Raw genomic sequence first — 70,789 nt, forward strand, 5'->3', positions numbered from 1 at the left:
CTGTAAACCTTACATATACCCTAACAAGTACCCTAAACTTCTGCCAACACACATCTAGCATGTTGCCTAATCCAAACCATAACTGTAACCCTAACACATACTCAAACATGTACTTGAACACACATTCTAAACATGTACACATATCCTACAATGTAATCTCATGTGTACTTCAAGTCATTTGTGTGCCCTAACACATGTACAACACATGCCATTTCCTAACATATACTCCAAATGATAACTCATATCCGAACAAGCACCCTAACACTTATTCAAAACCATGCAAGTACCCTTAAACTCACTCAAACATGTACCCCAAAGTAACCTAATATACACCCTAATATGTGCCCTAACTTTAGCAAGTATTTTAACCCTAACAGATTTCCCAATAGTACTCTAACACATTAGACATACTCTAGACAGTAACATAACATGTACCCTGAATGTACCTAACATACTCTAACCCTGACCTTAACATGTATTCTATCAAGTACCATGAAATGTACTGTAAAATATACAAGTATCCATACATGTACCCAAACATAACTCAAACATAAGCTAGCATGTACCCTAATATGTACCCTAACATACCCTAATTACTGTAAACCACACATCTTTCTATGTACCCTAACATGTATCCCCAATGCTCCATAACACAGCCGAACATGTGCCCTAACCCTAAAAGATCCCCTATGAAGTATGCTAACTCTAACACATACCATAATATCTGCCCTAACACACACTCTAACAAGTGCCCTAACATGTACCATAACCCTAACAAATCCCCTATCAAGAACCCTAACTCTAAAACATGAACCCAAACACATAGCCTAATGTGTGCCATTACTTTACCACGTATATTAAACCTAACAGATTTCCCAATAGCACTGTAATGCACTAAACATGCTCTGGACCCTAACCCATATGGTAACAAGTACTGAAACATGTATTCTATAAACTGCAAGTGTGCCCTGAATGTACCCTAACAAAATATAATCCATACTCTACTAATAAATATGGTAACAAGGACCCTAACATGTACTCTAACCCATAGTTACCTTTACATATACCCTAACTCACAACTTCACGCAAAAACTAACCCAAACCTTAATACCCTTACACATACTCTAATCCTAACGTATATTAACATGTGCCCTAACCACTAACACACACAGTAACAAGTACCCTAACACATATAGGTACTCTTACAAGCACCTTAACATGTACCCCAAATGTACCCAAACACTAACCCTAAGCAATACCCTAACACATGTCATAAACATAACACAATATTGACATGTGCCCTGAAACATCATAGCCTGTATAGTTCCCTAACATGTGCTCTTAAGCCTAGGTACCCTTACGAGCACCCTAACATGTACTCGAAATGTAACCCAACACATACCCTAACACGTGTCCAAAAAATAACCAAAACCATAACCTTAACCAATACCCTAACATATGTCCTAACCCATGTCCTAACCCTAACACATATCCTAATAAATACCCTAACCACTAATACATGGTCTAAACCATACAGGTAACCTTCATGTACCACAAATGCATAACCTGACACACAAACTAGTGCTGGCTCTAGTCCTAACATGTACCTTAATCCTAACATGTACCCTAAAATGTTCCCTAACATACACCCCATCATACACCCTAACTCTGGCCCATACTCATACCCTAACATATACCCTACCCTAAATCCACACACAAACATGTATCCTAACACCTTATGTACCTTAAACTGTCCCTCAACCCTAAAATGTATGATAAACATTAACATGTATCCTAACAAGTACCCTAATACGTACTCCAAGTGATCCTTACATTCACCCTAACGTGTACCCAACATGCATCCTAACATGTACCCTTACACATACCTAACACGTACCTAACAAGTACCATAACACATACTCCAAGTGATCCTTACTTGCACCCTAACATGTACCCTTACACATACCTAACCATAACACATAGCTTAACCCTAACAATCCCAAACACTTACCATAACTGTACCATGTACCCTAATGTATACCCTTAACCACTAATATGTACAGACTCAAGCACCCTAACATGTATTTTAAACCATAAAGGTTTATGTGCACCCTAACATGTACCCCAAACCTACCCCAAATGCATGCCCTAACATGTACCCTAATGTACCTTAAACCCAAACACTATCTTAACAGGTTCCCTAACATGTACCCCACCATACACCCTAACTCTGAACCTATACTCACATCTTAACATGTGCCTTAGCTCACACTTATACTCATACCCTAAGACATACCCTAAGCCACTCAGCAATCTTATGCCTCACCCTAAACCAGCTGCTAACCCAAATCCATAACTGTATGACTAACACTTTCTACAACTCCCCAAACCTACATTAACCCTTTACTAACAAATTACCTAATCCTCACTTGTTCCATACCCACTCTGACTGATCCATAACATATCCATCATCCTAACCCATCCCACAAAGTTCTTCCTTGCATGTTCCCAAACTAACTCTGAACCTAACTTTAACATGTATTTTAACCCTAACAGATTTCACAATAGCACTCTAATACATTACACATACTCTAGACACTAATACATATGGTTATAAATAGCCTAACACATACTCTATAAACCATGCATGTAACCTTACATGTACCCTGAATGTACCCTAGCATACTCTAACCCTGACCTTAACATATATCCTAATATGTACTCTAACAAGCACCCTGACACATACTCTAAAAAACTGTAACCCTAACACACATCCAAACATGTACTCTAATACAAGCTCTAAACACTTACACGTATCCTACAAGTACTCTAACATGTACTTCAAGTATTACATGTACCCTAAAGTGTGTACAACACAGGTAACCTTACATATACCCCAAATGTATAAGCACCCAAACATGTACTCTATAAACCTAACCTTAGCCTGACCCATTCCATAATCCAAATGCTAATCCCATCCATAACTCCTAACTTCACCAGATCCCTAACCCATTCTCTAACCAATCCATTATCATATGGTAACATTGACCCTAACACTAACTTAGTTCTTCATAAAAACCTGCTCTGTTTGGCTAATTGAAAACCCAGCACCTGATCTAACCTATTTCTGATCCATAAAAAAAAATTAAATTCTAACTTCCACCCTGAGTAGCCCTAAGACACCCAAACTTAACCCTGCCCTTAGCATCAACAACCCTACACCTATAACCAAATCCTCAACAATTCTTTCATAACCTTATGCCTCTCCTAACTTTGGGAAGTTGGTCAAAGCTCCTGAATGTGTTAGATACACACCTAGTGAATGGATCTGAGTTAGCTCACAGCTCAGGATAGAGGGCAGGGTTGGGGCCTAGAGTCATCAAGGTTGTTCTGACAATTAACAACTTACCAAGCAGGAAAGAGTAGGGGCCCTTCCTCACAAATGCCTTCACCTCTTCTCCAGGAACCATAAGCACAGAGAAAGCATGGTAGAGATGAGGATGGAAGCCTAAGTTAGGACTCAGTCTGCCAAAGCATACATTGAGTTGTAGACCAAGATTCTACATACATAATTCAAAGTGTGTGAACTCTCCCCAGTTTCTCCTGACACTCAGTACATTTTCTCCTCAAAGTGCCTACAGGCAGAGGAAGGCACCCGGCAACAAAGGCTAGGCATCCAGGAGCCCTGTCACAGACAAGTGGGACCTGGTATGTCTGACAAGGAAAAGAAAAAGGCTAGGTTATGCCTTCTGCTTCCCTCAAAAAATCCTATCAGAATGTTGACATGACTCCAGTCTACAGGAACTGATTGGCTTCTAAGGCATAAAATGGAGAGCTTAGTGTTGAGGTGTTGCCCTAGCCTGTGAAGAGCCCTGAACCTATGATCAACAAAGCAAATTGAAATACCTTGGAATGCCTGACAAAATGTCTGTAAGGTGTATGTAATGAAAACATAAACATGTGTCACACATCCTCTCACCCCCTAACCACCATACCTTATGCAGGACATAGCTGAAAGCTCATTAAAGACTTGGTGCCATGGATCCACGCCTGGGATGAGCCTAATGTGCTCAAATTTGTTCTGACAGGTATCAACTTACCAAGCAGGAAGGGAGAGGCTTCACCTCCTTCTCCAGGCCCAAGTGTAGACATGAAAGTATAGATGAAAACTTGATGCAGACTCAGAGAAACGCCAGCGGCGAGAGCAAGTTATGATGGGATCCGATCCGTCCAGACCATCCCACGTTGGTCTATACACCATGAACCTATATTCGCGATTCCAAGCTTCCAAGCTCTCCCCATTTTATCCTGACACTCTGCGTGTTTTCTTCTCAAAATGCCTATAATCAGAGGAAGACAACACGCATCAAAGGCTGGAAATCATAGAAAACAAAGGCTAGAGAGAAAGAACCAGGGCCAAGAGCTGAGGCACTTGCCTAGCTTGTGGGAGGTCCTGGAACACAATACCACTGGAATTCACCGACAGTAGTAAATTGAAACACCTTTGTGTACCTAGTAACGTGTAAAAGAGGGCTAGGAACATGGCTTAGTGGCAGAGTGCTTGCCTAGCATGCATGAAGCCCTGGGTTCAAATCCTAAATACCACATACACAGAAAAATCTGGAAGTGGTGTTGTGGCTCAAGTGATAGAGTGCTAGCCCTGAGTGAAAGAGCTGAGTGAAAGTGCCCAGTCCCTGAGTTCAAGACCCAGGACAGGCCAAAAAAATTTATTAAATACCTATATTATGAAAAGAAAAATCTCTTTGTGCTAGTCCTGGGGCTTGAACTAGGGGCCTGGGTGCTCTTCCTGAATTGTTTTTGTTCAGTGCCAGTGCTGTACCACTTGAGCCACAGCTCCACTTCTAGATGAGCCAGAATAGGAATTGGACATCCTTTTGAGCAAGCCTAGTCAGAGCTGGCCGAAACTGGAGCTGTTGCCAACAAGGGAAAGGCCCGGACATAGAGAAAGCCCAAACCAGGAGCTCAGGGAAGGCCCAGACCCAGAGAAGGATAAGACCTGGGGAAGGCCGAGACCCAAGGAAGGCCTGGACCCAGGGAAGGCCTGGGGGAAGAACAGGACCCTGGGAAGGGATGGACTCAGGCAAGGCCCAGATTCAAGAAAAAATGGAACTCAGGGAGGCTTGGACCCAGGGAAGCCCTAGACTCAGATATGTAGACTTGCTGCAGCCCAGACCCTGAGCTGTTAGCACGTATGTGCAGCCAGCTACAGAGGCCTGGTGTGGGGCCTGCCTGGTATGAGGCCTGGTGTAGTGCCTGCCTAGTATGAGGCCTGCCTAGTGTGTGGCCTGCCTGGTGTAGGGCATGGTGTGGGGCCTGTTGGGCCTCGTGTGGGGCCTGCCTGGTGTGGAGCCTGTTATGGGGCCTGACGTGGGGCCTGGTGTGGGACCTCCCTGGTGTGGGTCCAACTTGGTGTGGGGCCTGCTTGGTGTGAGGCCTGCCTGGTGTGGAGGCTGGTGTGGGGCCTGGTATGGGGCCTGGTGTGGGGCCTGCTATGTGGCATGGTGTGGGACTTGCCTGGTGTGGGGCCTGTCTGGTGTGGGGCCTGGTGTGGGACCTACCTGGTGTGAGGCCTGCCCGGTGTGGGGCCTGGTGTGGGGCGTGGTGTGGGGCTTGCCCAATGTGGGGTATGGTGTAGGACCTGCCTGGTGTGGGGCCTGGTGTGGGGCCTGCCTGGCATGGGGACTGCCTGGTGTGGGTCCTGCCTGGCCTGGCGTGGAGCCTGCCTGGTGCGGGGCCTGCTTGGTGTGTGGCCTGCTTGGTGTGGGGCCTAGTGTGGGGCCTGCTTGGTGTGGGGCCTGGTGTGGGGCCTGCCTGTTGTGGGGCCTGATGTGGGGCCTAACTGGTGTGAGGCCTGCCCGATGTGGGGCATGGTGTGGGGCTTGCCTGTTGTGGGGACTGCCTGGTGAGTCCTGCCTGGTGTGGGGCCTGCCTGGCATGGGGCCTAGTGTGGGTCCTTCCTGGTGTGGGGCCTGGCGTGGGACCTGCCAGGTGTGGCGCCTGATGTATGGCCTGGTGTGGGGCATAGTGTGGGGCCTGCTTGGTGTGGGGCCTGCCTGGTGTGGGGCCTGGTGTGAGGCCTGGTGTGGGGCCCGGTGTGGGGCCTGCCTGGTGGGGGCTCGCCTGGTGTGGGTCCTGCCTGGCGTGGGGCCTGGTGTGGGGCCTAGTGTGGGGCCTGGCATGGGGCATGGTGTGGGGCTTGCCTGGTGTGGGGCCTGCTTGGTGTGGGGCCTGGTTTGAGGCTTGCCTGGTGTTGGGACTGGCGTGGGGCCTGCCTGGTGTGGGGCCTGGCATGGGGCCTGGCATGGGGCATGGTGTGGGGCCTGGCATGGGGCATGGTGTGGGGCCTGCCTGGTGTGGGGCCTGCCCAGTGTGGGGCCTGCCCGGTGTGGGCCCTGGCATGGGCGCTGGCGTGAGGCCTAGTTTGTGACCTGGCATGGGGCATGCTATGGGGCCTGGTGTGGGACCTGCCTAGTGTGGGGCCTGGCGTGGGACCTGCCTGGTATGAGGCCTGGTGTGGGGCCTGCCTGGTGTGTGGCCTGTCCGGTGTGGGGCATGGTGTGGGGCCTGTTGTGGGGCCTGTCTGGTGTGAGGCCTGCCTGGTGTGGGGCCTGGTGTGAGGCTGGCCTGGGACATGGTGTGGAACCTGCTTGGTCTGGGGTGTGCCTGGAGTGAGGCCTGGTGTGGGGCCTCCCTGGCGTGGGGCCTGCCTGGTGTGGGGCCTGCCTGGTGTAAGGCCTGCCTTCATTGAAGTCACCTCAGAATGTGCTCAAATGACATACTGGGAGAGGCAGGCCCCACTGCTCCACACACTTCCACAGACACCGGTACCCAGGCCTGGGCCTAGACAGCTCCAGACACCTGGCTCAGGGCCTAGCTGCACCAAAGTCACCTCAGGAAGGACACAAATGACACACCGGGAGAGACAGGCTGCACCGCTCCATCTAGTCCCCCACCCCAGGCCCCGTCCGCACCTGGCCAGAGGCCACTCGTCCTCCGCAGTCACCTCACGGTCCGCTCAGGCCCCGCGTCCTGCCTTCTCCACAGACAAGCTGACCATGCAGAGCCCGCGTTTCTCCAGGCGCTTCCCCCCGGAGAAGCCGCCAGCACCTGACAGGACCGGGTCGGAAGCCCAGCCCCACAACAAGACCACAGTGCGCCCGCCCAGCTCTGCAGGCCCGAACGCCACCGAGGGCGCTCAGAGGAAGGAGCTGCAAGAGCTGCCCACAGGACTGCTGCCTCAGACAGAACCGGCCCAAACCGGTCCAGCCCTCCGGCCCGCCCCCGCACTGCTCACTTCTCTCCTGCCCCACCCCTCACGTGCTCTGCCCCACAAGCCCCGCCCATACCTGCTCACTCCCAATCTAGTTCCGCCCTTCCCATGCTCTGTCCCCGAAGCCACACCCATGGATCACTCACTTCCTCTCTCTAGCCCCACCCCTCCCCGTTCTCCCGCAAAAGACCCGCCCATGGCTGGGCTCACCTCGGGCGGCTCCCTTCCAGGCAGGGCTGGCAGTGGGCACTGGCCACAAAGCTCAGTGGCAGCCTCGGGGCATGCTGCATGGCTTTATGGGCCTGGAAGCAGGGAATCAGCCTCTGTCAGCACAGCCTGGGGCTCTGGGGGAGGATCAGGGTCACCAGGATGGAGTGCGGCCCGTGTCTGCATGAACCCGGCAGTAGCCCTGCAGTAGCTCCCCGGCCCCACCCTGCTCCTGCAAAGCAGCGCAGGCTCTGCCCTGCTCTGGGCCCCGCCCTGGCCAGGCAGAGCCCCGCAGGCCCAGCCCTGCTCCTGCACAGCTGGAAGAACCCACCCCGCTGCTCTGCAGGCCGCGCCCTTGTCCCCCGAAGAGGCCCCGCCTGCCCTGCCCTGAGAGGCGACCCAGCAGCAGGCAGCCAACCAATGGTGGTGGGCCAGCACGGGGGGGGGGGGGGGGGGGGGGGGGGGGGGGGGGGGGGGGGGGCCAGGGCCAATCTCGGGGGAGGAGTGGCGGGGGGGGGAGGAGGAGGTTAGGCGAGCGTGGGCGGGGCCAGCGGGGTAGGCTGTGGGGTGGGGCTGGGATTTCCCGCCAAGGCCCTCTAGGTGGTGGCAGTGCTTGTGAGGCATGGAGGCCTGAGGCCTAGTGTGTGACCTGGCGTGGGGCATGGTGTGGGGCCTGCCAGGTGTGGGGCCTGCCAGGTGTGGGGCCTGGTGTGGGACCTGCCTGCTATGAGGCCTGGTGTGGGGCCTGCCTAGTATGAGGCCTGCCTGGTGTGGGGCCTGCCTGGTGTGGGGCCTGCCCGGCGTGGGGCCTGCCCGGCGTGGGGCCTGCCCGCGTGGAGCATGGTGTGGGTCCTGCCTGCTGTGGGACCTGGTGTGGGGCATGGTGTGGAGCCTGCTTGGTCTGGGTTGGGGCCTGGTGTGGGGACTCCCTGGCATGGGGCCTGCCTGGTGTAGGGCCTGCCTGCCGTGGGGCCTGGCTTCATCGAAGTCACCTCAGAATGTGCTCATTCTGGGGAGAGACAAGCCACACTGCTTCAACACACTTCCACAGACACCCGCACCCAGGCCTGGGCCTAGACAGCTCCGGACACCTGGCTCAGGGCCTGGCCGCACTGAAGTCACCTCAGAATGTGCACAAATGACACACCGGGAGAGACAGGCCGCACTGCTCCATCCAGTCCCCCACCAGCACCACCCCAGGCCCCGTCTGCACCTGGCCAGAGGCCGCTCGTCCTCCGCTCGTCCTCCGCAGTTGCCTCACGGTCCGCTCAGGGCCCCGCGTTCCGCCTTCTCCACAGACAAGCTGACCACGCAGAGCCCGCGTTCCTCCAGGCGCTTCCCCCAAGAAAAGCCACCGGCGCCTGACAGGAATGGGGTCGGAAGCCCAGCCTGCCATAAGACCCCAGTGCGTCCGCCCAGCCGTAGGCCCCCACGCCACCGGGCGCTCAGAGGAAGGAGCTGCAGCTGCCTGATGTGTGGCCTGTTGTGGTGCCTGTCTGGTGTGAGGCCTGCCTGGTGTGGGACCAGCCTGGTGTGGGTCTTGCCTGCTGTGGGGCCTGGTGTGGGGCATGGTGTGGAGCCTGCTTGGTCTGGGGCATGCCTGGAGTGGGGCCTCCCTGGTGTGGGCCCTCCCTGGCTTCATCGAAGTCACCTCAGAATGTGCTCAAATGACACACCAGGAGAGGCAGGCCCCACAGACACCCGCACCCAGGCCTGGGCCTAGACAGCTCCAGAGCCTGGCTCAGGGCCTGGCCACACCGAAGTCACCTCAGAATGTGCACAAATGACACACAGGGAGAGGCAGACCGCACTTCACAAACTTCCGCAGACACCCACACCCAGGCTTGGGCCTAGACAGCTCCAGATGCCTGGCTCAGGGCCTGGCCGCACCGAAGTCACCTCAGAATGTGCACAAATGACACACTGGGAGAGGCAGGCCGCACTGCTCCACCCTGTGCCCCACCAGCACCACCACAGGCCCCATCCGCACCTGGCCGGAGGCCGCTCGTCCTCCGCAGTCCCCTCACGGTCCGCTCAGGCCCTGCGTCCTGCCTTCTCCACAGACAAGCTGACGGCGCAGAGCCCGCATTCCTCCAGGCGCTTCCCCCAAGAAAAGCCGCTGGGCACCTGACAGGACCGGGTGGGAAGCCCAGCCCGCCTCAGAGCCGCCTGCGGGTCTGCAGCCTCAGACAGAACCCGCCCAAACTAGTCCAGCCCTCTGGCCCGCCCCCGCCCCGCTCACTTCCTCTCTCCTGCCCCGCCCCTCACGCGCTCTGCCCCACAAGCCCCGCCCATACCTGCTCACTCCCAATCTAGTTCCGCCCTTCCCAGGCTCTGTCCCCGAAGCCCGGGGCCACTCACTTCCTCTCTCTAGCCCCGCCCCTCCCCCTCTCCCGCACAAGCCCCGCCCAGGGCTGGGCTCACCTCGGGCGGCTCCCTTCCAGGCTGGGCTGGCGGTGGGCGCCGGCCGCTAAGCTCAGTGGCACACCTCGGGGCGTGCTGCACGGCCCTGTGGGCCTGGAAGCAGGGACTCACCCGCAGGAACCAGCCTCTGTGTCAGCACAGCCTGGGGCTCCGGGGGAGGGTCGGGGTCACCAGCATGGAGTCAGGCCCATGCCTGCATGTCGGGAACCCCGCAGTAGCCCTGCAGTAGCCCCCTGCCCTGCCCCGCTCCTGCAAAGCCCCGCTGGCCCCGCCCTGCTCCTGGCCCCGCCCTGCTCCTGCAAAGCTCTGCTCCGCCCTGCTCCGGGACCCACCCTGGTCCCCAGCAGAGCCCCGCTGGCCCCGCCCTGCTCCTGGCCCCGCCCTGCTCCTGCAAAGCTCTGCTGGCTCCGCCTCACTTCCCGCAGGCCCCCCCCCCTGGTCCAGCAGAGCCCCGCAGGCTCGGCCCTGCTCCCCACAAGCCCCACCCTGCTCCTGCAAAGCACCGCAGGCTCCGCCCTGCTCCGGGCCCCACCCTGGTCCCCAGCAGAGCCCCGCAGGCCCCGCCCTGCTCCTGCAAAGCACTGCTTGCTCCGCCCCACTCCCCACAGGTCCCCGCCCTGGTCTGGCAGAGCCCCGCAGGCCCCGCCTAGTCTGGCAGAGCCCCGCAGGCCCCGCCCTGCTCCTGCACAGCCGGAAGACCCCGCCCCACTCCACAGGCCACGCCCTGGTCCCCGCAGAGCCCCGCCCACCCTGCGCCGAGAGGCGACCCAGCAGCAGGCAGCCAACCAATGGTGGCGGGCCAGCGCTGCAGGCTGCGTTGGTGATGGTCATGGGAGTCTGCAGCCGCGGGCCCAGTCCAATCTCGGGGGAGGAGTGGCAAAGGGGGAGGAGGAGGTTAGGCAAGCGCCCGTGGGCAGGGCCAGCAGGGTGGTCTGCAGGGCGGGGTCGGGATTTCCTTCCAAGCCCCTCTAGGTGGCAGCGGTGCTTGTGAGGCTTGGAGACATGGGTGTGGCACGCAGGCAGTGCCTGGATTTCCTGTGGGGCGGGGAGGGGAGGGGCCTGGGGGCGGGGCTGTGGGCGGAGCTTGCGGGGCGGGGCGGGACGGGGCTAGGAGTTCTGGGGCGCAGTAGCCCGGGCAGTGCTGCGGGAAGGCGGAGGTGCCAGGGCCCAAGGGCGGAGCGCTGGACGGGCCGGCACTGCCTGGGTTCGGGACCGTGCAGGAAAAAAGAAAAGAAAAGCACAAAAACGTCCTGAACCTGCATGATCCGACCCATACTGGAACTCAACACACCTGTGGGGGGGGGGAGGGAGGAGTCTGCGCCTGTGCAGGGGTGAGGGGAGGAGTACTAGGGTCAGGAGGAGGGCTCAGGTGGAGGAGGAATCAGATGGAGGAGGGCTCAGGTGGAGGAGTCAGATAGAGGAGTCAGATGGAGGAGGGTTCAGGTGGAGGGAGGTCAGGTGGAGGAGGGCTCAGGTAGAGGAGTCAGATGGAGGAGGAGTCAGATGGGGGGTTCAGGTGGAGGGAGGTCAGGTGGAGGAGGGATCAGATGGAGGAGGGCTCAGGTGGAGGAGGGTTCAGGTGGAGGGAGGTCAGGTGGAGGAGAGATCAGGTGGAGGAGGGCTCAGGTGGAGGAGTCAGATGGAGGAGGAGTCAGATGGAGGACGGTTCAGGTGGAGGGGGTCAGGTGGAGGGAGGTCAGGTGGAGGAGAGATCAGGTGGATGAGGGCTCAGGTGGAGGAGTCAGATGGAGGAGGAGTCAGATGGAGGAGGGTTCAGGTGGAGGGGGTCAGGTGGAGGGAGGTCAGGTGAGGGAGAGATCAGGTGGAGGAGGGCTCGGGTGGAGGAGTCAGATGGAGGAGGGATCAGATGGAGGAGGGTTCAGGTGGAGGGGGTCAGGTGGAGGGGGGCCAGGTGAGGGAGAGATCAGGTGGAGGAGGGCTCGGGTGGAGGAGTCAGATGGAGGAGGGTTCAGGTGGAGGGGGACAGGTGGAGGGGGGCCAGGTGGAGGAGGGTTCAGGTAGAGGGGATCAGGAGGAGGGGTCAGGAGATGGGGGTCAGGTGGACAGTGGATGGTAGAAGGGGGCAGGATCCCCTCCTCTGAGCCCAGGGGCATTTGGGGACAGGGACGAGCGGCCATGGTGTGGTCAGAACTTGAGGACAAGGGACCAGGCAGGGGCGGAGATCAAAGGCGGCAGCAGAGGAGCCTCCTAGACCTGGGGTCAGGGTCTCCTGGGGGTCAAGGTCTCCTAGAGGTCAAGGTCTCCTAGATAGACCTGGGGACCCAGGTCTCCTGGAGGTCCAGTCTCCTAGGTGTCAGAATCTCCTAGACCTGGGGACAGGGGTTCCTGAGGGTCAGTGTCTCAGACCTGGGGACAGGGTCTCCTGGGTGTCAGGGTCTCCTAGACCTGGGTTCAGGGTCTCCTGGGGAAAATGGTCTGCAAGACCTGGGGGACAGGGTCTCCTGGGAGTCAGGGTCTCCTAGACCTGGGGTCAGTGTCCCTTAGGGATCAAGGTCTCCTAGAATTGGGGACAGGGTCTCCTAAGGGTCAGGGTCTTCTAGTCGTGGGAACAGGGTCTCTTGAGGGACATGGTCTCCTAGACCTGGGTTCAGGGTCTCCTAGGGGACATGGTCTCCTAGACTTGGGGTAAAGGATCTCCTGGGGGTCAGGGTCTCCTAAACCTGGGAACAGGGCCTCCTAGGGGTCAGGGTCTCCTAGACCTGGGGATAGGGTCTCCTAAACCTGGGGACAGGTTCTCCTAGGGGACATGGTCTCCTAGACCTGGGTTCAGGGTCTCCTGGGGGACATGGTCTTCTAGACCTGGGGGACAGTGTCTACTAGCCCTGAGGACAGGGTCTCCTAGATATAGGGTCAGGGTCTCCTGGGGGTTAGAGTCTGTCTGGGATTTCATTAATGTCACCAGGTCCTCTTCAGGGTCTTGTGCCTGAGGTCTGGAGTTGGTGTCCACACAAAGGCCAGCAGACAGTGAGGGTGGGGACAGTGAGGGGCTGGCATGTGGCACAGCCCTGTGCCTCAGGTCACCTGAGATTCCTCCTGGGTGACAGGAGCAGAAGCAGCCACTGGGTATGGCATGGGGGTGCTGAGTGTCCCCACAGTGGCTGAGTGCTGAGTATCCCCACGCAGGCCTGAGTGCTGAGTGTCCCCACAGTGGCTGAGTGCTGAGTGTCCCCACAGTGGCTGAGTGCTGAGTGTCCCCACAGTGGCTGAGAGCTGAGTGTCCCCACAGTGGCTGAGTGCTGAGTGTCCCCACAGTGGCTGAGTGCTGAGTGTCCCCACGCAGGCCTGAGTGCTGAGTATCCCCACAGTGACTGAGTGCTGAGTGTCCCTGCAGTGGCTGAGTGCTGAGTGTCCCCATGGTGGCTGAGTGCTGAGTGTCCCCATAGTGGCTGAGTGCTGAGTGTCCCCACGCAGGCCTGAGTGCTGAGTGTCCCCACAGTGGCTGAGTGCTGAGTGTCCCCACAGTGGCTGAGTGCTGAGTGTCCCCACAGTGACTGAGTGCTGAGTGTCCCCACAGTGACTGAGTGCTGAGTGTCCCCACAGTGACTGAGTGCTGAGTGTCCCCACGGTGACTGAGTGCTGAGTGTCCCCACGGTGGCTGAGTGCTGAGTGTCCCCACGGTGACTGAGTGCTGAGTGTCCCCACAGTGGCTGAGTGCTGAGTGTCCCCACAGTGACTGAGTGCTGAGGGTCCCCACGGTGACTGAGTACTGAGTGTCCCCACAGTGACTGAGTGCTGAGTGTCCCCACGGTGACTGGGTGCTGAGTATCCCCACGCAGGCCTGAGTGCTGAGTGTCCCCATGGTGGCTGAGTGCTGAGTGTCCCCACAGTGACTGAGTGCTGAGTGTCACCACAGTGACTGAGTGCTGAGTGTCACCACAGTGACTGAGTGCTGAGTGTCCCCACAGTGACTGTGTACTGAGTGTCCCCACAGTGACTGAGTGCTGAGTGTCCCCACAGTGACTGAGTGCTGAGTATCCCCACGCAGGCCTGAGTGCTGAGTGTCCCCATGGTGGCTGAGTGCTGAGTGTCCCCACAGTGGCTGAGTGCTGAGTGTCCCCACGGTGACTGAGTGCTGAGTGTCCCCACGGTGGCTGAGTGCTGAGTGTCCCCACGGTGGCTGAGTGCTGAGTGTCCCCACAGTGACTGAGTGCTGAGTGTCCCCACGGTGGCTGAGTGCTGAGTGTCCCCACGGTGACTGAGTACTGAGTGTCCCCACGGTGACTGAGTGCTGAGTGTCCCCACGGTGACTGAGTGCTGAGTGTCCCCACGGTGACTGAGTGCTGAGTGTCCCCACGGTGACTGAGTGCTGAGTGTCCCCACGGTGGCTGAGTGCTGAGTGTCCCCACAGTGACTGAGTGCTGAGTGTCCCCACGGTGGCTGAGTGCTGAGTGTCCCCACGGTGACTGAGTGCTGAGTGTCCCCACGGTGACTGAGTGCTGAGTGTCCCCACGGTGACTGAGTGCTGAGTGTCCCCACGGTGACTGAGTGCTGAGTGTCCCCACGGTGGCTGAGTGCTGAGTGTCCCCACAGTGACTGAGTGCTGAGTGTCCCCACAGTGGCTGAGTGCTCCCACAGTGACTGAGTGCTGAGTGTCCCCACGGTGACTGAGTACTGAGTGTCCCCACAGTGACTGAGTGCTGAGTGTCCCTGCAGTGGCTGAGTGCTGAGTGTCCCCATGGTGGCTGAGTGCTGAGTGTCCCCACAGTGACTGAGTGCTGAGTGTCCCCACAGTGACTGAGTGCTGAGTGTCCCTGCAGTGACTGAGTGCTGAGTGTCCCCACAGTGGCTGAGTGCTGAGTATCCCCACGCAGGCCTGAGTGCTGAGTGTCCCCACAGTGACTGAGTGCTGAGTGTCCCCACAGTGACTGAGTGCTGAGTGTCCCCACAGTGACTGAGTGCTGAGTGTTCCCGCGGTGACTGAGTGCTGAGTGTCCCCACAGTGACTGAGTGCTGAGTGTCCCCACAGTGACTGAGTGCTGAGTGTCCCCACAGTGACTGAGTGCTGAGTGTCCCCACAGTGACTGAGTGCTGAGTGTCCCCACGGTGACTGAGTGCTGAGTGTCCCCACGGTGGCTGAGTGCTGAGTGTCCCCACGGTGACTGAGTGCTGAGTGTCCCCACAGTGGCTGAGTGCTCCCACAGTGACTGAGTGCTGAGTGTCCCCACGGTGACTGAGTACTGAGTGTCCCCACAGTGACTGAGTGCTGAGTGTTCCCACGGTGACTGAGTGCTGAGTATCCCCACGCAGGCCTGAGTGCTGAGTGTCCCCATGGTGGCTGAGTGCTGAGTGTCCCCACAGTGACTGAGTGCTGAGTGTCACCACAGTGACTGAGTGCTGAGTGTCACCACAGTGACTGAGTGCTGAGTGTCCCCACAGTGACTGTGTACTGAGTGTCCCCACAGTGACTGAGTGCTGAGTGTCCCCACAGTGACTGAGTGCTGAGTATCCCCACGCAGGCCTGAGTGCTGAGTGTCCTCATGGTGGCTGAGTGCTGAGTGTCCCCACAGTGGCTGAGTGCTGAGTGTCCCCACGGTGACTGAGTGCTGAGTGTCCCCACGGTGGCTGAGTGCTGAGTGTCCCCACAGTGACTGAATGCTGAGTGTCCCCACGGTGGCTGAGTGCTGAGTGTCCCCACGGTGACTGAGTGCTGAGTGTCCCCACAGTGACTGAGTGCTGAGTGTCCCCACAGTGACTGAGTGCTGAGTGTCCCCACGGTGACTGAGTGCTGAGTATCCCCACAGTGACTGAGTGCTGAGTGTCCCCACGGTGGCTGAGTGCTGAGTGTCCCCACGGTGGCTGAGTGCTGAGTGTCCCCACAGTGACTGAGTGCTGAGTGTCCCCACGGTGGCTGAGTGCTGAGTGTCCCCACGGTGACTGAGTACTGAGTGTCCCCACGGTGACTGAGTGCTGAGTGTCCCCACGGTGACTGAGTGCTGAGTGTCCCCACGGTGACTGAGTGCTGAGTGTCCCCACAGTGACTGAGTGCTGAGTGTCCCCACGGTGGCTGAGTGCTGAGTGTCCCCACAGTGACTGAGTGCTGAGTGTCCCCACGGTGGCTGAGTGCTGAGTGTCCCCACGGTGACTGAGTGCTGAGTGTCCCCACGGTGAGTGAGTGCTGAGTGTCCCCACAGTGACTGAGTGCTGAGTGTCCCCACGGTGACTGAGTGCTGAGTGTCCCCACGGTGGCTGAGTGCTGAGTGTCCCCACAGTGACTGAGTGCTGAGTGTCCCCACAGTGGCTGAGTGCTCCCACAGTGACTGAGTGCTGAGTGTCCCCACGGTGACTGAGTACTGAGTGTCCCCACAGTGACTGAGTGCTGAGTGTCCCTGCAGTGGCTGAGTGCTGAGTGTCCCCATGGTGGCTGAGTGCTGAGTGTCCCCACAGTGACTGAGTGCTGAGTGTCCCCACAGTGACTGAGTGCTGAGTGTCCCTGCAGTGACTGAGTGCTGAGTGTCCCCACAGTGGCTGAGTGCTGAGTATCCCCACGCAGGCCTGAGTGCTGAGTGTCCCCACAGTGACTGAGTGCTGAGTGTCCCCACAGTGACTGAGTGCTGAGTGTCCCCACAGTGACTGAGTGCTGAGTGTTCCCGCGGTGACTGAGTGCTGAGTGTCCCCACGGTGACTGAGTGCTGAGTGTCCCCACAGTGACTGAGTGCTGAGTGTCCCCACAGTGACTGAGTGCTGAGTGTCCCCACAGTGACTGAGTGCTGAGTGTCCCCACGGTGACTGAGTGCTGAGTGTCCCCACGGTGGCTGAGTGCTGAGTGTCCCCACAGTGACTGAGTGCTGAGTGTCCCCACAGTGGCTGAGTGCTCCCACAGTGACTGAGTGCTGAGTGTCCCCACGGTGACTGAGTACTGAGTGTCCCCACAGTGACTGAGTGCTGAGTGTTCCCACGGTGACTGAGTGCTGAGTATCCCCACGCAGGCCTGAGTGCTGAGTGTCCCCATGGTGGCTGAGTGCTGAGTGTCCCCACAGTGACTGAGTGCTGAGTGTCACCACAGTGACTGAGTGCTGAGTGTCACCACAGTGACTGAGTGCTGAGTGTCCCCACAGTGACTGTGTACTGAGTGTCCCCACAGTGACTGAGTGCTGAGTGTCCCCACAGTGACTGAGTGCTGAGTATCCCCACGCAGGCCTGAGTGCTGAGTGTCCTCATGGTGGCTGAGTGCTGAGTGTCCCCACAGTGGCTGAGTGCTGAGTGTCCCCACGGTGACTGAGTGCTGAGTGTCCCCACGGTGGCTGAGTGCTGAGTGTCCCCACAGTGACTGAATGCTGAGTGTCCCCACGGTGGCTGAGTGCTGAGTGTCCCCACGGTGACTGAGTGCTGAGTGTCCCCACAGTGACTGAGTGCTGAGTGTCCCCACAGTGACTGAGTGCTGAGTGTCCCCACGGTGACTGAGTGCTGAGTATCCCCACAGTGACTGAGTGCTGAGTGTCCCCACGGTGGCTGAGTGCTGAGTGTCCCCACAGTGACTGAGTGCTGAGTGTCCCCACGGTGGCTGAGTGCTGAGTGTCCCCACGGTGACTGAGTGCTGAGTGTCCCCACAGTGACTGAGTGCTGAGTGTCCCCACAGTGACTGAGTGCTGAGTGTCCCCATGGTGGCTGAGTGCTGAGTGTCCCCACAGTGACTGAGTGCTGAGTGTCCCCACGGTGACTGAGTACTGAGTGTCCCCACAGTGACTGAGTGCTGAGTGTCCCTGCAGTGGCTGAGTGCTGAGTGTCCCCATGGTGGCTGAGTGCTGAGTGTCCCCACAGTGACTGAGTGCTGAGTGTCCCCACAGTGACTGAGTGCTGAGTGTCCCTGCAGTGACTGAGTGCTGAGTGTCCCCACAGTGGCTGAGTGCTGAGTATCCCCACGCAGGCCTGAGTGCTGAGTGTCCCCACAGTGACTGAGTGCTGAGTGTCCCCACAGTGACTGAGTGCTGAGTGTCCCCACAGTGACTGAGTGCTGAGTGTTCCCGCGGTGACTGAGTGCTGAGTGTCCCCACAGTGACTGAGTGCTGAGTGTCCCCACAGTGACTGAGTGCTGAGTGTCCCCACGGTGACTGAGTGCTGAGTGTCCCCACGGTGGCTGAGTGCTGAGTGTCCCCACAGTGACTGAGTGCTGAGTGTCCCCACAGTGGCTGAGTGCTCCCACAGTGACTGAGTGCTGAGTGTCCCCACGGTGACTGAGTACTGAGTGTCCCCACAGTGACTGAGTGCTGAGTGTCCCCACGGTGACTGAGTGCTGAGTATCCCCACGCAGGCCTGAGTGCTGAGTGTCCCCATGGTGGCTGAGTGCTGAGTGTCCCCACAGTGACTGAGTGCTGAGTGTCACCACAGTGACTGAGTGCTGAGTGTCCCCGCAGTGACTGAGTGCTGAGTGTCCCCACGGTGACTGAGTGCTGAGTGTCCCCACAGTGACTGAGTGCTGAGTGTCCCCACGGTGGCTGAGTGCTGAGTGTCCCCACGGTGACTGAGTGCTGAGTGTCCCCACGGTGACTGAGTGCTGAGTGTCCCCACGGTGACTGAGTGCTGAGTGTCCCCACGGTGACTGAGTGCTGAGTATCCCCACGCAGGCCTGAGTGCTGAGTGTCCCCATGGTGGCTGAGTGCTGAGTGTCCCCACAGTGACTGAGTGCTGAGTGTCCCCACAGTGACTGAGTGCTGAGTGTCCCCACAGTGACTGAGTGCTGAGTGTCCCCACAGTGACTGTGTACTGAGTGTCCCCACAGTGACTGAGTGCTGAGTGTTCCCACAGTGACTGAGTGCTGAGTATCCCCACGCAGGCCTGAGTGCTGAGTGTCCCCATGGTGGCTGAGTGCTGAGTGTCCCCGCAGTGGCTGAGTGCTGAGTGTCACCACAGTGACTGAGTGCTGAGTGTCCCCACAGTGACTGAGTGCTGAATGTCCCTGCAGTGGCTGAGTGCTGAGTGTCCCCATGGTGCAGTGTCCCCATGCCGGCCTGAGTACTGTTTCCCACGGTGACTGAGTGCTGTGTCCTGTCAGTGGCTGAGGGCTGAGTGTCCCCACAGTGGCTGAGTGCTGAGTATCCCCACGGTGACTGAGTGCTGAGTGACCCACACAGGCCTGAGTCCTGATTGTCCCCACATGACTGAGTTCTGAGTGTCCCTGTGGTGGCTGAGTGCTGAGTGTCCACACAGTGACTGAGTTCTGAGTGTCCCTGCAGTGGCTGAGTGCTGAGAGTCCTGGCAGTGGCTGAGGGCTGAGTGTCCCCGTGGTGGGCCTGAGTGTTGTGTGTCCCCTGGTTGTCTGAGTGTCCCCAGAGTGGGCCTGAATGCTCAGTGTGCCTACAGTAGCTGAGTGAGGGCTTCTTCCCACCAGAGGGTACTCTAGGTGTGTACACCATCCTCATCAGGACCAGGAGGGTAGTGAGGGCTGCTTTCCACCAGAGGGTGCTCTAGGCATGCACACCATCCTCCTCAGGACCCGGGGTGCAATGAGGGCTTTGGGGTGCAGTGAGGGCTTCTTCCCACCAGAGGGTGTTCTAAGCCAGCACACCATCCTTATCACAACCAGGGGTGTAGTGAGGGCTGCTTCCCACCAGAGGGTGCTCTAGGCATTTGCACTGTCCTCCTCAGGACCGAGGGTGCAGTGAGGGCTTCTTCCCACCAGAGGGTGCACTAGGCATTTGATCATCATGCTCCTCTCCTCAGGACCCAGGGTGAGATGAGGGCTTCTTCCCACCAGAGGGTGCTCTAGGCATGTGCACCACGCTCCTCAGGACTGGGGTGCAGGGTGTGCTGCTTCGCACCAGAGGGCGCTCTAGGCACGCACACCATGCTCGTCTCCTCAGGACGGGAGGGGACAGTGGGCTCTGATTCTGGCCAGAGGGTGCGCTAGGTGTGTGCACACCAGCATAAACTAAGAAATTAAAAATGTCATTCTCCCCTCAGTGTAGAAATAAATAAAAGGGCATACAATTTCTTTGCATCATAATGCTTGGAAGTTTATAGCATCCAAAATGAACAAATAGGAAAAAAACAACAATATTTCAGATTTCTTTGGTTAGAGTTCCTCTCATATCATGTTAGTATTTCTTCTTTTAGTTCATATTACCAAAAATAAAAATTAAAAAATCAGTGAAAAAGTAGAAACCTAGTGGTTGTTGAAACTTCCATTCTTTGCAGGCATTCCCAGATTGCAACTTGCTGGAAAAACTCATTAAGATAAAATAAATACTGTAACATCGATGACCTCATAAACTAACATTATTATGTGTCAAATGTAAGGCTAGCATTTTTTGCATTATTTAATTTCAATCCTACCTCCATGAAGTAAGTTTGCCGTTAAAAAAAAAAAAATCAAAAGCCACTGGGTTTAACCATATGGCAGAGCTGTTCCCGGGACTACAGGCAAGCAGCAGCTTGATAGTATGATAGTATCATCATAAATAAGTGGAGTAGGGCTTTTATTTTGAAACTCCCTAGTAATGTATTAGTAGTGATTATGTCTCAAAGTATTTTGAATCTTGTGAAGAAGATGTAGGAAGGCATGTATACATCCTTCCCTAATGCAATATATTTATTCTTTCAATAACTCCACATAGAGAAATTTCAAGTACAGGTTAGATTGGTTGTCCTCAATCCAAAATACACATTAAGATGTTCCACCAGTAGCGTTTGTGTAAATATTCCAAGATCTAGAGAAAAGTAATGAAATCAGAAACACTTCTGGTGCCAAGCATTTTGGATAACAGACACTTAATCTGTAAAATAAGCATCATTTAGGAATTCTGACACCTACCTCAAGTGTTAGGTGAAAGAACTGGGAATCTTACAGTATAAAAATGTTCAAAAGGATATTTCCAACAGATAAAGTACACGTAAAATCTGCTATTACACTAATGCCAATATTAATTTTAACATCAGTAGAAATAATACCTAATATTTATGAAAGGACTTAAAGTTGCTATCTCAAATGGGTTAGTACATTCAGTCTTATTGCAGGCATGAGGTCTGAGTTCAAACTTCAGTACTACATATATAAATCCCTTCCTTCTCCAGAGTTCCAGAATTCTTCATAATGAAGGATTTTCCAATGAAGGATTTCATTACCAGAAGTTTGTATTTCATTAGGAAAAAAATCAGGAGAGACTGTATTATTGTTCTATCATAAAGCTTATCAACCTATCATTTTATAGCTTATTAACATTTAAAATGTCTGCTTTGTAAACACACATTAAGAACAAAATACAATTCAGAGACTGAATAAAATATTTGAAAACACATATCTAAACTCTTCCTGCCCCTCCCCTCCCCTTCCCTCTCCATTCCTCTCCTCCTCACCCCCCTTCTCCCTTGTCTTCTTTGCTTTCCTGTTCTTATGGTTTTTACATTGCATCCTTTGTCAAGTACTTCAAGGTTCCTTTAAGAAATAAAACAAGATTATAAACTTTCAGTTCACTGCAACTTATCCGAAACTTTGTATCTATAGAGGTGAACACTGATAAAGAAGCTGTTGTAGCCTCTTTTCTCCCAGTGCTGTAGCCTCTCTTCTCCCAGGCTGCTTCCTTAGAGGCTGAAGTCTTAAGATACCCTCCCAGTCCTTCTTCAAGTTGGCTCTCTTACATGGTCGATATTTTACCAGGTAATTACTTTTAGTCTCAACAAAGGTAGGTGGCTGGAACACAGTTGTGATGGATGAATTTTCAGCATGAACTGCAGCAAACACTCTCATCCTTAATTTTGCCCTCACTTTAGAATATAACTAAGCAATGTCTTTGAGGCTGCGATTGAGTTCTGAGGGAGAAAGCTAGTTTAACCTCCTTTGTATTCTGGACAGAAGACTTCCTAATGAATGACTTGAGGTTTGCCCTGGAAAGTGGACAATATCAGGCTAATGAAGTCAACTCTGTTCTCTGTAACCAGTGCTCCAACTATTTTCTCAGAAAACTTTTTTTTTGCAAGAATTGAATCCAAGACTTCAAAAATCCAATGACTTCTTTACACTTTAAGACTGGCTGGGCACTGGTGGCTCACACTTGTAATCCTGACTAGTCAGGCGGTGAGATCTGTGGTTCAAAGCCAGCCAGGGAAGAGAGACTATCTCTCTAATAAGCTACCCAGAAAAGGCAAAAGTGGTGATGGGGCTCACGTGATAGGGCACTAGCTTGAGCACAAAGAGGCTCAGGGACAACACCCAGACCCTGAGTTCAAGCCCCAGGACTGGCAAAAAAAAGTGTGAGGTCTTGTTTTCTTTTTTTTCCGTTCATATATTAAATGCACAACGACTATGTAAAGCCAGAGTCATTCCTTAGGAAAACAGAACTCTCTCTCTCTCTCTCTCTCTCTCTCTCTCTCTCTCTCTCTCTCTCTCTCTCTCTCTCTCTCTCTCCCACCCCAATCCCCTCCTTGCCCCAAACATGCCTAAATTTTTTTTGGGGGGGGGTCCAGTCGTGGGGCCTGAACTCTGGGCCTGGGCGCTATCCCTAAGCTCTTCAGCTCAAGACTAGCGCTCTACCACTTGAGCCACAGCGCCACTTCTGGCTTTTTTCTTTTTGCTTATGTAGTGCTGAGGAATCGAACCCAGGGCCTCATGCATGCAAGGCAAGCACTCTACCACTGAGCCACCTTCCCAGCCCACATGCCTAAATTTTTAACCTTCAAACCTCAAGCTTATTTGAGTGAGATTGGCTTCACTTACTACCACAGAGCTCTGATTTTTTTAATAGCTGTTCAAATGCTTGTTTTATTTGGATTTATTACAAATTTCATTACTAATACTATTCTTAAAAATGGGAAATGCTTGAACACCCTTAATTTTGCCTGACCAGTTGTCATAACCATTGTACTTTGAGGATAAAACTTTGGTTTCTACTAATTATTATTTGTATCAGAAAAGTATCAAACTTAACCTAGAATTTCTGCTTTTATCTGGCTTTAGAGCTGTGCTCCCAGGTCTTCTTTGTCAATAGAAGCTCTCAACAGGAAGGCCTTGTGAATGAGCTTGCTCCACGGTGCAGAAAGAACTGGGCCACTTTCTAGTTCTGATGCATAACCTATGAAAACAGGGTTTTGATTATTCTGACCCATAATTTAGGAGACCCAAAGTGAAATAAAGCCCACCATCCAATGCTTTAGTCTGAAAGGGTAGTGTTATAGGATAAATATTGATCCTATAAAACTCACGTGTTTAGAGCAATCCCCAAGCTCATATGCTAAAGGAATTTGGAAATAAAGGTCATTCAGTCACAACCCATGACTGGGGCACGAGGTCTCTGCACTCATGAATGGATTAATGGGTGCTTATGTTCAAGACTCGGTAAAGTATGGCGGGAAATGACTATAATCAGAATGATCTCTCTCTGGCACAGCTGCTCATTCGATTTGATGCTGGCTTGGACTTGCATCCGTGGAGTCCTCATAAGTGCGAAGATGGCCAAAAGATGCAGCCCACAGACTTGTGACTATAGAAGTGCATTTATTTTGCTTATAACCCCCTAACTATAGCACTGTGGGAGTTTCTTATGGAATTTATTTCCAAATTCTATCTTATTGTCTTCTGTTCTCAATATGTTGGGGGAAACATCTTTAACATTCTGTATACTTACACATTTTACATGGCTCTTACAATTCTCTTCTGTGGATAGAAGGAAGGACTTCAGAGCCTTTAAAGCCTCATCATTACTCATTTCCTGTGTGATCTATAGCATCAGGAAAATGCAGCATGGGGAGAGTCCCTTGACTAAGAGGCTTTAACCTGCTTGCCTGCTTCCTTTACTCCCTCTTAAGTGAGTCTGAACCCCTGGGGGTTGGCGGTGAGTCATAGGGATGCTGGGTTAATCAGAGCAAAATAAGCAGTTAGACAACCTATTATAGCTCATAGGCTTGAGTGGATTTGTGGAAACTCACAGGTGAAAGCAAGCCCTGAGGGCAAGGCCTTCCTGTTGGTTCATAAGATTAGGCCTTTCTTATTTTCCAATATAGCAATATGATTTATTAATCATTAATCTATAAACCATATGTCTATTCAACTCTCTATACTTTTTTTTTCCTTCAACTTCAAGAGCTTGGATCAGGTAGGATAGATTTCAGTATCTGTCCAACTTACAATTTCAAAATGAGTACTCTCACAAATTTTTCATCAAGGAACAAATGTGGCCCTTCTAAAACTAGGTGTGAGTGGGGCACCAGCAGCTCACACCTGTGACCCTAGCTACCCTGAGATCTGAGGATCAAGGTTCAAAGCCAGCCCAGGCAGGAAAATCTGTGAGACTCATCTCCAACTAACTACCAGGATACTGGCAGTAGCATTGTGGCTCAAAGTGGTACAGGGCTAGGCTTAAGCAAAAAGAGCTCAGGGATAGTACCCAGGCCCTGAGTTCAAACCCTACAACTGACAAAAAACAAACAAAAACCCCAAAACAAAACAAAAATCTAGTTGTGGCAAAGTACTACCTAGATCTGTTGGATGGCTGATCTTATAAACTGAGGCACAGTTAGTTACACAGGTTTGTTTATGTAAAGTCTGTTCTGCTTTGGTGAACAATGAAAGAGTCTATTGCTTTTAGCAAGACCATAGAATGTGCAAAATGTAAAACATTTAATACTTAGTCTTTCTCAGAGTTTCCTGCCTTGGCTGGCTTCAAACTGTGACCCCCAAATCAGACCTCAGTCATAGCTAGGACTATAGAGATGAGCCATCATCACCCAGTTATTTTGCTCTCTTATGAACTGGCTGACTCATTCTGTGTCCTCATGCCATGAAGACAGTGCATGCTAGCCTGCAGCCCAGCCTGCAGACATCCTTCTTGGATGTGTTCCCAACAACTGAGAGTGTCCAGATTTGACTAGCTGCTCACTAGTTGTTGTACTGATAGATGTAACTGTCTCTACGTTCAACAGACTCAGAGCTTGGCAAGTGGAGCCTAGCAGGCATTGGGAGGAATGATTAGAATATGATTAGCATATGATTAGAAAGACTACTCTAAAAACTATCTTCAGAAGAGATACAATTGCAATAGGAGGCTTTTGTGTCTATCAAACAAGTGGATGAGTGAACAATGAGAAAGACTTGAGTTACTGAAAACTGTAAACTGTGTTTGTTTGTGGACACCTGTGAGGACCCAAATCCTCCCTCAGCACTGGCCCAGGTGAGCACAGTGCTACTGACCATCCATCTGGCGACACCTCTTCACCAGAATGTAGAATAAGATTGAAAGAGAGAGCTGCTCCTGGAAGAAGGTTAAGATTTCTGAGTGGGAAGTGAATTCTAGCTCTTGAGAAGGAGATAGAATGTGTGCTGTGTGGCCGGATGGCTCACGGGGCCTAGGAAAGATTGGTGTCTAGTCCTCCTTCAGCTTCTGTTGTCCTGAAACCCAAGTGTGGTGCTGGGGCTAGAGAACCATCTACCTCTCCAGTGTATGGACCTGCTTAAATCTACACATCAACAAAGTCTGGACTGTTCAAGTTGTGATGCTTTGCAAAATGGATACTGAACATACGAACAACAGATTCAAAGCATTAATAATAGATTCAAATGTGTTTAATGATAAGTATGCTCACAGAAGACTAAATGCCTATCTGACATTATTGGGAAAGAGGCAGGCTGCAAATGCTCACATTTGAAGTGTTTAATGCTTTCTTCATATGATGTGACAATAAAAGGAAGAAGAGAACAGAAAGAAAGACAAAGAGACAGAGATGGGAAGAGACAAAAAGGGAGAGGGAGTGTGAGGAAGTAGAGAAATGTGGAGAGAACTGGTGCTACATAGGAAAGCTTTAATGTTTTACACCATGAAAATCTCTACAAGCATTCCCTCTGCCAGAAGAAGAAATGTGAGATCCTCACTCTCAGATTTGTATTTGAGAGTCTTGTATTTGAGAGTCCTTTGCAAACAGGGAAGAAAAATTATATGGACCTTTTTATGCTTCTTTGGACTAGTAATTTTGCTCATGCTTTTGGCTCATGAGTCTCTTCACCTGATAGCCTCCTCTGTCCTGAAGCTCTGTGAGTAGGTCAAATTCATCTCTCAAAGAAGACCTGACGTAACCCTTCTTCCAAAGACTCATCCTGGTGGCCTCTTCTGCAGAAGGAGCCATAACCTTGGCTATGAACAGTATTGCCAGCATATACTGAGAATAGTCTGGCATTTGCTTAAGAAAGGTGAGCCTGGGGCTAGACCTCCTCTTTCTATGCCTGCTGGGCCTTCACCTGCTCAGGTATGTGGTCCTTAAGTTATGAAGAATAAATGAATGTGGGAGATGTATTTACAGCCTCCTGCTTGGCACTAGAGCCTTCATTTTATGCACAATGAGTAAGTGTGGTTGGTAATTTGTCTTCTTAGCTCTGAAATCCAATCTAAGCCCAACCTAGGCAGGGTGACCTAGAGTCTTCTGGCTTCTTAACCCCCTTTGGACTCACAAAACACACAAAGTGGCTGTACTTAGTACTCACAATACTAGTAGAACTTACACAGCAGCAATAGGATCAAGCTACATCAACAATTTGTGCCAAAGGAGGCCTACCTTGGGCTCTTCTGAGTTATTTTGCTTTCCTTCTGATTTTTTCTTTATTCATATTTTAGAAAGTTCATGGTATCCTCCATAAAATGACCAAAATGAACTGAACTATGAAGACCTCTTCTATAACGTGAAGGTCAGCTGCTGTGGAAGGCTGCAGTGTGTGGTGTAGACGCGGTGTGAGCACCACTCCAACGCCTGTCTCATCTGAATCATTCAACCAATGGAGCACAGTTCCTTCCAGAAATTCTACCACAGCATGTCAATTCAGCTCACACTTAGGTTTTAATTGTTAAATCAGATTGTGCCTTTCATAAGTTCAGAAGCCCTCATAAACATTTGACAGACATGTACTTCTCCTTATAGATCTGCCAAGGATAGACAGAACAGAGCCATCTTTGGAATGAAGTAGATTTGACCTCAGACTATTATTAGTTCTTTGTTCCAGGAAAAGTACTAGATCTGAGTATATATACCACAACCCCTGTGCATTTTGCAGTAGCTGAGCGGTTGCATGACTAGCCTGGCACACCTGCATGGCTCCCGTTGATCGCTGCACCCCAATTGGTGCTCTCCAGCTGCTAATCCCAGCAAGCTTCTACTCAGGCCTCTCTCAGCCAGGCCAAGCTAGGTACAGAGGAAGCAGGGCCCCAGTTCCATCGTGTCAACTAGGTCTACTATTCCTTAGTCTTAACCACATCACTCGAGAACCCTAGACTGCCTAAATTTAGGGCACAAATACAGAGGCCAAAGCAAGACTGGAAATCCAGAAGTGCTTATAACACTTCTGGTGTAAGTTTCCTCAGAGTACGGAAACGATGGTAACACCAAGAGCTTGCTATCCAGACGGTGTCAATCAAGGCTCAGGTGTGCAGCGTTTCCCCAAGATATGTTGTGTACCTTGGAAATTCTCTGCAAACTGGGACAGCTGGTGGCCTCACTAAGTTTCTCCTCCCTAAGGCAAGGCTTCCCAGAACAGCAGGGAAGAGGGAGAATCTACCTTCTAGGCTGCAGGGCATGAGCTTGAAGCATGCCTGAGTTCCTCCTTGTGAACTCTGACCATGTCCTTTATGGAAACAGAGAAGTAATTTCTCTCTGCTCACTAAGAATGCCTATCTGTGAACATTTCTGTAATTGTAGGCATTGCCTCCGAAAGACTGAAAATGAAGCCAGTCTGACTTAGTACAGCAGTATGCACCACCCACTACCCCATATATCTGCCAACCAGGCCAATGCTGGAAACAAGTCTAGGGTAAGCATGAGCTAGTGACAAAGGTACAAACTGTGCTTTCATTTTTACCTTGGTTTCCAGTTTTCAGCAATGTCATTAAAGAACATGAAATCTCTTTAAAGCAAAAGATGAGACAGCTGAAGAAAGACCAAGTACTAAATACTCAAAACTATTTCTATTGAAACACATCCCCCAAAACAGGGGACTTTAGGCTGGATGTAGCCCCCTAGGCCGTCTTGCAGGCTTTCTTCATTTTCACTGGTAATCTGATTACGTGACCTTGGAAGCGGAGAAGGAAAAGGCACAGGCAGGAGCGGTTCCATGTCTTCATGATGCTCCTCTTGTTCAAACTCACGAGTCAAGAACAACTCAAAAGACACTTTATTTCTTTAACACAGAAAACAATATTCTGCAGTCCAGTTGCATGTAGCATGTGAAAAATTCTTTACGGAAACTTTGCTAACAACCACTTGTCCTAGATTTTTATGGCATTACCAATCATAACACACAAATGAACTCTGAACCTTTACTAAGGGCAGAATCCAATGAAGCCTCCTTCTTGTCAGCAACCCATGGTTGAATAGCCCTGTATATGACTAAACACACACACACACACACACACACACACACACACACACACACACACACACTCTCTCTCTCTCTCTCTCTGAGGAAACTTTCCAGATTCATGAACACCTTTCTGAACAATGCTGATCTTAATCCATGTACCAGTGATAAAGATCACCACCAAGTTATTTTCCTGCTTTACAGTCATTTTGTTTTCATCTATTTTATTAAGCCACATTGCTTACGTGCTGCTCTTTCATGGAAAAAAATAAAAGTTTTGCAACAGTAACCATTGCTCAGCCACAGAGGAAATGGTACAAGATTTTAATGCAGATGAAACTACAGCTGAATATTTGTCAAAGTCTCTCATCAAACAGGTGATTCAGGCTTAGAGAAGAATGTCCTACCCTTCCTCTCAAGAGGAAGCTAAGTCTGAATTTGAAGGGAAAGGAGAGGGAATTAACTTGCCTTTTCTGCATTCTGCAACACCCTATTCTTCAGGCCCCATCTTCTGTATTTCTTTCCAGAGTTCATGTCATCCTAATGCTTCTCTTACATTATACCACTACTGAAAGTACAAATAGTTCTGGAAGACTTTGATGGATTGGAAACCAATTTGTTTTCATATGCTTCATCTATTACAATGGTGAACATAGACCAGGATGCAGTTCATCCTATTCTGATAGTATAAAAGTAGAAAGGCTTTTTACTCAAAGCATCTACATACAAGATCAATGAGACCTCTACAAATAGAGGAACTGGGTATCTGCAGAGAACCTTTAAAAAGGTGTTGTCACCTTTGACATCTTTTTTAATTGAGAGCACTATAGTCACCAGCAAAACAGCAGCTTTTGCAGAGCAACAGTGGATGACATTTCCTCCAGCAGGAAACCTGCCATCTTGACACAGCAAGGGAGGCCCATCTGTTAGCCAACGAAGTTCACATAATGGGAAGCAATCAACACAGGACTGAACACTTGAGGAAATGACAAGCACTGCTCTTTACATACAGAGCATGAATTAAACAAAATACACAAAAAATGACAAAGGAGAAAACGATTTAGAAAAAACTTACAAAGGGAAAGCTACATGAAATAAAATAATTCTATCTGAAGATAGGTGACTATATCTACATATATATATGTAGATATGTCTGTGCGTATATCTTCCACCCTCAGGTCCTGGCCTGGGAGCTGTTTGTAAGCTCCTTTTGCTCAAAGCTAGAACTTTACCACTTGAGCTACAGTACCACTTCTTTTTCTGTGATTAATTACAGATAAGTGTCTCACAGACTTTCCTGCCCAGTCTGACTTCAAATTGCCTCCTGAGTTGCTAAGATTACATGTGTGAGCCATCAGCACTTGGCAAAAAATAAATATTTATGTAATTCAAATACTTCCTCTCAAGTAAAAGTTAGAAGTATAGCACAGGGGCTGGGGATGTGGCTTAGTGGTGGAGTGCTTGCCTAGCATGCACGAAGCCCTGGGGTTGATTCCCAAGTACCACATAAACAGAAAAAGCCAGAAGTGGTGCTATGGCTCAAGTGGTAGAGTGCTAGCCTTGAACAAAAGAAGCTCAGGGACAGTGCCCAAGCCCTGAGTTCAAGCTCCAGGACTGGCCAAAAAAAAAAAAAAAAGTACAGAACACATTTTAAACTAATGCATTAATGTTTCAAAATTAAATGGTTTATAAAATACCATTTCTTCCCATATTCTTCTCCCAAATAATTTTGCTCTTGGACAGATGTATATTGAGAAACAGTTATCTGGATGATGATTTTGAGGAGGTTATCACCAATACAAGATTTCAGTCAGAAGTTTCTGAATTTAAAATCCTTTACTGTGGGTATCATGGCAAGTTCAGAATCAGTGGTCCAGTTCCCTGATACACACAGATCCAAGGATACCCTGGCCCCCAGAGGCTGCTTCTTGCTTGAAACACATCTCTGCATTGGTGCCAAGTTGGGGCTGTAAAACTTGGCACCAAGCCAGGTAAGATCTTCTCACACACATCCCACCTTCTTTTGAGAAAGAAGACACCGTGGAGTGCATTCTATACCTGCTACTGCAGAATTCACAGCATTTTAAGATTCCTTGCCAACTCTCAAGTAACCATGTAGAAACATTAAAAAAATTCACTAAACACCTCAACTGTCATTTCTCTTTCAATGAGTATTTTCACATGGCTACAACCCAGCTGGGAGTGACATTAATTAAACAACCCTGTGATCTTCATGTGCTTTTGAAAGTGTTTTCTGACTCATTAAACAAAATAGTTGTACAGTTTGGGAATTAACTGCAGTTTACATTGTGCTGATGCCTGGAAATTAAGGTTTTCTATGGTGTGTGAATGCATGTATCTTTGCTAACCATAGCATTTAAAGAAAACACTTTTCATAGTTAAATAACTTTAAGTAGGGAAAATCAGCAAAATGAAAAAATACCATAGTATTCAAGATTCTTTTTGCTTTCCTTTAAAAAAGTCAATTTAGATATTGTCAAATGGCAGTGCAGTATGTATGTCAGCAACTAAGCCACAAAGGTACCTCTGAAAACTTTTCCAAAGACCTTTTCCTTCCATAACTTCCCAGTGGAACAGGAACCGGATACATTTTCACAAAAAATATTCCTCAGTGAATCCGCAGTTAGCAGTGGTAACTCAGCCAGTAGTTGGGGTGTGCCTTCCCATCTCCTCCATAGAACTTCAAACTCTTGGAAATCATGTAAACATTCTCAAGAAGTGGAATTTATTCCTGGAAAGTAGAAATTCGTGTTACTGGGCACATTGCATGAATGGCTGAAAGTCCCAAGTTCCCCACAGCTTTGTCATCAGGAAGGTTTGCTTCCAGAGGGGTAAAGAGAAAAATACTATGGCTCAGCACCCTTCTGCTACAGCAATTGTGCTACAGAGCTCAACATTTTTGTCTTTTGTTTTCTGATATTACTATGTTTTGAAATGTCTCTTTGTATTTGAAATTTTGAAGTCAGCTGATTTATGAAAGGGAAGTAAAGATCTGTTATCAGATGGAACAAATTTCTCTGCAGGCCTTTCTCTGGGTGTTTGATGTTCTGTCTCCAACTACTCATGGAGCAGTCCACTTCGAATGTGACAAGGCCAGTGCTAATTGTCCTAGCTAGAGCTGAGCAATAAAATAGAAAACATGGTAGGTAGTCCAATCAAATACTTGAGAATAAACAATCCATCTTTTCGAATACCAATATTTCCCAAAGCCCCAGGTGCTGACCAGGAAGTAGGGGATTGTGACCTTGTAATCCTTATCCACTTGTTTACTTTCACTGTGCTCTTGGTAACAACTGTACAGCTCCCCAAAGCACCAGCGAGGAAAGGAGCAAAGAGACTGGTGTCTCCCTTTAATGTCCACTACAGCAGTCTCCAGGAGTAAGACTCAAGTCTACCCTATTCTTACTGGGACTCCACAGTTACTCCTTTATCACAGGGGCATGTGGAGGGGCCTGTGAAAGTCTAAATATTTTTGTCTTAAGCAGTATTTCTAATTGTTCCAAAGGACAAGTCATCATTCTTTTATACCAGTGTTAAAACCAACAACTTATATATGATACAAAAGACCTTTGGGGAAGTATTATTATTTGATAAATATGAAGGTGCCTGAAAGCCAGCAAAATAAAAGAATAATTTTCATGAATTTAACTGTAGGAAAAAGATGATCAGATCGCCCACAGTAGGCTGTGTGCAGATTCTAGGAGTTGTTCTCGGGTGTTATTTTATCAGTATTCATTAACAAACATTTTTTCCACATGGAGTAAGAAACTTCTAATTAGTTCTGGTGGAATCATTTTAATTATTATAATTTATAAATCTAAGTTTGCTAAGGAGATGAAATCTCCACATACATTATATTTTATCCTTTGAGTTATAAAGCCCACTGATGTTCACTTCAAATTTTTGGAAATTTTCATAAAATTCTAAAATAAAACTCAAATTATACCAACACAACTGTCCTGGTAAACTAGAGAAGAAACAACTTGAATTCTCACTTCCAGATCTTGCAGGAACATGGAATGGTTTCAGAACCAGTGACCCCAAGGTTGGCAGCAGTGTGGCCACACTGCCCATGGCTGCAGGCTGGGATTGTGGGCTGCCTGTCTTGGCTTCTCAACTGGGGATCTTTTCAGAAGACACATGTCTTAGGAGGGGTGAAGGGGGCTGTGGCACTGAGCAGATATCAACCCAGTGAGGTAGAAAACACCCAGAGGACTCACTCACTTCTTCCTCACAACCCAAGAAGTACAACAGTTTCTAAGACTGCCTTGTAGGTCTTGGGGAATACTTCGTAAATACTTTGTGCTGGTGATTGCTAACACCATGTAAGAGCCAGGACGGGCCTATCTCTTGATCTGAATAATAATATACAATAGCTTAGAGGGCAAATGACATATCACCCACTTGGAACGAACAGGATAAAGCAGAGGGAGAACGAGGGTAAGACAGCAGTAAACCTCTGTCCTCATCTGTTCTCGCTGGGCAGTTTCCCATTCCTGTTCTCACTTTCCCTCTTGCTTCAATTCACTTCTACTTGTTACAAGGTGAAAGCTGTCACAGGTGAATCAACTTCTTACATTTTTCCTACGTCAAACCTAATGGCTTTGGGAAGGCCACTCTGCACATAAAGTCCTAAATTGTCTTTCAGGTTACTACTTAGACACTGGAGCACTGGAAATGAGGGAGAGAAGGAAGAGATCAGAGTAGCTGCTTTTACTTTTATGCTATTAGGTTTTATTTCAGTTTGATTATATGTCATCTTTTTTTTTCCTTATCAGTATTTACACCTCTAATTCTACTTAATGGATAGCTGGAGGGAGCTTTTTCCATAAATGTCCCTGCTCAACAATCCAATAATCAATGCTTTCCCTACCCCCAGGTTTTCTCTCCAGGTTCCAATATTAGACTACACATAAAAGGGTTGACTGCACAGAACATAGGAAGACTACACAATATCTGCCTATCCCCCTTCATTTTGTAGATAAAGAAGACCTGGCCTAAAGCCAGGAATCAAGTGTGCACAGGAGACAGCTCCTTTACAGCTTCCTGCTCACTCTGCTAGATCCTAGTCCCAAGACTGCAATCCCCCCACTTCCCCCAATCTCTCCTCCTCCGTGCCTGGTGCCACAGTGTCCGGGGGTGCTCAGCTTTCACACATGTCTGATCCTGAAGACAACTTGTAATTTGAAATAACATGGAGTGTTTTAAATGGTTTGATTTCTTATACATATTTGGGGTGGGTGAGTATAAAATGCAAATATTAATAAATTATAAGGAAGACATTAAGTCATGAGCCTTGCTATTTTCACCTCTTCAGTAAGGCCACTCAGAAGTTCTTAGGGTTTTTTTGTCTTGAGACACAAATTAGCTGAGTACAGGAATCTTGGTGGTTGTCCAGCTCCCCAGTCCGGTGCTATGTCTTCATTTGCTATCACAGTGGCAGATACAGCAAGTTGCTATTGAAGGGTGAAGGGGAAATAATGTTGCAGTGTTTAAATTCCTGGTTCTCAAAGAAAATCCTAAAAAAGTAAGTTATCTTCACCACATCCCAACTGCCCCACAGCAGAAGTAGAGGGTGGTTTACAGGGTTCGTTTCACAGGGAAACCCTCACTCAGCAGAAGGGCCTGAGGTCAGTACTTTGCTACTGGGAGTCCTGAGGGGAAAATTTTGGAAAGACAAATAAAGCCTAGACTATTGCCAGTGAGCACTGTTATTCATTAGTTCCCAGCACCCTAGCCTTCAAAGTCTGATACAATCTAGTCCCATTCCTTCGAAAAAACAAAACAAAACCCAAAAAGCTGAATCGGGAAGACAGATTGAATAAAAGTCAAATAAGCATCTTCTTTTGCGAAGTGGGGCGCGGGTTGTCAAAGGCACGGAGAAACCAGGGCTCCGAGACGATTTTCAACACAGGAAACGATACCATCAGAGAGGTAAACACAAGCTAGCAGCACAGACTCTTCTGAGATCTCCTGTTTCCACAATCATATGCCAGCCGAGAAAGTGGCAGCTTAGTGGCCTATCCGGAAAGTCAGGCGCAGCAGGTGAAAAGAGCTTTAGCCTCTGCGCCAATATTTGGTTTTGTGTTTTGTTCTCGCCCGTCCTGGGGCTTGAACTCAGGGCCTGAGCACTGTCCCTGGGATTCTTCTTGCTCAAAGCTAGCTCTCTACCACGGAGCCACCTTCCCAGCCCGGAACTGAATTTTAAGCACCGGTTAAGACTGCTTGTGCATGCACACGAGCACGCGGGGCACACGCGCGCGCCCCTCCGTCGCCGTCCCGGCACACACCCACCTCGGGTCCCGGCCTCCGCTGGCGCCGGGGTCACGAAGGCCCCTGCAGCCGCTGGCCGGGGGCCTCCTTGGCCCTCCGGCAGGTGTACAGCCACTTGATGATGCGGGCGTTCCTCTCCACCACCGAGGGCGCGCGGGGCGGCGGCGCCGGGAGCTCCTCCGCGGGCGGCCCGGCCTCGCTGCGCCGCGAGGAGCCGCTGTCGGAGGCGGCCAGGCTTACGCTCACGACGCGCGCCCCGGGGGCGGCGTGGTCGGAGCCCGCGGAGAAGTTCTCCCTCCCGAGGGCCTCCACCACCTCGGGGTCCAGGCCGCAGAACCTGAAGAAGGCGTCGGCGTCTCTCCCTGCGGCGGCCGGGGCCGGTGCGCTGGAGCCCAGGTCCGACTGCGAGCGCTGCAGGTCCCTGCGCTTCGCTGCCTGCCGCTCGGGGGCGGGGAGGGGGGCGGGGAGGGGGGCGGGGGCCCCGGCCGGCGCGGGGGGCGCGGGGGCCCGGGCCGGCAAGGAGGGCGCGGGGGCCCGGGCGGGCGTGGAGGGCGCGGGGGCCCGGGCGGGCGTGGGGGGCGCGGGGGCCGGGGCGGGGGGCGCGGGGGGCGCGGGGGCCGGGGTGGGGGGCGCGGGGGGCGCGGGGCGAGCGGGACGCGCGGTCTCCGGCGGCCCCCGCGCTGCGTCCCTGCCCGGCCCGCGGAGCAGCTTCTTCACCAGGCCCCCGGCGCTGTCGGCTCCGGCTCCGGCTCCGCGCACGAACGCGCACCTCTGCCTGTAGATCACCAGCGAGTCCGGCCTCAGCGGCTTTCGCGCCACGGCCCTGCGAGCCACCGGCGCGGGCGCCGCGGGGGGCGTGCGGGGCGCGGGCGCCGCACTGAGCCGCCCGCTGGCGGCCCCGGGGCGGCGGGCCTCGGGCGCCGGGGCCCCGCCGGGCGCGTGGGCCCCGGGCGCGAACTTGGCGCGGTCGGCGGCCAGCCTTTCCACCGCGCTCCCGCGCGCCGGACGCGCCGGCGGCGAGCGGAGGGTCCCTCCGGCGTCTCGGGGAGGCGGCCTCGGGCCGTGCGGCTCTCCTGCGGCCGGAAGGGCTCGCATCCCCGCCGAGCTCCGACCCGCCCCGTCCGTCCCCGGCGGGTGCCGAAGTCCGCGTCCCGCGAGGAGGCGCCGCCCAGGTCCGGCGCTGGGAACCGGGTCCCGGGCTCCGGTGAGTCACCCCGCGCGCGGCCGCCCGCCCCGCCCCGGCCCGCCCCGGCCCCGCCCCGGCCCCCTCCGGCTCCGGCTCCGGCTCCCCGCCCCTCCGCCCCACGTCCCCGGCGGCCCAGCCCAGGCCGGGAGTGCCGGCCTTTCTCGCCCACAGCCTGGGACGGGGGACGGGGCCCGCGCGCGGGCTTCCCCGGCCGCCCCCCGTCCTCGGGCGGGGACCGCGGGGCCGCCGCCGGGGACAGTGCCGCGGGCTCCGCGAGTTCGACGGTCCGGCTCCGGCTCCGCAGCCTCGGCCCGAGTGGAAACAGTGCCGAGGCTCGGGCGGCGCTCATCGGACAGAAGCACGCGGCGGCGGCGGCCCGGCTCGCACCCAGGGCCACGGCTCCCACCGAGGGTCACGGCTCGCACCCAGGGTCACGGCTCCCACCGAGGGTCACGGCTCCCTCCCAGGGTCATGGCTCCCACCGAGGGTCACGGCTCGCACCCAGGGTCACGGCTCCCACCCAGGGTCACGGCTCCCACCGAGGGTCACGGCTCCCTCCCAGGGTCATGGCTCCCTCCCAGGGGCACGGCTCCCACCGAGGGTCACGGCTCGCACTCAGGGTCACGGCTCCCTCCCAGAGTCACGGCTCCCACCGAGGGTCACGGCTCCCACCCAGGGTCACGGCTCCCACTCAAGGTCACAGCTCGCACTCAAGGTCACGGCCGGTCTGCCGGCGGGGTCTGCCGGACGCTCAAGCGCGCGCTAACCGTCACCGGGCGGTGAGGAGGCCGAGGGTCCCGGAGAAGACGACGCTTTTAGGAATAGAAAGTTAAACACATTTCCAAGATTGCATTCCTTCCAGAAACGGACGGAATAAGTAACCCTCTGCGGGCTCCCGCGGCCCGGGCGCCCAGCACGTCCACCGCCCGGAAATTCACCGGCCGGTAGATCACACGTGCGGGAGAGGCGAGACAACGGGAGACCCACGGGACCGGCCGGGGAGGAGACCCACGGGACCGGCCCCGGAGGAGACCCACGGGACCGGCCCCGGAGGAGACCCACGGGACCCGCCGGGGAGGAGACCCACGGGACCCGCCGGGGAGGAGACCCACGGGACCGGCCGGGGAGGAGACCCACGGGACCGGCCCGGAGGAGACCCACGGGACCGGCCGGGGAGGAGACCCACGGGACCCGCCGGGGAGGAGACCCACGGGACCCGCCGGGGAGGAGACCCACGGGACCGGCCCGGAGGAGACCCACGGGACCGGCCGGGGAGGAGACCCACGGGACCCGCCGGGGAGGAGACCCACGGGACCCGCCGGGGAGGAGACCCACGGGACCGGCCCCGGAGGAGACCCACGGGACCGGCCCCGGAGGAGACCCACGGGACCGGCCCGGAGGAGACCCACGGGACCCGCCGGGGAGGAGACCCACGGGACCGGCCCGGAGGAGACCCACGGGACCGGCCGGGGAGGAGACCCACGGGACCCGCCGGGGAGGAGACCCACGGGACCCGCCGGGGAGGAGACCCACGGGACCGGCCGGGGAGGAGACCCACGGGACCGGCCCGGAGGAGACCCACGGGACCCGCCGGGGAGGAGACCCACGGGACCGGCCGGGGAGGAGACCCACGGGACCGGCCCGGAGGAGACCCACGGGACCGGCCCGGGACGTTCTCCGAGGCCGAGGGGCCGCTCCCTCCCGCAGGGTGCTAGCGGCGAGCGGGTCCGGGCGGGCCTGTGCTTGGCCCAGGCCCGCTAAGTCACGGAAACGACCTTTGTCACCGTTCGGAGAGGAGGACTCCGCCGGGCCGCCGCGCCCCTGGCGTCTGGCGCCTGCGGGCAGCAGCAGCAGCTCCGAGAACCCCTCGCCGGCCGGCAGGGTGGAAGCCTGCGCCCACCGTTCCTAGGCGCTCTCCTTTGGAGAGACAGACGACTTCCCAAGGCCTTTGTCACCGGGGAGTGGGGCGGGGGGGGGGGGGGGGGGGAGGGAACACCTCTCTTTTTCTAACTTAGAGCTTCCATCGAGTCTTCGCGAGGGCCAGCGATGGGACCTGAGATGCCCAGGCTGTCATCGGGCTGTTTGCCGAGAACCTGGAACGGCCTCTGGACAGCACAGCGCACTGCACCACCTGCTCGAGTTCCCCAGTTAGGGAGATGGGTTAAAAGGGCTTAGCACTGCGTCGGCGTGGAACAAAAGTTGAATGAACGTGAACTTTTATTGTTTAGATGACAAATGCTTGTGAATTAATTGACTGTTTTACCTTTTAAATATGGTTGCTGAACTCACATACAAAACTTTGAGCATATTAAAATACTAACTTATAAATAAAAAATTTAAAGACATTGTTATTAGACAAAATTAATTACACTTATATTGATAATTTCCCATCATTTAAACAGACAATTCAATGGGAAATGGAGCTGGACTAGTAAGATACTGGCAGAGAACTATTTAAATAGACTTTTCTTATTGCTCAACTGGTAGTGTCAACTTTAAGCCTATTTGCCTCAGACTTGCTCAGACCAGGCAAATATGCTTAAGGGCTAAATGCTTTGGTAACTCTACTCTTAGAGACTTATCCTAATTTACTGTTTATGCACAGCAGCATGAGTCAGTCTGCATGCAGTGCCAGAAGGAAGGCTAGATAATGCATGACACAGAATGGGACTACTAGACCAGGGTTACAGTCACACTTCTGGGTGTTTTTTTTGGGGGGGGAGGTCTGGTTGTGGGACCAGAACTCTGGGCCTGGACACTGTCCCTCAGCTCTTCAGCTCAAGGCTAGCGTTCTACCACTTGAGCCACAGCTCCAATTCCGGCTTTTTTTCTTTTTGCTTATGTGCTGAGGAATCAAACCCAGGGCCTCAGGCATGCAAGGCAAGCGCTCTACCACTGAGCCACCTTCCCAGCCCCACTTCTGGGTGTTTGGTGGGGTAGGAAGTGACCACCCCGTAAGTGAAGCTTTAAAATATCACATAGAGCTGGGCACTGGTGGTTCACACCTGTAATCCTAGCTTCTCAGGAGGCCAAGATCTGAAGATTATAATTTGAATCCAGCCTGGACAGGGAAGCTTGTGAGATTCTTAACTTCACTACACTATCAGAATAGCTGGAAGTGGAGCTGTGGTTCAACTGGTAGAGCACTAGCCTTGAGCAAAAAAAGCTCAGGGATAGTGCCCAGGCCCTGAGTTCAAGCTCAGGACCATCACAGCACCCCTCAGCTATTGTCCAGGTCATCTCTGGGTCTTCAGGTGCTACTGGGAGTTATAAAGTCAAGACTTTTCATAACAATAGTCCATGTGCTTTTGCTTTCTCCTTCTCTTATAAGAACAGTATATAGTGGAATTGTCTACAGCATCCTATGATGTAATTCTTTACCATTTAGATCCAACAGCATGTTCATTAAAAGCATCTATCAATCTTCATCTTTATATAATAGCTATATATATATATATATATATATATATATGCTGTAAACAGTCTATTAAGGTCTTTAATAACTTTCAATTGTTCCAGAGTTACTCAGAATAAGCAGTTTACTAATCTCTGGAATATACCATAAAATAAACATTAAATATGCATATATAGAGGGAAATGGAAGGAAAAAACACATAACCTTTTTTCATTTATTCATTCAAGATACATTATTGGAGTCATAATTAGGGACTAAATGCCATCACACTTTCAAATATCCCTATTAGGAACAACTGAAAACTACTTAAGTCTGATTAAAGGTTTCTTTTTTTATTTTTTGGTCAATCATGGGGCTTTAACTCTGGGCTTAGGCCCTGTCCCTGCACTCTTCAGCTCAAGGCGAGTGCTCTACCCCTTGAGCCACAGTGCCACTTCCAGTTTTCTAGTGGTTTATTGGAGATAAGAGTCTCACGGACTTTGCTGCCTGGGCTGGCTTTGAACCTCGATCCTCAGATCTCAGCCTTCTGAGTAGCTAGGATTACAGGCATGAGCCACCAGCGCCCAGCTGATTAAAGGTTTCTATCTTTTCCTTCAGCATCTGTACTAATGGTGGAATTTGGAAGCATTCTCTAGAGATCTTAACAACATATGACATACATTATATCTATGTTAATCAAATATACTGGATATACTAGTTGATAAATGGTAAAAATAAAAAACTGAGTATAAGAACTAAAAAGGCAAAATTGGAGTCAAAATTACATTCAATGTACATTACATAAACATTGAAGTACATTAACTTGAAGGTACGGACGAGAGAGGAAAATGGGTGTGAATAATGGAAGGGGTGACATTAGTCAAGAGGCATTGTACCCATAACTTGACATGGAATTATAGCTTCTTTGTACAACTACTTAATAAAATTTTTTTTCTATTTTTTTTGGGGGGGGGTCCAGTCATGGGGCCTGAACTCTGGGCCTGGGCACTGTCTCTCAGCTCTTCAGCTCAAGGCTAGTGCTCTACCACTTGAGCCACAGCACCACTTCCGGCTTTTTTCTTATGTGGTGCTGAGGAATCGAACCCAGGGCCTCAGGCATGCAAGGCAAGCGCTCTACCACTGAGCCACCTTCCCAGCCACTTAATAACATTTTTGAAAGGTAAAATTGTCCTTATTTATATGAAAAATAACTATTTCAAAATGCCAAGAGAATCTCTCTAAAATCGTCATTTGAACTAACAGTTACACTGTAGCAAGATTATTGGACATGGAAAAATATACAAAATCAATAGTAGTCATATACCATCAATAATAAAAATATTATAGAAAAATATCAAGAAATAGTACTAAGAAACTCCATATGGTATCTGATAACATATTCCCCAAATTACCCAAAACTTGCTCTCAGAGTCTTATATTTTAAAAATATAATTGAAAACCTAAATAGAATCATAGCCTGTCATGTTTGTGGAAGTTCAGACTTGGTTTTATAAAGAACTCACAAAGCTGGGCAACAGTGGCTTACATCTGTAATCCTAACTACTCAGGAGGCTGAGCTCTGAGGATTGTGGTTCAAAGCCAACCCAGGCAGGAAATCTTCAGTTAACCACTTCCAGAAAACTGGAAGTAGTGCTGTGGCTCAAGTGGTAGAGCCCTGCCTTGAGCTGAAGAGCTGAGGTACAGCGCCCAGACCCAGAGTTCAAGACCCATGACTGACAAAAAAAAAAAAAAACTCATAAAATTCATCTCCTCAGCACCTCCAGGTCCTGTCATAGTAGGGACCAAGCTCCCAACACATGAGCCCTTGCAGACACACAAATGGTATCTGAATCATGATGTCTTCCAACCCCAATTATAGTAATGTGAAGTATTGCTCATGCAGCTAGTACATTAGAAGGGCAATGAGAATACTGAATTTATATATATATGGAATTAGATAAATATAGAAAACAATACTTGGTAGAGCATAAATTACAAAATATTATGGGCATTTCAATATCTAAATAAAAGGAATATGAGCATATATTATTTTCAATCTATAACTGAGGAGTTATATAAAAATATATGATATATCAAATTTGCCAGATTAGTTTCTTTTAGGGAACAGGGGAATGGGACACGGGCTTTGATTATAGCTACAATGTTTGTTTTCAGGGGAAAAAAGTTAAAATAAATAGCTGAAATCTCAGTTGATGTTGTTGTCTGAGCTGCAAAAAGGCATGTTGTTACATAGTTACTGTGGCGAGTGCAGTGAAATCACTGGTACATTTCAACAATGGGGTAGAGGTTCTGAAACTACTACGCTGGGGGGGTTGAGAGTGAACAGTAGAAGTTAGGGTAGAATCACTTTCTTAAGAATTTGACAGTGGAAAGCAGAACAATTACTTGAAAGGACAGACAAAGAAGCCAAAGGAGAAGCTTCCTTGCAGGGCGAGAGGCACATTTGTCAGCACCTAGACAGATGAACCTCTGTGTGCAGATCATTGCAAATCCCCGAGTTTAATGTGAAAGCTAAATTAAAGCTTAACAGAAAATTACTAAATTCTAATCCTTGAAGAATGAGATCTCTGTATTCTTTCATTCATGCTAAGTGATTTGGAAAATGACATTGTTGTTTAATTGCATTATTATGTTCTAGTTAAGGTAGCACAAACCTACGATACCAGGTTGCTAATGAAAAACAAATTCAAGATTTATTAGAATATTTAATAAATGATAAAACACTTCACATTTTGTAAAATGAAATATAAATTGTATTCTCCGTCAAAATCCACTTATTTTCAGTAGAATCATTGAACAAAAGTACTTGTTACTGTTTTTCTAAGTGGTCTTAAGGTAGGCTGACTGTAAGAAGAAGTATGACTGCAGTGCTGGGGATGCATGACTCTAACAAGGCCCTAGTTCAAACTCTAGTACTACCAAAAGATAAAGAAAAATGGTAAGTCGATTGCAGTTAGCCTGTTTGTCTACAATATTCCTGCTTATGCCTACTGCTCTAGAATAATTATTCATACTGCCTTTTTATTCTTACAACTATGTTGGTATGGATAGCGGTTTAATTAAACTGCCAGTTCTAACCAACTTTGTGGCTTTGTGCAGAGTAATTAACTTTTATGGACTCAATCTTCGATTTTAAAAATGGCATTTGACCTGCATCATACTTCATGTCTGAAAAGCTGTGATTGTGAAGATCTCCACTGGGTCTGATATTTTCACGCTATTTAAGTTCTCAGGAAAAAAATAAAAAACTTCTTTGCTAAAGAAATTAACATAAAGTCTTCCCTACAAGGAAATAAAAGTCTCAATGCTCTCTGGTCAAACTGCAGTTTGCTGACATTTGCAAGCTCTTTGTGACTCATCTCCCCTTGTACAGGCTTGTCCAGAATGCCAGGCCTCTCAACAGTCAGTGTTGTCATATGTAGGCACTTCAGGCTACCATTTCTGTGTATGTAAGCTGAGAGAAGAGATACGCAGTGGGAGAAGAGGAGGAAGGCCTGATAAGAACCATCAGCAAAATCTGTGAAGGAGTAGGTGAGGACCCCTCAGCAGGTGTGGTAAGCCCGGGTGGTCGGTGGACATCCTCTGGTCAGTTTTGTTAAGAGCACCTCTAGTAGAAGGACTTCCAGCCCAAGTTCCCTTCCTAGTTGAGAACAAAGGAATGTGTAAAATATATTTGCTATTTAGGATATTTTGAAAATCTACTTAGAAATTGTTCAACTACAGTACTTTATTACTTTCTGGGCTTAACCAGAGCCACAGATCCCTGTGCTTTTAAACAGAATTATGTAACTCCACTACATGGTAATAGAACATGAAGCACAGCCACATACATGTAGCCAAGCAAAAACTAATGGAATAGCTACTGGCATTGTTCTTTTGGCTTCTGTCAAGACATTTGTAGCCAAATAAGGAATGCTGACATCTGTGTGGTAGCAAACAACATCCCTAAAGCAGGTTCTTCAGCTTTGAACTTCCTGAGGGAATAATGGCTTTGGTGGGAATACCCAAGAGTGCCAAGAGTGGAGTCCAGTTCACCACATGAAACACAAGCAAAGATTGTCTAAGGTAGATGCCGCCATCCAAAGTCATTCCTCCTCCTCAGGGCTCCATGCGTTCTGTTTTACTTTACTGTTTTCTCTTGCAATTTACTGATTGCTTTGAATCACTTCTGTTGCCCTTTTTCAACCCCCCGTTTGTTTCTGTTCTCTTTATTATGATATACTCTAGGTCAATTCAGGAAAGTATGGGGACTTCCTGAGGGCTGACACCCTGCCCTTGGTTTGCAGGCACCAGGTAGAGCCAACCATCTACAGGTGAACAGGTGGAACATGATCTCACAGCCACCCGTGGGTGTGGAAGCCAAACTCCCCATCTGCACAGATTCCTCTATGTGTTTGTGTTATGGAAACTAGTCAGAATGACAAAGTGGCACAATTGTTCTTTAACAAGAACTCAGTGTACTTAGTATTAAGTTTAGCACTTCAAATGCTGACATTTCAACCTGAGTGAAAGAAAATTTTGGTGTCAAACTGCAGTCATGTGTTATAATTCTCTCTATAAAACTTTAAAGGCATCATGTCAGGCTAATCTTCAATAAATATGATTTTTACATTAGCAATTGGCAGGTCCCACATTTCCTGGACATGTTCACACAGATAGGTAATACTACTAGGGCCATAAAGCCCATATCAAGAATCTAACTATTCTGTGTAAGTGAATGAAGAGATGCTGGGAAAGGGTGGGTCCTTGGCCCATGTACTCTGATGGCAATGGCAAGAATGTCCATGTTTGCCAGAGTTCAGTAGCAGCCCTGTCCATATAGCTCATTCTGCATTAAAGATGAGGAAGTCTCTAAAACCAGTTTCTAAGAACTAGTTATTAATTATACAGGAAACTAAATAATATATTACTTATTCAAGTGTATATTTTTAAGGTAATTGCCAAGTATAGTAATTTATTTTGCTAAAAGGAAGACGTTTACTGGTTTTGAAACTATTTTTTTCTTAAAGCTTAAGCATTAATAGACATGTAGGTATAGGCCCATGGACACATTTGTTGCAGTTTCTGGCCACAGAGGAATTTCTGGTTATGAATTAATACAAGCCTTGAAATGGACACTGTTTTTTAAAACCAGGTGGCCTGTGGCCAAATGTGACCTCCTACTTGCTTGTTTTGTCTTTTCAGAACTGTGCACCCAGCATCACAGAAGGGAAAGTCTGGCAGGTCATGAGTTTCCTTGCATTTTTCCAAATATCTCTTTTCTCCTAAGCTCATAGCTCTTCTTTCTGCCGCTCCAAACCTTAGGGTCCCTAGCCAGCCAGTGCTCCTGAAGCCAGTAGGGCTGTGAGGATCTCCAGAGACTTCTAAGGCGAACTTTGCTATGCAGTAGTTTGAGAAGAACACTGAAACATATCCCCAGGAAGTACTTGGGAAACTTCCTACAGGAACCAACTCTCTACCCCATTGCCTCACAGCACCCTGTTTAGTGCTAGAGCAGTAAAGAGGCAGTACCCTGAGCTCCAGGGGAATTTGGATCCATGACCATGAAAAAGTCCTGCCATTCAATTAGAATTCTTCTGGTTTTAAAAGAAGACAGAAGTTCAATAATGCATTTGAAAAACTCTGTCCCACTTTGGTCTCTAGAAAAGCTAGGAAGATTGAATCCATGTTACAGCTCTTCACCCCTCAGCCTTTCTTTCCTCTAGCTATGGCCTGGCAGCTCCTCCTACTCAAAAGGAGATGCTTTCTTCTCAAGGCTTGAGAAATGTGGCTCATTCACATTACAAAGTATATCCTGCATTCATGTAATCATTCAATATGGATGATTCAATGTGGAAAAATGTGTTCTCTATATGTCCTATATTCATGTAAAAATATATTCTGTACATGTCCTATGTTCCTGCTATCAATTCAAATGCAATTATTCATGCTAAGAAGTTTATCTTGCTGGGCACTGATGGCTCAGATGTATAATCCTAGCTACTCAGGAGGCTGAGATCTGAGGATCATGGTTCAAAACCAGCAGGGGCAGAAAAGTCTGTGATATTCTTCTCTCCAATTAATCAGCAAAGTGCCAGAAATAGAGGTATAGCTCAAGTGGTAGAACACCAGCCTCGAGCCAAAAAGCCAAGTAAGAATTTAAGGCCTAAATTCAAACCCCGGAACCTGTACACAGGGAGAGAGGGGGAGGAGGGAAGAAATACATTTAGACAAGTAGTTCAAAACTGAAAGCAAATGGACAAGTGAACATGGAACTTGGTGGCCTTTCTAGGACCCAGGGTTGACACAGAATCATGAGCTATTTAAATACATTGTCTCTTGCTCTAACAATGCAATGCTTGGCTGTGGGTTTGCTTAGCTGAGCACTACGAAAGATATTTCCTAACAAAGAAGACCTCTGTTTTGCACTGTGTTCAAGAAATGGGTAAATAGAACTAGAACAACTCTGAGCCATCATTTATTCAATTTTCCTAGCAGAGCTATATAATCACAAAGAAAGCTTCATTTAAACCTGGCCAATCACGTGAGATAATTTTTCAGGGAGAACCATACAGAAAAAATGAGCCTGAGTTCCGGTCTTACTCACTGAATGTCTCATGTCTGAGGATGAGGCCTGAGTCAAACACCATGCGTGTTTACCTGTGCAGGAACATAAAATTACAGCAATTGGATAGGGACAGCAGAATTTGTGCTTCAAGAGGTAGGAATGTGCAATGTGTGGCCATGGCACAGGCGGCTGTGACAAGTAGACACTATTCCTTCTGGCAACAGCACAGGAGAGGAAATGGGAAGAATGAGACTGGGCAACTGCAAGGTCTGGGACACTGTGTGTGAGGATCCTTCTGCTTATTAGCAGAAGCTGTGTGGGGCATGGGCCATAGTGCTGGGCAACAGGTCTACTTCATTCTGGGTTAGAAAACAAGAAACAACAGTAACTCCCTAGGAAAGAGTGGCTTGACGAGGAAGCTCAGCTAGGTGTCCCTACCCCAAGCCAACCCAGAGTCAGCCTGAGCTGGGAAGACACAAGTTACAGAAAGACTCTGACCTCACTGAACATTGTCAAATGATGTGCCTGAAATGTACAAAATTGGCTAAATACACTGCCAGTCAGACTTCAGTGACTGGAGAACTTAAGCAAGACAATATAGGGCAATGCTCAATCTATACCTCCACCTAAAAAGTGTCATCAGAAATGGAGGAAATGTCCCACCTTATGAAAAGCATACAGCCACCACATTTAGTACTTGTGATTACTTGGTTACACTCCATTAATGCATTTCTTCATAGAAACATAGCAGTTGTTTAGCAAAAGAGAATAAATTATTTTCAAATACTACAATATTATAATTGCAAGGAAGTAATGTGTGTAAATACATTAAGGAAAACGTGAAAAATTAGTTACTTTCAAAGTGTATGTAAATATTCATCTGTGCACCACAGGCCCTGAGTCTTTATCACTGTACACCTGCACAACGCAGGCACTGGTCTTTATCACTGTAGACCTGAACACCGCAGACACTGGTCTATAACACTGTACACCTGCACACCGCAGACACTGGTCTATATCACTGTAGACCTGCACACCGCAGACACTGGTCTTTATCACTGTACACCTGCACACCGCAGACACTGGTCTATAACACTGTACACCTGCACACTGCAGACACTGGTCTATATCACTGTAGACCTGCACACCGCAGACACTGGTCTATATCACTGTAGACCTGCACACCACAGACACTGGTCTATATCACTGTACACCTGCACACCACAGACACACTGGTATATAACACTGTACACCTGCACACCGCAGACACTGGCCTATATCACTGTAGACCTGCACACCACAGACACTGGTCTTTATAGACCCCAGACACGGGTCTATATCACTGTACACCTGCAAACCGCAGACACTGGTCTATAACACTGTACACCTGCACACCGCAGACACTGGTCTTTATCACTGTACACCTGCAAACCGCAGACACTGGTCTATAACACTGTACACCTGCACACCGCAGACACTGGTCTATATCACTGTAGACCTGCACACCGCAGACACTGGTCTTTATCACTGTACACCTGCACACCGCAGACACTGGTCTTTATCACTGTAGACCTGCACACCACAGACACTGGTCTTTATCACTGTACACCTGCACACCACAGACACTGGTCTTTATCACTGTAGACATGCACACCGCAGACACTGGTCTATATCACTGTACACCTGCACACCGCAGACACTGGTCTATATCACTGTAGACCTGCACACCGCAGACACTGGTCTATATCACTGTACACCTGCACACCGCAGACACTGGTCTTTATCACTGTACACCTGCACACCGCAGACACTGGTCTATATCACTGTACACCTGCACACCGCAGACACTGGTCTTTATCACTGTACACCTGCACACCGCAGACACTGGTCTTTATCATTGTACACCTGCACACCGCAGACACTGGTCTATATCAATGTACACCTGCACACCACAGACACTGGTCTTTATCATTGTACACCTGCACACCGCAGACACTGGTCTATATCACTGTAGACCTGCACACCGCAGACACTGGTCTATATCATTGTACACCTGCACACCGCAGACACTGGTCTATATCACTGTAGACCTGCACACCGCAGACACTGGTCTTTATCACTGTACACCTGCACACCGCAGACACTGGTCTTTATCACTGTAGACCTGCACACCGCAGACACTGGTCTATATCACTGTACACCTGCACACCACAGACACTGGTCTATATCACTGTAGACCTGCACACCGCAGACACTGGTCTATATCACTGTAGACCTGCACACCGCAGACACTGGTCTATATCAATGTACACCTGCACACCGCAGACACTGGTCTATATCACTGTACACCTGCACACCGCAGACACTGGTCTTTATCACTGTACACCTGCACACCGCAGACACTGGTCTATATCAATGTACACCTGCACACCGCAGACACTGGTCTATATCACTGTAGACCTGCACACCGCAGACACTGGTCTTTATCACTGTACACCTGCACACCGCAGACACTGGTCTATAACACTGTACACCTGCACACTGCAGACACTGGTCTATATCAATGTAGACCTGCACATCGCAGACACTCGTCTTTATCAATGTACACCTGCACACCGCAGACACTGGTCTATATCACTGTACACCTGCACACCGCAGACACTGGTCTATATCATTGTACACCTGCACACCGCAGGCACTGGTCTTTATCACTGTACACCTGCACACCACAGACACTGGTCTATAACACTGTACACCTGCACACCGCAGACACTGGTCTATATCATTGTATACCTGCACACCGCAGACACTGGTCTACATCATTGTACACCTACACACCGCAGACACTGGTCTTTATCACTGTACACCTGCACACCACAGACACTGGTCTTTATCACTGTAGACCTGCTCACTGCAGACACTGGTCTATATCAATGTAGACCTGCACATCGCAGACACTCGTCTTTATCAATGTACACCTGCACACCACAGACCCTGGTCTATATCACTGTAGACCTGCACACCGCAGACACTGGTCTATATCATTGTATACCTGCACACCGCAGACACTGGTCTTTATCACTGTACACCTGCACACCGCAGACACTGGTCTTTATCACTGTAGACCTGCACACCACAGACACTGGTCTATATCATTGTAGACCTGCACACCACAGACACTGGTCTATATCACTGTACACCTGCACACCACAGACACTGGTCTTTATCACTGTACACCTGCACACCGCAGACTCTTGTCTTTTTCACTGTAGACCTGCACACCGCAGACACTGGTCTTTATCACTGTACACCTGCACACCACAGACACTGGTCTATATCACTGTAGACCTGCACACCACAGACACTCGTCTTTATCACTCACCTCATAGTGCTGTGCTCCTTGGTAAACCTCAACAGCACCATGGTCTTGAGGGGTCTTGGTGAGCATGTTTGAAAGCCCAGGTCCACCAAGATACATGTGGTCAGAATGCAGGTGCTGTTTCAGTTACTTTTTAGACCCCAGTGACAGTAAGATAAATAAGCCTGATCCTTCTTTGCAGTTGTGGCCAGAAGCCCAGTGAGTTCATGATTTGACTGCTTGCTGGGCACCTAGGTCCCTTGCTGCCATCATGAGGCCAGATGTGTAAAGTCCTCCAAGGAGATGGGTTTCCTACATGCACCAGGAGCAAAAGCTTATCAGTGTTTAGGGACCAAGTCCAGAATGTGGACTGTTGATATCTCACCACCCCCATCATGGAGAAGAAACGTGGCTGAAATGTATGTTGTGTGCTATGGCACCTGTGACTGAGAACACATGAGGCCCAGACAGGACACGGGTGAGGCCTCCAGAGACGTCAGGCCCGGGAAGGGCCAGTTGAGGTTCTGTGGAGATTTCATACCTCTGGGGGGGTACGGTGAGGTCGTCCTGAGCTATAATGCCCAGGGAGGGACACGGGTGAGGTTCTGTCCCCTTTCCTCAGCTAAGTGGGCAATATAAGCCTTGGGTGGCAGGAGGCACAGATGAAGTTCTCTAGAGCTATCTGAGCTACAGATTCATGACTAGGTATTGTCTTAACATGTTTCCAAACTAGGCTGCACATTTTACAGCTATCGTACTTTACCTAGAAATAAAAAAGAATAAAAAGTAACTAACTTTGTAAAATTTTTATTTATTCATTTATTTATTTAAAAAAAAAATGGCCAGTCTAGGAGCTTGAACTTGTGGCCTCTACACTGTCCCAGAGCCTCTTTGTGCTCAAAGCTAGTGCTCTATCACTTGAGCCACAGTGTCAGTTTTCAGTAGTTTATTTGACTCTCATGAACTTTCCTGCCTGGTCTGGCTTCAATCCACAATCCTCAGATATCAGCCTCCTGAGTAGCTAGGAGCCACTGACGCCTGGCAGGAAATAACTGTTTAATGATGAGTTGTTAACAATGAGAAAGAAATGCTCTCAATAATTTAATGGTGGACACAAACTATCTGAAAATCAAAGCAGTAATTTAATTGGAACTGGGAATAGCTTCTCTTGAGGACTACAGGGATTCAGAGTACAATCAGTATTTGTGATGAAGCTGCAGGATCCGGGAGGCAGAAGTGGAAACTGAGGGCCTGGCATTGTAGCGATAGCTTACAAGATGTGCCAGACAAGCAACAGGAGTCACCACATTGCCACTTCAGCAGATAGTAAACACGAAGCCAACTTTGCCAAACATTAGTCTGGGACAAGCAGTTTTCGTGTCTCACATTTAACGCATTTATTGGGGAATGTTCTGTCAACAGGAAAGCGGATACTCAGGAAAAGTAAGATTTTAAAATGTCAGCAGAACATGAGTAGAGCATAAGAATATTTCCCCATCAGATAGGAAGTCTATAATCGCTCCATAGAAAGTAAAACAAAGCAGTGGAACAGTGAAATACTTGGGAATGGAAGAGTGGTGTTGCTATTTTAGCTAAAGAATGTACAGAGACTCTTTTTTCCCCTAGGGAAGCACCCAAGGACAGATGCGTGCCACAAGGAAGTGGTCACAGAGAGATTTAGAGAAAGTGGAACCCTGGAGAGAGGATACTATAAGAAAGCCATCTGCTTAGGGTCAGTGCAGCAGCACAAGTGCCAGGCCTGGGACTCGGATTCAGGGCCTGAGGTATTGCTATCCATGAGCTTTTTCACTCAAGGTTAAGGCTCGCACTCTACCATGTAGAATACAGCTTCATTCCCGGCCTCTTGGCTATTAATTGGAGATAAGAGTCTCAGGGACTTTCCTGTCTGAGTTGGCTTCAACCATGGTCCTCAGATCTCAGCCTCCTGGGTAGCTAGGATTACAGGCAGGAGCCACCATCACCCTGCTTAATATTCTTAAATTGAACAAGTGACTGCAGAGAAAAGAGTCTTTACTTATTGAATATGAACTGAATTACCTTAGATATTTTCAGTCCTTTCTATGACCTAAAAAATTTCTTCACTAAATGTTTGATAACTCACTCTACTTACTTAACCTGGGTTAGATTCAGTTTGATATGACTTATTTTGGAGAACCTTAAGCTTGCATGACCATGCTTGATATTTTTAAACTCACACAAGATCTCTCTTCATCCACAGTAGAGAACTGGGTATATTCTCATCATTCTAATTCACCAGCTGTCCACCGTCAGTGGGATGGGTCTGTGTTGTACTCCCTGAGAAGATCAACAGCCTGTTCTACTCTGCACACAGGCTGAGATGGCACGTGGTGACATTACTGCAGGCTCCTGGCCTGGGGGTGGGAAGAGGATGCACTAGCGTTCAGCTTGTGCCTCTGCTGAGGCTAAGAGTTTGAGAATTCTCCTTTTTCTTCAGCTAAGTGAAATAAACACTTAAAAAGAGACTTCTCTGAAGAGGAAATAAGAATGGCCAATGGACACATGAAAAAAATGCTCATCTTCTCTGACCATAAAAGAATGTAGAACAAAACAGCGTTGAGATTCCACCTCACCCCAGGTAGAATGTCCATTATCAAGAAATCTAATAACAATAGATGCTGGTGGGGATGTGGCCAAAAGGGAACACTACTGCACTGTTGGTGGGAGTGTAAAACTTGTTGAATCACTCTGGAAAGCAGTATGGAGGTTCCTCAAAAGACTCCACATAGAAAGACCCGTGTGCAGCAGCAGTGGCAGCGGTGGCGGCGGCAGCGGGCTCGGAGTCAGTGCGTTCCCGCCAGTTGGAATCGAAGCCTCTTAAAATGGCAGATGATTTGGACTTCGAGACAGGAGATGCAGGGGCCTCAGCCACCTTCCCAATGCAGTGCTCAGCATTGCGTAAGAATGGCTTTGTGGTGCTCAAGGGCCGGCCATGTAAGATCGTGGAGATGTCTACTTCGAAGACTGGCAAGCATGGCAATGCCAAGGTCCATCTGGTTGGTATTGACATCTTCACTGGGAAGAAATATGAAGATATGTGCCCGTCAACTCATAATATGGATGTCCCCAACATCAAAAGAAATGACTTCCAGCTTATTGGCATCCAGGATGGGTAACTATCACTGCTCCAGGACAGTGGGGAGGTGCCAGAGGACCTTCGTCTGCCCGAGGGTGACCTTGGCAAGGAGATTGAGCAGAAGTATGACTGTGAAGAAGAGATCTTGATCACAGTGCTGTCTGCCACGACAGAGGAGGCAGCTGTTGCAATCAAGGCCATGGCAAAATAACTGGCTCCCAGGATGGTGGTGGTGGGATCCTTGAGCCTGCAGAGGTCCCTCCCCCAGCCTGGCCCCGCTCTGGTGGGGCCCTTGGCCGGATTCCTCCTATACAATTTATTTGATGTTTTATTTTGGTTTTACCCATCCCCTGAAACTGTCGGGGGACCCCTGCCCTTCACCTAGCTCCCTTGGCCAGGAGTGAGGGAGCCATGGCTTTGGAGAAGCTGCCTTCCCCTTCTCCCCTGGCACTACAGCCCTGGTGGGGGAAAGGGGTGGGTGCTGCTTGTGGTTTCATTTTGGGGTTTTGTTTTTGTTTTTGTTGTTGTTGTTGTTGTTTGTTTGTTTGTTTTTAATTCAATTGGAATCAGAAGCTGTGGATTCTGGCAAATAATCCTTTTGCCTTCCCCACCCTGTCCCTGGTCTGGTCCCATTCTCCATAGCCCTTTGCCCCAAGCACCACAGATTGGGGACCAGTCCCCTCCCCTGTCTGTGTCTCCCAAACCCCTTTGTATGGGGGAGGGGATTTTGCCCCTTGGGCTTCACCCTTTCCTGTGGGCTCTCTCCCCGACACATTTGTTAAAATCGAACCTGAATAAAACTTTAAGTTTAATATGAAAAGAAAAAAAGACTCCACATAGAGCTCCCCTATGACTCAGCAATCTAACTTGTGAGCATTTACCCAAGGCCACACTAAAGCTACCAGAACAAGCATGTTCATTGCAGCATTATGCACCATAGCTAAGATATGGAACCTATCCAGATGCCTCTCAGTAGATGAATGGATCAAGAAAATGTGGTATATATACACAACGGAATTCTATGCCTCCATAAGAAAGAATGACATCGTCCCATTTGTTAGGAAATGGAAGGACTTGGGAAAATCGAATTTAGTAATGTAAGCCAGACCCAAGAAACATAGACTCCATGGTTTCCCTCAATTGAAATAATTAGTATATGTCTAGGATAATCCTAGAAGAGGATCACAATAGCTCAGTAACTGTGTACATATGACCATATAAGATGATCCTAAATGAAATGAATGCCAAAATACAGAAATGAGGTTTTTCTTTATTGTTGTTGTTTTTAATCTACTATGTGAAGTTATTTCTTTATTCTATTTTCCCCTACGGTTTATCCTTTGTTATCACCATATTTGATTTTGGTTCCGTGTGTGTGTGTGTGTGTGTGTGTGTGTGTGTGTGTGTGTGTGTGTGTGTGTGTGTGTATGTGTGTGTATGTGTGTGTCTGTGTGTGTGTGTGTATGTGTGTGTATCTGAATTAGGGAAGGGAAGGGCAATAATTTTAAAATGGTGAGCCAAAGGACAAGGGCGAACCAAATGCAACAGCAATAACTCACAAGACAGTATGTTGCAAATGAACTTTACAACTTGTGGGAAAGACTGGGGGGAGAGAAAGTGGGAGAAAAATGAGGGAGGGTGTAAATTGACAAGAAATGGACTCATCACCTTACGTATGTAACTGTAACCCCTCTGTACATCACCTTGACAATAAAATTAAACTTATTAAAACAAATAAATAAAGAAGTGCTTTGAACAGAAACCTTCCCCCATTCCAGAGGCTGCAGTCATAGCTACAATGGCAGGAAGCGTGGGAGATGAGGCTCAACCACCAAAGCCTCCTTAGGACTCTGCCCAGCACAAGAGGGGGACCACTTATGCACTGAGAGCTCCATGCCAGTAAAGCTGTGCGGACACAGTGGACTTACAAAAAAAGAAATCAGAGCTTTCTGAATGTAAATAGAGTGGAACAGTAAATGACTTTAACCTGGTGGTTCTGGACTCTGAGACATTACAAGAAACTAACACATTGATATAATTTCAGATAGACTTCATCAAATTAAGGGCAGTTTAGAAAGTGCAAATGCTTGAAAAAATATGTACCCAAGAATGAGAAAATATGGCAGTACTTTATTTGTAGAGTATAGTGTCCTTGGAATTTTCTCAACTTCTGGTGCAAATAATTGCAGCTCTGTGCAATCTCTTTATTTCTAGCATAACCTGCCCTGCCTCTGAGAGCATGCTTTCCTGGAGGAAGGGTCTCTGGTGGAAGGCACCGGAGTCTGACCTACGCAGGGACCAAGTTGCTCCTGAGTCGTGGCACTAGAGGGCACCATGAGACCATTGCGGGAAGCAGAAAGCAGGGCGGGCTTAGGGTCAGAATGACCAGGAAAGTGCTTACTTTGCCAAAATGCACCTGGAGACAGTGACACCACGCAAAATCTGCTCAAAAGCTCTTGCACACCATAGACAATAAAGAGTAAGCAGAATAAATGTGTGCTAGAATATGGACACCAATGGTCACATTTGCCTTAGCAAAGAAATTACACAGGCTGAGATCTGGCGTAAGAGAAAGAACACTCATCTATAAAGTAGAAGCCTGGCCATTTCACACTTCTGAGCCTGTCTGCTCCTTAGTGAAAAGGAAAGCATGACATTATACCTTCTCCTCAGCCTGAAACACACGCTCAGTCCCATGCTGAAAGTTAATAAAGGGAGAGTCAGGTCACGTTTCCCATGTTTGAATTTTCAAACGCAGTATCAGTTGACATGGAAAGGACGACTTCTGATAGCATCTAAGGAGTGTGACATTGAAGAACAGCTATTTCTTCACATAAAGCATTATATGAAAACTCGTTCATGCTTCCTTAGTGTGAAATATATCACACAAATGTGGCATAATGATTCATTCTCCCATCATGACTTAGGAAACCCAGTAATTTGGTGCCTAGGATACTCAAATGAGGGTGAAATCGCTCTGTGGTAGAATGCTTAGCTAGACTGCATGAGGCCTTAAGCTCTATCTCCAACTTTGTAAAAATAAACTAACAACAATAATAACAACTAATAATAATAATAACAGTAGTCGTAGTAGCAAATAGTCCCCAGACTTAGATAACTGTTTCTTTTTAAAGTATTTCTCAAGTTCTATGATTTTGTTTTTGGTATAAGAAAACACTTTCCAAGTTAAAAATGGGAGACACAACCCTCAGCTGTGACATTTGTCATTTTCTGGCGCCATTGTCATGACATGGTTTGACCGTAAGTAGTGGAAGGATGTCTGGCAGGAGTGGAAAGGGGATCTGTAATCAACACAAAAGCATAAAGGATGCACATAGCAGATGGAGACGTGGTGCCAGGCCCCGGGACAAAAGGATCCAAGGGTATGTGGTACAGGAACACTGAGACGGGAATCTGGAACAGAGGTGCATCAAAATCTGCACAATGGACAGTCAGAAGTGTGTGTGTGTGTGTGTGTGTGTGTGTGTGTGTGTGTGCGCGCGCTGATAATGGAATTCAGGGCCTGGGTGCTGTCCTTGTGCTTTATTGTTCAAGGCTAACATTCTATGCTTCCTACTTTGAGCCACAGCACCACTTCTGGTTTTCTGGCAGTTAACTGGAGATAAGAGTCTCATGGACTTTTCTGTCTGGGCTGACTTCCAACCCTGATCCTCAGATATCAGCCTCCTGTCTAGCTAGGATTGTAGGCGTGAGCCACTGGTACCCTGTAGAATTCTTTATCTTACCTTCCCTCTACTTAGATGAATAGAGGATAAGCACCAATAGCTAAGCCTCTAGCTTCCAGTAAGAGGAGAAACTCTCTTTTTCAGAAATGAAATTGTCCAGATCAAAGGCATCACTTACTAGTATCTGGGAAATTGACAGCTATGACAACCCAAATCAAGATTGTTAGAGAAGTCTCAGAGTGGACAACCCAGATTCTACTCCCCTTTTTGTGTCCCTCACAAGTGCATTGACAAAGGAAATGCCAGGACTGTACAGAACTCACATGAAAGAGAGACTAAGCTGGACCAGTAGATAAAATTATGTTTCAGAAACTAATAGTCTAGGAATGTGAGAAACAAGTAAATTTTACCTATTTATTCACCAGTAGATACTGATTGGAATTCCAGACTTTAAAACCTATCATTTTTATAGATTTTTAATTATTAGGATAAATCATAGGAAATTGCTACTCTTAGAGTTCAATATCAGAGCAATGTCACATGTTCAACATATATATATATATATATAATTTTATTTTGGGGAGTCGTGGGGCTTGAACTCTGGGCCTGGACACTGTCCCTGCACTCTTCAGCTCAAATGGAGTGCTCTACCACAGCACCACTTCTGGTTTTCTAGTGGTTTATTGGAGATAAGAATCTCACAGACTCTCCTGCCCAGGTTGGCTTTGAACCATGATCCTCAGATCTCAGTCTCCTGAGTAGCTACGATGACAGGCATGAGCCACTGGTGCTTGGCTGAACATAATATTTAAATAATAAAAAGCAACCAAGGAAGGAGCAAGGAACTGGAGGTTTTATAATTATATTATCACAAAAAATGAAATTTGTTTGACCTTTAAAATTTATAAAACATTTATTTATTGTACTTTGATTGGCCTTTAAACAGCCTTATGCTTATATTACATTCTGCAAACTTTTAATTGTTGAGAAATTCTAGATCTAAACAATTAACTACCTGCTTGAGTGGCAGCTGCAATGACTGGGAAGGGGACAGAACTCAGACTGCCTTGCCTTACATGTCCAGGCTCCACTGTCCAAGAGAATCAGGAGATGGAGACTTGGGAGAGACGCCAGACAGAGGCAGTGGGAAAAGAGCAGAGCCAAGGATGATACATAAACAGAGGCAAATCCACATATCCACGGGGTCAGAAGCCTTGGGAATACCTGAAACTGGAGAATGTCGGATAGTCAGTTTTTTAAGGTGACCCAGGGTAGTATCCGTGATACTGTTTCCAAGAAGGAAAACCTGAAATCTTCTAGATGTGAGCAAACCAACCCTGTCTTAGGAGCCATGGCCCCCAAAGCTGTGCAAATGTTCACATGAAGAAACTGAGAAGAATGTATGCTCAAAGAAAAATACAGATAGGGAAAAGGTGACTTTCGTCCGATGTTTCTGGATGAATTGGTGATTGTACCACAGCCATTCACACACCTGCAAGTGAGCACACATCTACACAGACAGACACCTTCACAGATGACCTGAGGCGGTGTGAAACGCTGCAGTCTTGCTCTCTACGGCACCTCCCTTCATGTCTGTGACTGGCTCTGGTTCAGAACCAGGACCGTGTGCTGCTGAATCTAACTCAGTCCCATTAGGACCAAATGATGCTTCTGTGAGCAAATAATTTCTTTTAATTTTTGTATGCAATCCCCAGGAAATGAGAAGACAGTTATGAGACAGAAAACATGTGCAGTACAGAAGAGGTAGCAGGTGCCTAAGAGTAACTTCTACTACATACTCTGGTCCCCATAATACAGGGTTATTTGTGTGGTAATGAAAAAAATTGCAGAAAACAAAAAAACAGAACTGAGGCGTAGCTCTTTGTGGTGAACATTTGCTGCACCCAGAGAAGCAGTAGGATCCGAAAAGATCCATAAAATACAAGGCATTCTGCCTCTGTTCATTCAGTTCCACTGAAGATTACACAAAATCCCTCCTCCACTTGGAGCCTTCTGTTGAAAATGCAACCATGGGAAGTGGCATTGTGGCTTACGTGGTAGTGTGCTAGCCTTGAGCTGAAGAGCTGAGGGACAGCGTCCAGGCCCAGAGTTCAAGCCCCATGACCACCAAATAAAACAAACAAATGCAACCCCAGGGAGAGGGCATGGATCCCTTGCAGCTCAGAGGGCTTTCCATGCTGTTACTCCCTCCTCCAAACATATTGATTCGTTCTTCCTGGGTTGGGCTCTGGCCCAGAGGCTGGGAAAGTGTGTCCCTTTATTCACCCTATGGTGGCTCCATACCACTCCAGTGCATTGCTTGTGGTGCTCTGACATCTAGGCTATTGCCTAATGGCTTCAAATTTTCCTTGGGACATAGGCTTCATTTATTTTTCCAATTATCTGTTTTGAAAGTATATAAAGATAAAAACAAGTTGAAATTCCGTGACTCCTCTGGAAAAAGAGCTCATTGAAATAAATTCTTGCATTCTAGGGCATGCTAAGTCGCACTGATGCAAGTATGTGCTCTTGACAATCTCACTTGAATGAAATCAATATGGCGAGATTTTTGCTGCTGTTCTTCAAAAGATTGTGAGTATCAGCATCTGTGTCCTTGACTTCTCTTTTTAGAAAAAAAGAAAAAGGACATTTGAGAAAATGTCTAGAGCTCAGGGTTCTGGACCTGTGAGGTCCAGGCAAAGCAGAGAAAGCACAGTGGCCAGTCCTCAGGCACAGACCTGAGCATGACTGCTGTGAGATACCACGAGTTTGTCCTTACGGACATCTTACATTAAGCAGTCCTCACTTGACAAATGCTGTGGGCCACACCTACAGTCTGCTTTTAAAGTTGTTGGAGAGAAGATGCTTACAACCATGGCCACCCAGAAGCCATTCTCACAAACCTCTATGCCCCCACCACCCTCTCAGAAGTGTGCTTAGATTTTGGAACATTTTTGCTAGATTTTGCTACGTAAGTTTTATGTCATGAAAGATTTTAATTAAAGATTTTTAAATGTTGAGTAAAGCGTTCACTAGCCTTGCCTGTAGTATATATATATATATATATATATCTATATATATGTATATATATATTGCAAAATAAAAGGGCTCTCTAGCTGGGGTCTCTGACTAGGGGGAAATGGTGTGAAGACTCCGTTCTTTCAGTGTCTTGGCTCATTGACAGTTTGGAGCCAGAGCATCCCAGAATACACAAATGACTGGGCTCTGGGTATGAAATGGACTGTGGAAGGAATCTGACACACCTTTTTAACCAAGATCTTAGCTTAAAGGTTTGGGCATAAGTTCTGAACTTGAATTTATTTTGGTTATAAATTTTAAAAATTTATACAGCATGTGTTGAGAAATCAATTCTGTGGTACAGTGCCTAAGACGGAGTTCAATCCAGAAAAGGGAGTGGAGAAACTCACTCCTGTAGTCCTGTGTGAGGGCACAGAAGCCGGGTACCTCAAAGCATCAAAGCACTGCATGCCAGTCTGCAGAGCTGGTAACAGTGCTGTGTGCATAGGAGCATTGTGGCTGCACTGACAATCAAGTCTGGACCTGACATCTATGGGGTGGGGCCTCTCACCAAGTCTCTTTCTTTCTGTGTGCCCCTGCATACTTTCCACTCTGCAGCACAGTCACCTGTAAGCACTGCTGCACAAAGTTACTCTCAAGTCAAGCAAACAAGGAAATCAGTTGGATAGAGGACATATAGCCCTTCAGAACTGTCCAGAGTAATCATGCCCCAGAGGTATGGCTGGAGCAAGGATTTGTAGCCCAGCCTCTTGTTTCCAAGGCCTATCCTCTACCCTTTACTCAGCAAAAGCCTGTAAGCACCTCAATCTGAAATAGGCCACAGCTGAAACAGTGGGGGGACAATTAGATTGGGGGACAACATAACAGTTGTGAGAAACTTCCTTTACATGTTTGCACAACAATAAAGAGGGTGATCATATTTTAAAGAAGATATGCAGGTCTGGGAATGTGGCTCAGTGGTAGAGTGCTTGCCTAGCATGTATGAAGCCCTGGGTTCCATTCCTCAGTACCACATAAACTGAAAAAGTCAGAAGTGGCACTGTGCCTCAAGTGGTAGAGTGCTTGCCTTGAGCACAAAGAGGCTCAAAGACAATGCCCAGGCCCTGAGTTCATGTTCCAGGACAGGCGAAATAAAATAAATAAAAATAAAGAAGCTATGCAAATTATTCCATTATCCAAGTATTGGCTACTCTCTGTTAGGTTAAAAAAACAAACAACAACAACAACAACAACAAAACCAATTTGGGTGTGTTTTGGTTTTCGCTTGTTTGCCTGGTAGATTTTTGTTTTAGACAGGTGCTGCTGTGTAGACTGACCTCACGTGCACAGCTCCCGTGCCTCCACCACAGGCCGCCACACTTGGCCTGGGAAGAAACTCTTAAGGGTTTGATCTGTGCTCTCACCCCTCCAGGAATCTGAGTGGAAACTTTTCTAAGGGGGGTGGACATTCCAATTCATCCATCCAGAGAAGTGTGTCTCCATCGTGAGTTCAGATGTGCGTTTTTCTTTCTGTGGCATGCATAAAGCTCATATGATCAAACTGACCTGAGGATGGGTTCTATGTGGCCAGCAGATGGTGCCTTGCTTCTTGCTGGGAGCACTTTCCAGATGGTGGCAGAGAAGCCCCTGAGATGCCAGTGATTCTGGTGCTCTGCTCCTGCTGCCAAGAAAGCTCTGACCCCAAGGGCAACCTGCAATGCCTGCTTCTAGCAAATGGAATGTGGCTAAAAGGATGGGATTTTCCCCATCCAGAAAGCCTCCAAGTTTCTGGGCTCTGTGTTGGGCCCTCATTCCTGAGGTGCTTCTGCGACAGGGAGTTGACCTCTTCTTCACAGACCTCAGGCCTGGCAATAATTCAGTTGCAGCTTTGTCTTGAGGCCAAGGACCCATATGTACCGCACCCAGATTCCAAAAGTTAAAGATTGTTCTAATTCACTAAGCTATGGGTATTTTGTTAGATCTTTGTTAGACAGACACATTTCTCCATCCTGGCTTCTTACCCTTAAGGAACATTTACTTAAGTATCTAAGGGGAAATTAACCCACTCATCCAACTAATTCTTCAATGATTAGGAGAAATAACATGCATATTTTAAAATGTATAGAGACAAGGAATGAAAAATGAAAACAACTGATAGAAAAGGCTCAGGGGTAGATTTTTTTTTTTTTTTTGTTTAGTCCTGGGGCTTGAACTCAGGGTCTGCGCACTGTCCTTGAGCTTCTTTTGCTCAAGGCTAGCTCTCTACTACTTGAGCCACAGTGCCACTTCTGACCTTTTCTGTTTATGTGGTACTGAGGAATCAAACCCAGGGCTTCCTGAATGGTAGGCAAGCACTCTGACCACTAAGCCACATTTCCAGCCCCCAGATTTTCAAGTAGAAGGATTTCAATTTACATCAAAATTAAACATTACCCATAATGTAAATGAAAAAGACCAGTTTAAAAAGGGAATGAGATAAAACTGGTAAAAGTGAATATTAGCAAATGAAAGTGTGAACAAAACAAAAATAAAAACAATTGAGCTTTTGTTTCTTTGTTAAGTGTGAGCAAGTGCTCATATCTGCAGTCTTGAGGACCAGACCACAGGATTGGAAAACAAACACTGCCTTCTTCTGGTCCAGAGGTGCAATCCCTATAAGAGAGACACTTGCCTTGTACAAGGAAAGAAAAAAGCATACAAAGTGAAAGCATTAATATACATACATTTGTCAGGTTTTATTTGGAAAATATGGGCACAGCTGCTCCCAGATGATCAGACCTGAGAGCTCTGTGGGCACCAATGTTTCCACACCCCACTCCATTTTCACACTTAGCCAGAGGCTCCACGTCTGTGTTGTTGGAGTCAAGCAACTACAGATCCAAAGCATTTATAGAAATATTTTATTTGTATTAAAAGTTCAGACATTTTTCTTGTCACTACCCCCTAAACAATACAGCATGACAACTTTTTTACACTACATATTTTCTCAGCTCAACTTGTGCCAGCACTTTTGTCATGAGTATATACTAAGATTATACAACAGTACAGAACTCCACTTTCTTGCTGGAGAAATGAATCTGGTAAACTACAGGTTTCCTTTGCTAACGTGGGCATGAGGAAAAACTTACATGTATTTTTGTGGTCATTTAAAAATATGTTCATGCTAAAATGTAAGAGTGATTGCACAGAGCTTATTAATAATATTTATAAGTGGTCTGGAGAAAGAGGCTTTATTTTTATATTGTTAACATAAAACACATGTTGCACATAATGGAAATAACTTAGTTGTTTTACAAATAAATTCTATGAGCGTACAGCTTTCAAATCACTTGCTAATAAGAGTTTTAAGCAAAAGTAAAAATTAAATTTCTCTAGAATGCCATTTTCCCTTAGAGTCGTGGTATCTCAAAAGAGAATGTATGGCTTTCTGTCATTTAACTATCTGCAAATGAAAGACAAAATTATCTTCACAACAATGTGCATTATTGTTTGTATGAGAAAGAAAAGCCAGAGTCATGTGCAGAATAATGATTCCAGGAGGCAGCAACCAGGATTGCCCAGGTCCCTCTAGAAACCACAGTCAGTGCCACCTGGAGTGATTCCAGCCTTGCAGCACATGGTGATATCTGGAGCCTGTGAATAGGAAGCAGGTGCCATAGCATCTGTAGGGAGTACAGGGCACTGCCAAGGGTCACAGACACCTCTACAAATCACAGACTCCTCTACAAGGGAGCATCTACCTCTACAAATCACAGACACCCCCACAAGGGAGCATCTACCTTTACAAATCACAGACACCCCCACAAGGGAGCATCTACCTTTACAAATCACAGACACCCCCACAAGGGAGCATCTACCTCTACAAATCACAGACACCCCTACAAGGGAGCGTCTACCTCTACAAATCACAGACACCCCTACAAGGGAGTGTCTACCTCTACAAATCACAGACACCCCTACAAGGGAGTGTCTACCTCTACAAATCACAGACACCCCTACAAATGAGCATCCAGCTCAAAATGCTGGTGCTTCTGAGGTTGAGAAGTCCCAAGGGAACTGAATCTCAAAATGACCTGCCACCACCTTTATGCATTTGTGAAAATGCGGATTCCAGGCCTAAAGGCTGCACTCACTCCGCTGACTGAGTCCCAGGCACAGATGCTTCCACGGGAAAAAGAAGAAGCTGGTTGGTATCATCTACTTCAAGCATTGTCATCTATTTCTAAGGAACAGAAAACAATGAGAGGCTGTGGGCCAATCAGAAGCCTGTTCAGTACTAGTGTGTGTGTGTGTGTGTGTGTGTGTGTGTGTGTGTGTGTGTGTTGTGGGGATGGGGGAATCTCAACATATAGTGACATCAGAAAACAGTCTGCACATTCATCAGATAGTTTTTAAATGGTCCTGCACTAGGCATATGCCCCAAGAAATTTGAAGAAGAGCCTTGAGAACAGTTGCCATTTCAGGATGTTGGGTGGAACTAAAGGTCAATCACCAGGTTAATGAAATTAACCAAAATGGGAAGGTCAAATACTACCTGTCATCTCTCATGTGAAAATTCTAGTCCTTAAACTGAATGAAACGAATTCTGTTTTGGGGTGGGTACCAGCAAGTGACAAGAGGGCAGAAGGAGGAGGAACGGGGGAGGATATGGCTGACATAGTGTGCACACACACAGGCTAGCACTACAAGGAAGCTTATGAATTTGTTTCAGGAAGGGGAGAGAGGGATGAGGGAGAATGACAGAGTGGCAGAGGTTGATAAAGATTCACTGGATGAAACCCTTGTGTACAACTAATATATGCTAATTAAAATGAGAGAAGATATCTTTGCATCCCTGTTCACAGTAGCTGGAGTTTGGAGCCAATGACAGCAGTGTGGAGATAGAGGCATCAGTAGGGAAGGAAGGGCGTCCCAGTGCGATCCAAACACCCATGGAAGGGAGACTAGAAAAAGAGAGCATGACGCTTAAAATATAACATTATGCCACCTTGAACAGAAGGAAAATCCAACATGTGTTACAATGTATGCACCTCAAAGACATTCTCCTAAATGAGAATGTCTTCATATCTGAAGTATCTCAAGAAACAAAATCACAGAAACATCATGAAATGGTAGCACATCTGTACAACTCCTTAATAACAACAATAAAATTATATTAAACAATCATGGAAACAGAAAATGGAAAAGTGACTGCCAAGAATTGAGGGAAGGGAAAGAAGGAAATTAGTGGTTAATGGGTTTAAAGTTCCACTATTGCTAAATGAGAAAGTTCTAGACATCTGGATGCAAAACTGAAATGTACTTAACATTGCTAAGTATTTACTGAAAAAAATGCTTAAGAAAATCAACTTAATGTTTTGTGACTATAAATACAGTTAAAAATCAAGAAAAAAATTAAGAAGCACAAATCCTTACATAATAACACATGATCACTCTAACAGGATTAATAGAAACTTTATGATGTCAAGTGAACAGAATAATGCCATAATAATGTCCAGAGTAGCCAGCTCTTCTTGGCACTCAATTTGAATCCATTTCTATGAGCCACATCTGTAGGCCACCAGCAGTCAGCCATATCTGTAGCTGCAGGCACCCATGGCAGAGCTGCAGTGGCTCTACCAGGAGGGAGATGAGCTGAGCATCTGGGTGCCAATCTGGCTGCAGCTGGTACATAGTGGTTGGTGAGAATATCAGAGAACTGAGCTGGACAGAGTTTACATTTTCCTCTAACAGTAATGGAAGAAAAACAAACAGGTTGTAGCCTTACTTCTTTCCATATATATTTTTTATTGTAAAAATACTGTACAGAGGGTTACAGTTACAGGAGTAGGGTAATGAGTACATTTCCTATCAAGCATTGTTATTTCTTCCTTTGTTTTCTTCCTACCATCCCTTCCCTCTCACCTCCCCAACTCCTCCCTTGCCCCCCAAAAGTGTAAAGTTCATTTTCAACATAGTGTCTTATGCATCTCACTGTTACAATGGGTCAACCTGTATCCTAATTTCAGCATTTTGTTATTCCCTTTCTTCTCCCCAAATTATAAAAATGTATATTCAAGATGCAGGGTACTGGAATCAAATACAGTAAAAATAGGGGTTATACCATGGGGGAAGAACATACAAAAGAAACAAAAGAAATCAGTCGGGCACCTGTGGCTCACACCTGTAATCCTAGCTACTCAAAAGGCTGAGATCTGAGGATCTTGGTTCAAAGCCAGCCAGGGAAGGAAAGTCTGTGAGACTCTTATCTTCAATGAACCACTAGAAAATCAGAAGTGGTTGTGGCTCAAGTGGTAGAACGCTCGCCTTGAGCTGAAGAGCTGAGGGACAGCGCCCAGGGCCAGAATTCAAGCCCCATGACAGACAAAAAAAAAAAAAAGAATCACAGTAGTGCATTATAAGTATGTTAAAAACGATAGCAAGCAAGAAAAAAAAAACACCGTGTCCCTGTCTTGGGGTTCATTTCACTTAACATCATCTTATATGGTCATATGTACATAGCTTTTGACCTTTTTGCTTGTCCTAGACATATACTAGTTTTTGCAAATAAGGGAAACCATGGGATCTATGTTTCTTTGGGCCTGGCTTACTTCACTTAGTATAATTTTTTCCAAGTCTTTCATTTCCTAATGGGCACTGTCATTCTTTCTGATGGAGGCATAGAATTTCATTATATATATACATATACACACACACACACACACACACACACACATACATACACAATGTATATGTATATGTATCTATATATATATATATATATATATCACATTTTTTGATCCATTCATCTACTGAGGGGCATCTGGGTTGGTTCCATATCTTAGCTATGGTGAATAATGCTGTGATAAACACGGTTGTGCTGGTAGCTTTGGTTTGACCTTGTTTGGGATTGTTTGGGTAAATGACCAAAAGAGGGATTGTTGGGTCATAGGGGAGCTCTATGTGGAGACTTTTTTTTTTTTTTTTTGTCGGTCGTGGGGCTTGAACTCTGGGCCTGGGCGCTGTCCCTCAGCTCTTCAGCTCAAGGCAAGCGCTCTACCACTTGAGCTACAGCGCCACTTCCGGTTTTCTGGTGGTTTATTGGAGATAAGAGTCTCACGGTCTCTCCTGTCCGGGCTGGCTTTGAACCGCGATCCTCAGATCTCAGCCTCCAGAGTAGCTAGGATTACAGGCGTGAGCCACCAGCGCTCGGCTTATGTGGAGACTTTTGAGGAACCTCCATACTGCTTTCCAAAGTGGTTGAACAAGTTTACACTTCCACCAACAATGCAGTAGGGTTCCCTTTTGGCCACATCCCCTCCAGCATCTGTTGTTATTAGATTTCTTAATTATAGCTATTCTAACTGGAGTGTGGTAAAATCTCAATGTTGTCTAAGACCCCAAATACCAAAAACAATTCTTAGCAGAAAGAACAGAGCTAGAGGAATATCAATTCCAAATTTCAAACTCTACTACAAAGCCATAGTAATCAAAACAGCTTGGTACTGGCACAAGAAAAGACCTGAGGACCAAATGGAATGGGACTAAAGACCCAGAAATGAACCCACAGACCTATAGGCACCTAATCTTTGACAAGGGAGCTAAAAAAATAGAATGGAAGAAAGACAGTTTATTCAGTAAATGGTATTGGCAAAATTGGTTAAACACTTTTAGAAAACTAAAGATGTATATATATCACCCTGCACCAGAATCAACTCCAAATGGATCAAAGACCTTGGAGTCAAAGCAGACACTCTGAAAACATTACAGGATGGAATAGGAGAAACCCTAGGTCTCCTTGGCACAGGCCAAAATTTTCTTATTAGAGACCTAGAAACACAACAAATCAAAGAAAGGTTGGACAAATGGGATTGCATGAAGTTGCAGACCTTCTGCATGGCAAAGGACATAGCTAGCAGATCAATAGAAAGCCCAAGGATTGGGAGAAGATCTTCACTATCCATACAACGGACAAGGGTCTCATATCTAAAATATACCTGGAACTCAAAAAATTAAATCCCCCAACAACAAATCCTCAAAGAAACAACTGCCCAATAAATAAGTGAGCTAAAGACTTAGAGAGAAACTTCTTGGAAGAGGAAAGAAGGATGGCCAATAGACACATGAAGAAATGCTCAACCTCCCTAGCCATAAAAGAAATGCAAATCAAGACACCTTTTTTAAGCAACAACAGTAACCTGGAGGAGGAGGCATGGGCTGAGTGCCAGCATGCGCTCTTGCACAGTGTGTGTGTGCCTCCTACCTTGTGCTAGGACCTGGGCATCTTGTAGGTCTGGGACATCTAGGTGTCTTGCTGAGGACACCTGGCTGCAATCAGTGAGGGATCCTAACCCTCTCCAAGCCACAGGTGTGCACCTTTTCCATTTTTGTCACACCATTTTGTCAGTCACATCGCATTTTTACCAAATGGCTAAAGACATTTTCTTTAGACTTTACTTCCTGGGAAAGCCACAGATCATATTACTGAAATGGGCTCACTGGCATCTTCTTGGGCACTGCTGCACCGTGACCTCATGTGTGCTCAGCTCTCTTCTGCACTGAGTCTTGTGTGGAAGACCCTGCCTGCTGCTACTCTCTGTCTAAGTCGGCCTGCAAGCGAAAGTCTGTGGAGGATTTGGATCTGGTGTCCAAGGCCCCCAGGAGTTCCTTCACTTGCTCTCAGGACAACTATTAATAAGGCAGGGACAAAGTTCTACTACTTGGAATTACAAACTCTTCCCAGGGACATTATTTCCCTCCCCAAAGCATCTGACCTCTAGTGTTTTCTATTGTGGGGGAGCTGAGAGAGACAGATGTTTATTTTAGATTAAAAAAACTCTCCAATTTTACATGGTCTTGGCCCTTCAGAGGCCTGTACAGCATTTTCCCATAACCAATAACACACAGCAGCCCAAGGGGAAAGTTGATTTAAAAAAAAAAAGATGAAGCCTCAGAGATACTGTTTTCCTATGTAACGCACAACCTGTTTCATGGAGAACAAGACAGAAATAAGCTCTCATTCAGATGGCACTGTGCCTGTCTGCACAGCTTCGGGAGGTGCCATGGAGGTGGGCAGCCCGCTGACAGGGCGCACAGCAGACACCAGGTTGGATTTCCATGGCAGTTCCGACACGCGCTCTCTCCACATCCTCAGCCCTTTGGAGCCATTCTCCCCAGCCGCCGCCCCCAGCACTGGCTCAAATTAGAGCATTACTCTCACCCAAATCCTCCAAGGCCTCTTACCCAAATGGCATTAAACCCAGGTCTGTCCCTAAAACCCTTCTCCCCAAGGAATATGTGCATTGATGTCTGCCTATAACAACTTCATATATCAGAATCAAGGTTTGCAGGCCACAGAGGCTTTGTATTCAGGAATATTTTGCAATGTTTTTCCTGTTCCAACCAGGATTCAAACAGCTAGGGTATTCTGATGAGCTTTGCTCTCTTCTTTGGTGGTCTTATGTCTTTTGGAGGACTTGAACTTACAGAGGTTATTTCCACTTATAACGAGGTATGTTATAAGAGAGAGCAACCTCAGACTCGCAAACCATGACTCGCTCCTTTGGTTCCCATTATCAGGCCACTTGGTCTGTGTGCTTTGACAGTTGTAAATGTAAAATATTTTGTTTGCCTTCTTCTCTCTCTTTCTTTGCTTCCTCTCCCTCCCTTCCTCCTTCCCTGCCTTTCTCTCTCCCTCTCTTCTTTACCTTCCCTCCCTTGCTCCCTTTCCTTCCCTTTTTTCTCCTTCCTCCCTTCTTTACCCTCCTTTCTTCTATCCTCCCCGCTCTCCCTCCATCCCTATTTTCCTCCATCCCTTTCTTCCTTCCATCTTTCTAAGTCAAATGTTTTGTGACTGCATTTGTAGCGTATAGTTCCATGCTGTCTCCCTCATGGCCAACATTTGCTGGCTTTTCTGTGTTTTACATGCTTTGTAATTAGTTGAACATATTAAACATATTTGCATTAGTTAAGCATATTAAATCCATTCATCTTATTCTGTCCTTAACTTCTGCATGGCCCCAGGCTCTCCATTGCATGAATGTCTTGCTCGATCAGCAAAGCAAAGCCAAGACCCTGAGTCTGCCCCTGTTTCCCCCCCTCCCCCATCCTGGTCCCCTGCATTCCCACAGTGTAAAGTTTATTTTAAACTTTATTCTTTCCCACATTCTTTGTTTCTTTTAGATAATATGCATGTAATTATGAAAATAAATTCAGACCAAGGCTAGCTTTGGGGAGGGATGGGTGCAAAGCAGAATGACCAAGATCTGCAGAGAGACTGCTTCACTATTGCTTGCGCAATGGGAAGAAGACAATGAATGTTTAGGAAGATGATGGATCAAGCATTAGAATAAATTAGCTCTGGACGTTCATGGTTGTTTTTGAATTCCTCAAATAGACACCTATTTTATCATCACCTACATTGTATTACCTTACTCTATTGATATGGTATCAACTTCTTTGTAAGAATGAAAACTATAGGAAAACTCTCTTCCACTCGAGCACTTGGGAAGCAGTATGAGCTAAGAGGAGAATGAAGTGTGCAGCACATCGTACCCTGCCCACCATGAACTCATAGCCCTAGAGAAGAGTTAAGAGAGCAGGAAAGAAAGTCTTCCAGAAAGCGGTGATGTGCAGGGTGAGGGTGTAGCACGTCAGGGGGACCACATGGAAGACTGAGGTTTGACTGAGACCCGGCCATGTTGCTTAGTGAGATATCACAGTTCGCGCCAGCTACTACTACATCTAATGTGTTTGTGGGCTAACTTTCCAAGCGTGGAAGAAGGACGAGTGGAAGTAGCTTTGCTTCATACTGGCACGGTCAGATAATGCTCGTCTGTTCCTAGACAATTCTTATACCACTGAGCAGGCAGAATGCTTCCCTTTTAATTCTCTTTGGTATTCACAGAGGCTCAAATAACATCTGGGACAAGTAGACATTCAACAAACACTGTGGGTTGAATTAGCAGAGGGCTGAGTTATCATCTAACATAATGGGTGGTATTGCCAGTAGGCCGCAACCCCCACAGATTTTTGCACAGAAAAACCAATTTTTCTGTGATGATAGAATAAAGAATGGTTGGAAAATATTGGTTACACAAAAGGCATACTTTTATGATTTAAATAGAATGATGTTATATTTTTACAACTCAAACCTTTTTTAGCACTTCAACTAAGAGAAAATCATCGTATGGAGTTTAAAAGTTTTGTTTTATTGCTGATTTTAAAGTATCACACAAACTAACTCTATGGCCAACAGCTATTTTGAGGTCAGTCTATGGATACTGAACTGTCAGAATGCCATCTTTTCATTCATGAAGCCAAATGCAAAAGTATGGGGTCTGGCCGGTGGCATTCTCCTATCAAGGAATAGTGAGTATACATCGTGACTGTTTGCAGACCATGCCTCCATCCCTCCTACATCTTGTTATTTAAGAAACATAAATTTTGATGTGTTCAATCCAACATTTTCATGCCTCTTGTGATGAGTTGCTCCTTGGAGTGGCAAAGTTAATTAAGCATGGGCATCATCATCATTTCAGATGGGTGTTCTGTCGAGTGTGTGCCCGGGAAGGCAGTGCACTGCACAAGGCAGGCAAAAGCCAAGCAAAGCCAAGCACAATCAGAGCAGGAAGCCCTCCTGAGTGATGCAGCGGGCATTCCTGCCTTGCCACCTTGAGTTGCACTAATGTGGTGTTAAGTAGTAAAGCTGAAGGAGGAACAATAATGCCATAATCCCTTTGTTTTTCTTATTCTTGACACATTTTCTTCACCTGAATCCCCTTCTGAGTGGCACAGCCAACAATTTTATCTGGCTTCTTCCAAATGGCAGAGCTCATTTTTTCAGATTGCTAGGCTTTGAGGGCTTGGGAATAGGACCTTTGCTTAGAAAGAGAGCCCCACCCTGCAGCTCTGGTCCTTCAGACTGAGCCGAGCCAGAGATGGCCCTGCGGGCCACCCGCAAGTGTTTGTTCTGATCCGGAGAGCA

The 70,789-nt window shown here is 48.3% G+C and overlaps 2 protein-coding genes and 1 pseudogene across 3 annotated transcripts; 2 read left to right on the forward strand and 1 right to left on the reverse strand.

The window, feature by feature from the left end:
- Positions 1–30,211: 30,211 nt before the first annotated feature.
- On the reverse strand, positions 30,212–35,594 carry Fam110c (family with sequence similarity 110 member C). Its single transcript, XM_042672397.1, has 2 exons — positions 34,521–35,594; positions 30,212–30,957 (listed from the first exon to the last, which is right to left on the reverse strand). Exon 1 carries the CDS (start codon positions 35,592–35,594, stop codon positions 34,551–34,553), a length of 1,044 nt encoding a protein of 347 aa, XP_042528331.1. The 3' UTR covers positions 30,212–30,957; positions 34,521–34,550.
- Positions 35,595–36,156: 562 nt separating this feature from the next.
- On the forward strand, positions 36,157–37,400 carry LOC122101907 (translation initiation factor IF-2-like). The gene is made up of 2 exons (XM_042672398.1): positions 36,157–36,210; positions 36,600–37,400. The coding sequence occupies exons 1-2, from the start codon at positions 36,157–36,159 to the stop codon at positions 37,398–37,400; spliced, it is 855 nt and encodes a 284-aa protein (XP_042528332.1).
- Positions 37,401–51,806: 14,406 nt separating this feature from the next.
- On the forward strand, positions 51,807–52,843 carry LOC122101909 (annotated as a pseudogene). The gene has a single exon (XR_006146427.1). The product of XR_006146427.1 is annotated as a eukaryotic translation initiation factor 5A-1-like (transcript).
- Positions 52,844–70,789: the final 17,946 nt, after the last annotated feature.

This window comes from Dipodomys spectabilis, unplaced genomic scaffold (assembly GCF_019054845.1).
Source record: "Dipodomys spectabilis isolate Male_0828 unplaced genomic scaffold, ASM1905484v1 ptg000705l, whole genome shotgun sequence".
Lineage (NCBI taxonomy): Eukaryota > Metazoa > Chordata > Mammalia > Rodentia > Heteromyidae > Dipodomys > Dipodomys spectabilis.

Coding starts and splice junctions, on each gene's coding strand:
- Fam110c (XM_042672397.1), bottom strand. CDS start 35,594: ATGCGAGCCCTTCCGGCCGCAGGAGAGCCGCACGGCCCGAGGCCGCCT.
- LOC122101907 (XM_042672398.1), top strand. CDS start 36,157: ATGGCTCCCACCGAGGGTCACGGCTCGCACCCAGGGTCACGGCTCCCA. Junction 36,211..36,599: donor GGTCACGGCTCCCACCCAGG/GTCACGGCTCCC, acceptor CCGGGCGCCCAG/CACGTCCACCGCCCGGAAAT.